Genomic DNA, 72089 nt, shown 5'->3' on the forward strand with positions numbered 1-72089 from the left:
ATCTCATTTACATTTTGCTTCTTGATTCTTCTAAAGGAACGCCTCCATAGCTCAGTAGTATGGAACAGCATCCCCTCTGCTAAGAATATTCCCTTAAAAGGGCTGCTGAATTTGTGTATATTATTCTGTTCCCATTCCTGGGGAATGATGAAGTTGGGGAAGGAGACTAATATTGTTAGAAAGAAACAAAGAAGCTGATGGTGAGGAGGACAACTGAATTTCACCAACTCCCTGCCTCTGCAAGCCCTCCAAAATTGCAATGGCTGACTATGCAGATGTGCTGTCCTGAGCATAAATTTTTATTCAGGGGGAAAAAAAGGGGTCTATGGAAGTGCCTTGGAATCTGATCCCTGGGGTATGATGAACAAAGGCTAGATTTGGTCTGGAGATGTGCCAGAGTCCATTAGACTTTAGGTCTGTCTTCCAGATCAGAACTTCCCCAACATTCAGAGGAGGTTTGTGTTTGTGATCCAGACTTTTGGTTTGACCTATTGTAGAGACAGGGGCCAACCACAGAGTTTGGGTCCAAACTTCCTCTGTATTTCAGTTGAATCTATCTCTAATTCTGAAAAAAAAAATGATTGTGCACTTCAGCATTTGTGGCTAACAAGGTTTTATCAAAACGTGCCAGCACATATCTGTTGCAGGGGTTCTCAAACTTCATTGCACTGTGACCCCCTTCTGGCAACAAAAATTACTATACGACTCCAGGAGGGGGGACCAAAGCCTAGGTACACCTCAGCCCTACTGCCCTGAGTGGCAGGGCCAAAGCTAAAGCTTGAACCCCACCATCCTGGGCAGGGGAACCAAAGACCAAGCGCTTCATCCCTGGGCAGGAGGCCTGAAGCCGAAGCCTGAGCCCCAGATGGTGGGGCTCAGGCTTCATCCCTGGGCAGTGGGTAGGGTGACCAGATCACCACCCTAAAATATTGGGACACATTGGGGTGCCATCAGCTCTGCCCAGAGTCCACCCCCGTTCCTCCCAGGCTCCGCTCTCAATTTTCCCCAGGTCCCACCCCTTCCCTTCCCGCTCGCCCCACCCGCCCTGCACCCTTCCTCATCCCCCAGCCTGCTGCTGGCTTGCTACATCCCTCCTCAGTTCCCCACCCACCGCTTGCCTCCCAACACACTTGCCCACCCACCACTCGCCTTTTCACTCCTCCACCTGCCACTCACGCCTATGGCACCAAATTCCCCTCTGCCAGGTGGGTGTTCACCCCCCTGCCTCTTCCTGTCCTTGCACTGCCCTCATTCCACCCCCTTCCCCCAAGTCCCCGCCCCTGCCCTGCCTCTTCTCTGCTTCCTCTCCTGAGCATGCCTCATTCCCTGCTCCTCCCTTCTCCCTTCTGGAAACTGCTAAGCACTGCCAAACAGCTGTTAGGCGGAGGGAAGTGCTGGAGTTGGGGAGGAGTGGGGATGTGGTGCGCTTGGTGGAGAGGGGGAGAAGGAGATGAGGAGGTGGGAGCTTGGCTGCAATTTTTCCCCATGGGTGCTTCAGCCCCGAAGCACCCACGGGGTCAGCGCCTCCCTCCCACTTACCTTCTTACCTGATATCAGGACAAACGGTGTCCCGATCGTACATTGATCGGGACACAGACAAAAGGTGAAATATTGGGACAATCTGGTCACTCTAGCAGTGAGGCTTGGGCTTCAGCCCCAGCCCTAGGTCCCAGCCAGTCTAACACCAGCCCTAGCAACCCCATGAAAATGGGGTTGTGACACACTTTATGGTCCTGACCCACAGTTTGAGAACCGCTGTGTTAGAGCACATATCTGTTTGGTAGGATATTGTATTAGGTCACTGTAAAATTTCTCTGTATTAGTCTAGCATTCAGGCATCTCCCACAAAAATCACAAGCACAAGGTAGTCTGTCTTCCGTTAAGCCCACATTGTGAACTATATGCATTAACCTTGTTTGTAAAAATAGCTTCTTCATGGTGGTTCGTTGCTGCAGCTAAACTTCTCCGAAGTGTAAATGTATATGGAGCAACAGTGAATGTGCATTTTGCCCCATATTCTAGAGACGATACATGGCACTCAAATGATTGAATTGTTTTTTGAGGGTTCCTTTAGATGTTCCCAATATCCAGGTGAATAGTCTCATGTCATAATTAGTAGCAGGGCCGGCTCCAGGGGTTTTGCCGCCCCAAGCAGCCAAAAAAAAAAAAAAAAAGCTGCAATTGCGATCTGTGGCGATTCAGCAGGAGGTCCTTCGCTCCGAGCAGGAGTGAGGGACCCTCTGCCAAATTGCCCCCAAATACCTGAAAGTGCCGCCCCACTCTGGAGTTGCCACCCCAAGCACCTGCTTGATAAGCTGGTGCCTGGAGCCGGTCCTGATTAGTAGCAAGGCATTACAATAATCTGTTATTGCTCAATTCATTTGGAAGAGTAAATGGTTGTTAAGAAGCATCTCTGTTATCTGCTCAGAATGATAGAGCGCTTTCAAGTCCTACAAATTTCTTTTGTCTGATCGAAAACCAATCTCATTTAGAGCCTGATCCTTTGAAGTTAATGGTAGTCTTTCCATTGACTTCAATGAGATTTACATCAGGACCTTATGTAGAGTTAAAAAAAAAAAAGAAAAGGTCAAGAAGGGTCAGAAAGGAAACTTGCAGTTGCCTAACAAGCAACATAATTGCTAGGGTATTGAAAGGATTAAGATTATAACTATGCTAGCGAGGTACTTTGACCCAGGCAATGAGATGTTTTTGCACGGAATTTCTTGTAACTAATTGTAAAAGGGGTTGAACTGCCGGATGCCAACCTGCCAGAACTCATCATGGTTCCAACACTTACGCTGGGCCTAATCTGTGGTGAGGTCTGGTTGGTGATGGTGAGCTGGAAGCTTTTATTGCTCTGCACCTGTGTTCTAGTATCAATGCAGAACCACTACAAATATTTAAAAAAGACTAATGTGCTTAAGTATGCATATTGTGACTTGGTGTAAGCACAGAGCGGGGTCTGTTTTCTTTAGCAGAAGAATGCAGTAGTTTATTCCCCTTCAGTGAATACAGCTGTAGTTTGACACCCAGAGATGCCAAGGTAGCCCAAGAATTCATTACTTTTCATCAGAAATAATCATTTGAAATGTTTTTATTCTATTGTGATGTTTTGCTTCAACAATGCTGTTGTAAAACACCCCCTGAAATGCAGTAACCAAGCTGCACTAACAAATGTCTTGTCTTCAAATTCTCTACATTAACCTCATTATACTGTGCAGGACTCTTCAGTGTACAAAGTATTCACTGATAAATCAATGGGACATCTTAAAAATACATAGTTATAACATTTGCTATTTGTTAGAATTATGAAATGACTTATTGTGAATGCTGGGCTCAGTTAGAGATTGGCTATCCTTGATGTCACAGCCATGCCAATAATGTCCAGTAAATCCATGGGGCTCACTGTTTCCATATTATGTATAAATTCCATTTCATGACAGCAATAATACATTCCAGGCAGTGTATTTCAGGGTGATAATTATACTTCTTGGGTGGTTAAAGTTACTCCACCTTAGCTGTGTGAAAAAATTTGCACCGCTGGCAAAAATGGTAAAATTTCCTGGTTTCCATGTGTTAAAAAAAGGGGGAGGGGAAAGGAATCTTTGCCATATTTCAGTTGGAGTCTGGCTGAATAAGGGAGGACTAAAAAATGAATATAGTCTTCAGGATATGGCCCATGCTGAAATGTCTCGGGGAGATTCAAGTAGCACATCAGTTAACTTTTATCTAGTAGGAATTATTACATGACTGTGCCTGATCTGTGAGAGAATGTTAATTATGAGAAAGCAATCTGGATCAAGAAGCTGGGGTACAAGCTGAAAAAGGATTCTGTCTGTTGCTGATTTTGGAGAGGAATAGTCTAATAATATGTCCTCTCTACAATTTTCTCGTGACAAAGAACTCCTGAATAAAGGTGGTATGGCTGTCTGTCATAGCCAATAATGACACCATGGCAACTCATGTGTTCTCTTGTGGTTGTATAGTTTGATCCACAAGGGACAAGGTCATGAAAAGATGTCACATAGGAATGTGTAGGCTCCCACTGAAGACTTGGCTTGACAATTGGTCCTTTTTTAAACCATTTTTGACATCCGTCTTTCTCAAAGCGTTTATTAACCTGTATTGATAGTTGCTCTCCATTCACGTGTGTCCTTGTCTGTATCTTTGAAGTTGTCAATATTTTTGTTGCATGAGTTGAGATTCTGCTTAAAGGTGTCTTTGAAGCATTTATGTTGACTGTCCTTTCTGCACTTTGAGTTTTAGCTCATCATAAAGGACTTTTTTTGGGGAGCCTATCATCACCTATTTTGATAACATGATCTGTCCATCTAATGAGCTTTGATAATCATTGCCTCAATGCTGGTTGTTTTTGCTTTTTCAAGGATGTTAATGTTTGATGTATTGTCTTGCTAGAGGACCTTCAGAAAAGTGAAGACAGCGCATAAGAAATTTTTCAAGTTGCTTGTAGTATCTGCAGGAAACTGTCTATATTTCACACCCGCATAAAAAGGACCTAATTACTGCTGCATTATATATCACCAGTATTGTTGACAGTTTGATCGTATGCTGGATGAGTATCCTAGGGTGAAGTCGTCTGAAAGTATGGGTTACCCTTCATGTTCTGTTTGATATTTCTTGATCCACAGAACTGTCACTTGAGATGCTACACTATGTAAGAAGTGATGGACATTCTTTAGTTTTGTATCATCGGAGGTGATGTTTGGCTCAGTTGTAGTAGTTGATAGGGCTGGTTGGAAGAGGACTTCATTTTTTTCCAGGCTCATGGTGAGTCCAAGCTGTTTAGTTGCCTCTGTGAACTTGCCAAAGTTAAGCTGTAGTCACTTTCTCTATGACTAAGTAGAGCACAGTTATCTCCAAAAAAGGGCTTGACATAGGAGTTTCTCAAGGATTTTTGTCTTGGCTGTAAGTCCTTAGAGACTGAAGAATTTTCCATCAGTTCTATACCTTATACATGTCCCGCATAACTGGAAAAAGGCTAATGTAGTGACCATCTTTAAAAGAGGGAAGAAGGAGGATCTGGAGAATTACAGGCCAGTCAGTCTCACCTTAATCCCTGGAAAAATCATGGAGTGGGTCCTCAAGGAATCAATTCTGAAACACCTATAGGAGAGGAAAGTGATCAGGAACAATCAGCATAAATTCACCAAGGGTAAGTCATGCCTGACCAACCTAATTGCTTTCTATGACGAGATAACTGGCTCTGTAAATGAGGGGAAAGCAGTGGACGTGTTATTCCTTGACTTTAGCAAAGCTTTTGATATGATCTCCCACAGTATTCTTGCAGCAAGTTAAAGAAGTATGGGCTGGATGAATGGACTACAAGCTGGATAGAAAGCTGGCTAGATTGTTGAGCTCAGTGGGTAGTGATCAATGGCTCCATGTCTAGCTGGCAGCTGGTATCAAGCGGAGTGCCCCAAGGGTTGGTCCGGGGGCTGGTTTTGTTCGATATCTTCATTAATGATCTGGAGGATGGCCTGGATTGCACCCTCAGCAAGCTTGCAGATGACACTAAACTGAGAGGAGTGGTAGATAGGTCGGAGGGTAGGGATAGGATATAGAGGGACATACACAAAATAGAGGATTGGGCCAAATAAATCTGATGAGGTTCAACAAGGACAAGTGCAGAGTCCTACACTTAGGATGGAAGAATCCTATGCACTGCTACAGACTAGGGACTGAATGGCTAGGCAGCAGTTCTGCAGAAAAAGACCTAGGGGTTACAGTGGATGAGAAGATGGATATGAGTCAACAGTGTGCTCTTGTTGCCAAGAAGGCTAACAGCATTTTGGGTTGTGTAAGTAGGAGCATTGCCAGCAGATTGAGGGACATGATCATTCCCCTCTATTCGGCATTGGTGAGGTCTCATCTGGAATACTGTGTCCAGTTCCCCCCCCCCCACTACAAGATGGATGTGGAAAAATTGGAAAGAGTCCAGCGGAGGTCAACAAAAATGATTAGGGGGCTGGAGAACATGCTTTATGAGGAGAGGCTGAGGGAACTGGGATTATTTAGTCTGCAGAAGAGAAGAATGAGGGGGGATTTGATAGCTGCTTTCAACTACCTGAAAGGAGGTTCCAGAGAGAATGGATCTAGACTGTTCTCAGTGGTTCCAGATGACAGAACAAGGAGTAGTGGTCTCAAATTGCAGTGTGGGAGGTTTAGGTTGGATATTAGGAAAAACTTTTTCACAAGGAGGGTGGTGAAACACTGGAATGGGTTACTTAGGGAGGTGGTGAAATCTCCATCCTTAGAGGTTTTTAAGGTCTGGCTTGACAAAGCCCTGGCTGGGATGATTTAGTTGGGGATTGGCCCGTCTTTGAGCAGGGGGTTGGACTAGATGACCTCCTGAGGTCCTTTCCATCCCTGATATTCTATGATTCTTATGCTGTGCCCTTTTGAAGGTTGTGAGTTTCATAATTCAGAACAGCTGAGAAGAAGAAAACAAAGAGGACTGGTGTCAGAACAAAGCCTTGTTTCATCCAATTAGATATGGGGAATGGTTCAGAGAGGCCACTGTTTGAGAGTATTTGACCAGTCATTTCTTCATATAATTGATGTGTGATGTTAACTAACTTGATAGAGCAGCCAAAATTGTCTTGAATTTTCAAGATACTATTTCTAGTCAGTGTCAAATGCTTTTATTAGATCAATGAAGACAGCATACATTTCCATATTTTGTTCAATGCATTTTTCCTGAATCTGTCCTTCAATGAAAATCATGTGGTTGTTATAAAATTAGATGGGTGGAGTTCTGTGGCCTGCCTTGTGCAGGAGGTCAGACTAGATGATCAGATTGGTCCCTTCTGACCTATGAGTCTATGAGTCTATGAGTCTATGTCTGTGGTGCTCTGACCTAATTTAAATCCACAAAGATGGTAGGGAGGAAGAGCAGCAGCAGGGTGTTGGAGCTTCATGGGAAGGGGCAAAAGGAGAAACAACAGACAGCCCATTAGTGCTATGATGGATGTATGTGATGGGGTATTCAACCCATACCAGCCTTGAAAGGGTTAATGAGCCTGAGAAGGGGGTCAATTAGCTTGGTAGGTGTCAAGGTATTATTCCCACTTTGAACTTTAGCGTCCAGAAAGTGGGGACCTGCATGTACCCTTCTAAGCTTAATTCCTAGCTTAGATCTGATAACGCTGCCACCAACCAAAAATAGTGTTTTGGTACACTTTCTGTCCCCCAAAAACCTTCCCTGGGGAACCCAAGACTCAAATCCCTTGTGTCTTAAAACAGAGAGAAATAAACCATTCCCCCTCCTTTCCCCCTCCCAGACTTTCCCTGAGAGATACACTGATCCAAACTCCTTGGATCCTAAAACAGAGAGGAATTAACCTTTCCCCCTCGTTCTCTCTTTCCCGCCCCCCCACTCCCTGGTGAGTTCAGACCCAATCCCCTTGAGTTTTACACAAGGAAAAAATCAATCAGGTTCTTAAAAAGAAAGCTTTTAATTAAAGGAAGAAAAAGTAAAAAACTATCTCTGTAAAACCAAGATGGAAAATGTTTACAGGGTCTTCAGCTTATATAGACTAGAGGGAATCCCTCACCCCTAGCCTAAGATATAAGTACAGCAAACAGAGGAAAAAAATCCTTCCAGCAAAATACACATTTGCTAATAAATACACATTTGCTAATAAAGAAAACCAACATAAAGACTAATCCGCCTTCTATCTAGTACTTACTATTTGGAACATGATAGACTGTTTCAGAAAGATTGGAGAAACCTGGTTGCATGTCTGGTTCCTCTTAACTCCAAGAACAACCCAAAAAGCACAAACAAAGACTTCCCTCCACCAAGATTTGAAAGTATCTTGTCCCCCAATTGGTCCTTTGGTCAGGTGTCAACCAGGTTCACTGAGCTTGTTAACCCTTTACAGGTAAAAGAGACATTAACCCTTAACTATCTGTTTATGACAGTAGACCACAACTGAGAGGAATTAGACTGGACAAGCAACCCTTGATTGGAACAAGGGCCCAGTTGAGAAGGAACAGATGGGGCTATGATAAAGCCAAAGAGTTGGCAGCAGATGAGGGTTGCAGTGTAGAGGCCTACAGCCACATACCAGTTGTAGAGAGGGAAAGGAGGAAACCAGTGGGAGAATAGAAGCCCTGGCCCTGATAGAAGGCTATGCCCAGAGCCTGATAGAGGTAAAGTAGGAGCGACCCAGGAAAACAATAGTGAAGTTTGGGACTGTGCAGACCTTGGCTGCTGGTTGTAGGTCCCTGGGCTGGAACCTGGAATAGTGCATGGGCCCAAGTTCCCATAGCAGCCACTGGGGAAGTGGCAGAGTCAGGGCAGGGGAACTGAAGACTACTTGGAACAATTCATCCTGTGAGACTTTAGCACCTTAGGAAGGGGAGGACTATGATAACCTGGCTGGAGAACCAAATCACAAAGAGAGCACCCAGAGTTGCACCTTGTCACCACTCACTCTCTCTGCATGAATGAGCAGCAGAAGGGGTTGTTGGATGTGAGAAGAGCTAATCCCCAGAGTAGCCAGGAGGAGGTGACCCTAGTGTAGCCAGGTAATGACTTGCTGGCGTGGCACCTCCTGCTGGTCATCTTGGGAATTAGCTCAACTCCAGAGCACCTCCTTCAGGCTAGTTTCTGACCTGCCTTAGGCCCTGTGTCCCTCCCGGGCCCCAGTGCCCCTTCCCTCAGGGTTGTGCCCCAGCAGTACCCCCTTAATCTGGGCCCACCCTCCCAGGGGAACACCCAGCCCTCTAAACCCACCTTGCCCCAGTGGCTACTGCCAGTCATCATCTAGCCCCCATTCCCTGGGGTACACTGCAGTCTATAATGGCCACTCATCACTGGCAAGGAGGTAGGACCTGCTGCCTTTGCCTGTTCCCAGGCTACACCCCTGCAGACCCAGTACCTGTTTAGACCTTGACCAAGGCCTCAGCTTGGGGATTTGCCAGGCTGGAGCTTCCCAGCTCCTCTTGTCCTTTTCCCCAGCACTGCTCTGTCCAGTACCCAGCCCCTAGGCAGCTGGGCCCTTCTCTCTCCAGAGAGTCTGTTTGCATTCTGGCCTGGCAGCTCTTTTATTGGGCCCAGCTTGGCCCTGATTGCCTGCCTCCCAGCCTCTCCTTATTGGCTCTCAGCCCCAGCCCTCTCCAAGGGCCGGAGCAGGAAGACCACCCAGCTACACCTAGTGATTAGTGTACCCCATGACAATATGGAAGAGAAATCTTTGTGGTTTATTTCAACATCACATATACAGTATCACAGATTTACACAGTGCTTTACAAATATATAGTAACATTTTCTTTTTACGGAAGGGCTTGCAGGCAGGTAAGCAAGATACAGGATGAGAAACTCTGGATGCACAAGAAAAGGTACAAATCAGATAAGGAAGGGTATAGAAGTTACTGATCAAGAGCACAAGGTATGAAGGATTCCTGGAGGAGGTGGGTATTAAGGTAGGATTTGAGAAGGGAAATAGAAGGTGGTTGGAGAAAAGGAATCAAGAAACTATTCCAAATGCAGAGGCCAGCATAAGTGAAAACTTGTAAGCATTGATATCCTGTTGTGTCACAAATGCCATAGTCATGCTATACGGGCAGCATTGGGAATGAAAGGCGAGAAGATACAGGAAGGGTTAAGGAGGGTGGCTGGTGTATTCTCTCTGGTTTTCCCAATGCAATAGGCAGGTATCATCAGTGTCCTATGCTGTGATTGAAGGAAAATGTGACTGACTATCCCCAGTATCAGCAACAGTGTAGACAGCACCAGCAGTTGATGGTCACAAAGGGCCATATCCTCCACTGGGGTAAATTGGCATAGCTTCATTGCTGATTTACACCAGTAGAGGATCTGGCCCACAGAGTCATCATCATGGGGTGGGGAATTTGTTTAGATGTTGCTAATGATTTCAGAACTTCAATTAGTCCAAAATGATGCTCAAAATGATGGACAGGACCAGTTCTATATTACATCTCCATTGAGCAGTTTGCATAGCTCCTTTGGTCATTCATGTCTTGTCTACACTTGAAACGCGATAGCGGCACAGCCTCACTGCTGTAGTGCTTCAGTGTAGACACTACCTACACTGACAGAAGGGGTTCTCCTGTCAGCATAGGTATTCCACCTCCCCAAGAGGTAATGGTTAGGTTAACAGAAGAATTTTCCTATCAGCCTAGCTCTGTCTACGCGAGAGGTTAGGTTGGCTTAACTATGGTGTTCAGGGGTGTGGTTTTTCGCACCAATGAGCAACATAGCTATGCTGACATGAGATCCCAGTGTAGATCAGCCCTCAAATTTTCCCTCATAAAAGAACATTGAATGGGACAGACTGATTACATTATGGTTTTCAAGTTCTGTGAAAAGGGAAGTTTCAGAAGTTATAGTGTGCAGGTGGATCCTTCTTTTTATAACTTGATAATACGCGCAAGTTGGTGATTAACACTTTTGCTTCATGTTAGCCCTGAGCATGTGGACCTTTTTGCCTCATCAAACATACAACAGCACAGCAGGCTTTTATCAATGAAACAGCGCTGTTTGACAACCAGTAAAAAAAACAATTTTTGCTAGCAGAAATAATCAATTTTCCTTCCCTCCCCCCTGAAAAAAAACCTTGAAAAAAATCTATGGAGCTATCTCTATGATTCTAGTATCTCATATCTGTAAATCAGGGCCATTATGGTGTCATGACAGGGCACAAAATATATCGGTGTTCGGTGAGGACCATGACTGTTTCTCCAAGTGGATTTAAATCTGCTCTGTCTGTGAAGAAAGGATGACTATAGATTTGAGGCTTATTATAGGAGCTGTGTGTGCACTGACATGAAATTCCTTGAAAGAGTAATTAATTAGTTTCTCCTCCTTAAGACCCACTTCTTCTGTCAGGCCCAGAGAAACAATAAATGAAAACAAATCATAAAATATCATAATATAAAGTGACCTCATCCCCTGACCTTTCAATGCATCTTCCCTTTCTGTGTCTACCCTCTAGTCTGTAAGATCTCCTGAGCAGAGACTGTCTTGATGTGCATGCTTGACTGTTAATATTATCGTGAGTTAAAGCTGTGATGGAATGGAAGGGTCTGTGGACAGTAATATTAGGATGCAGCTGTAAGCGTTGTCATGCTGTTGTGGGGAGTTATTTCGTAAAACATGGTAGCTCTTTTACATGATCTCAATGCTGTCACATCTTTCCTTTTCATAAATTAATTCACACCCCAGCCTTAAGGACCTGCTTCAACTCTCACTGAAATCAATAAAAACAACAAGGAATCCAGTGGCACCTTAAAGACAAACTGATTTATTTGGGCATAAGCTTTTGTGGGTAAATATATATGTTTTTACCAATATATATATTTTGCCTGTATCTCTAAATTTCACTCCATGCATCTGAAGAAGTAGGCTTTTTACCCACCAAAACTTATGCCCAAATAAATCTGTTAGTTTTTAAGATGCCACCAGACTCCTTGTTGTTTTTCTGGATACAGACCAACATGGCTCCCCCTCTGATACTGAAATCAATGAAAGTATTTCCATGAGATTGGGCTCTTACTCTGGGATGAACAGGTGTATTCAAATTTCAGTAAACATATCTCAACTGTTCTGAACAGAGGGGGTTGTTTCAATCCTCCATCTCCTCCACATCTGTCCCCCCCCACTTTTTTTTCTTGTTTAGGCTTTTTAGTCAAACACTGAGTGTGACTAATGATGACAGCATAAAGATTATTAGGAGCATAAAGTTCAAGAGCTAGGCTATTTATTTGTTTAAGAAAGTTGTTTTCCGAGTGTCTCTCTCTCTCTATCCAGCCACATGCTTAAACAGAAATATTTCAGTGTAGCAGGCCATTGAATATTGTTTTGACAGCAAAGATGGCTTATAAACAGGAGGGAAAGGAAGGGGAAATGTTCATTGTTCTTAAAATTAATTCCATTTTCATGCAAGTTGTTCTCATAGCATTGGTGTGGGAGGAAATGCCTTATGTGCTGCTGAGAAGACTCTTTATGTAACTTGGAATACATATTATTGGGTGAACAATATCCTCCCCCAAATTAGAATTTTTGGAGTTGGGCTCTGACTACCAAATTTGGCAAGCTCTAAGCCAAACCCACACTTCCATCACTGAAGCAAGGATGGAGTCTAGAAAATAGGACTTTTCAGGGTCTGAGTCAGAAAATGTTGATGTTTGTGACAAGATATCACATGTGCGTGCTGTCACATTTCATTATCAAGACACCAGGTTGTGGAGTTACATCAGCTAAGAATCTGGTTCAATAAGTCTGCCAAGCCCACACTCTTCAAAGTTTGGGCTCAGTTCAGCAGGGCAAAAATCCTCCCCCAGATATACATATAGAATTCCCATTGAGTTAGCCAGTGGAATTATGTAGGCATATCTGAGGTCAGAATCTGGCCCACTGTCTTCAAATGGATTTAATGCTAGCCATGGGGAATGTTCACTGGTTTCTGCTTTAGGCTGTTTGTTTTCCAGCTAGCTTCTATAAATTGCTTCATTTGACTTAATATTTTAGACAGTCTTATGACTGAAGTGCATAATGGTCATTCGTCAAAACAAATGAACACCCCCAGATGTGGTAAACATACACCTCAGTGGAACAAAAATCAATCTTCCTTAGTAGCTTACATTCAGCTGAATCTGACTATCCTCTTTTAAACCACCTCTGCACTTGATTATTAAGTTGTAATGTTGCAGCAAAGTTTCTGGGAAAGGGGATAATGTTTGCCTCCATTATTTTTATAAAATAATATTCAGCATGATGAATGTATTAACTTTTTGGAGGGTAATTGTTTTGCCAAAATGATCTTCTGTTTTCTTTCTTTGAAAATTTATTGTAATTTAAAAAAAAATCCTCCCTTCCCCCCCCAGAGAATAACATTGTTTTTCTTGATTATTTTCTAGTTCAGACCATTTAAATCATGTTCCTCCCTCACTTCCCTACAGCATTAAGTACAGTCAGGGGTTAGTTAAGGAAAGTTTGTTTGTCCAATTTCTGATTAAAAAAAAAAGCTGGAATTCTTGTTCTTAATGGATTGATTGCCAGATTATTTCTTTAATATTTTAGCACTTGCTTCCTGTTTTCAAAATCAGCCACTCAAACATAGACCTAGAAACCAGAGGGCCTAAATTAGTCTGCATAGTTAGAGCAATAACAGCTCTATCAGACTGCAGGTGTCACAATGTGCACAGACAGAAAACAGGAGACCGTCTTAGCGAACCCAAAGAAATCTTTTTTAGCAGAGTTCATATTTCTGAGCTCATGAGGTCAGACCATCAGACTATAGAAAAGCAGCTGACACTATGATATTGAAGGCTCCAGTGGTTTTCCTGCAGGAATAGATGGATGACCTGGTTGTTTTATACTGCTGACTTTGTCAATTAAAACAGCAAAGTAAAAATTGGTTTTCCTCATGTGGGTTTCTTTTTAATGTGATTTTCCTTGTCATCAAACCTATTTGTAGGCATTTTTTCCCCCTGAGCCTTCTATTTGCTTAAAAGTTTTTGAATTTCTGACTTTCCCCATTGCAGTTGTCAGAGTACAGTGTGTCCATAGCTAGTATGGCCTGACAGAATGTATGTCATCAGTCATTTTTGAAAGAATAGCAGAATTAATCTGAGATGAGTCCAAGCTGCACCATTCAGATCCCGCTCCGGGATACTAATTCAGGCCTCCAGAGTTTAAAGGGAGTCAGGACTCTGGTTTGGCTCATTAGAGAGAGAAGTTCTAATCACGAAATTCAGACCTGTGGTTGATGGCAGATTTCAGAATCACTGCCCAAAAATGTGGGAGTGTTTTGTATCAAGACTCCAAACACTGGAATTTAATGTATTGTGAAATATTTTGAAGGCTTTAGATTGGATATGGAGGCGGAATGGCCCAAGGGCAGTGCTTGAATTGGGAAGGGATATGTTGGGGTCCATGTAGTTACACCACATGCCCCCCAAAAGCTGGACATATCAATGGAACCCCTTTCATATAAGCACTGCTCGGGAGATTGATCATAGGCAATGAGGTTGCATGTAATTATTAAGAATGCGAACTGCCACCACTGATCCCCAAGAATACTTTTTCTATATGGTACACAAATCTGAAAGAAGACATTAAATTCTTTATTAAATACAAGAAGATGCCAATACAAAACTAAGGTTGAATGAAACTCAGGGTTAATGTGCAGTTCTACTTTGCAAAAGGACTTTATAGAATTCCTTGTCTGATGTGTCTCAAGGATTTTCAGAGCAAATTCACTCAGTTTACAATAACTGCCATCTCAGCAAACTTTCTCTGGACTCTTAAGAGTCAGCTTGGATTCTTTTCTTCTCACATACCACCACCAGTAGTAAAGACTCTACAGGCCAAACTCACCCCTCCTTTTCACCTATTGAATCCTGTCATCTTCAAATGATGTCTCTAGTTAGGCCTTCTCCTTAGTACTTATCAATTCTGTTGATGGTGAACAAGGAAGAATAGAGTCCAGCTTCCTTCCTGAAGACTCTGTTGGTTCAGCAGTATTGAAAGGGCTAAAAATCATTGAAAAAAATCCTTGTTTTTATTACTAAAGTCAGGAGATGCAACTCAATAGACACCAGCAGCAGCTCTGGTGAGAAGGAAGGTGTCATTTTTACACAGGGTCAAATTTTCAAAAGCATCTAAATAACTTAGAAATCTAAGTCCCAGTTTCAATAGTGATTTAGACTGTTAAGAGATGAAGTTTCATGGAAAATCAATAGAATTTAGACTCCTAAGACACTAAAAAAATTGTGCTGCCGACTCTGAGTCCAAGTAGGCTGATTTGGGCTTGAAGGGCTTGGGATGCATGGGTATAAAACTGCAGTGTAGATGTTCGAGCTCATGCTGGGGCCCAGGTTCTGAGACGCTTTGCACTCATGGGGTCTCAGAACCCAGACTCCAGCCCAAGTCTGAAAGTCTACATTGCAATTATGTAGCCTCCCAGCCTGAGCCCTGCGAGCCTGAGTCAGCTGACCTATGCTATGGCCATGCCATGGGGCTTTTATTGCAGTGCAGATGTACTCTTAGGTGCTTTTTAAAAATGTTACCTATAGTCACCTTTTAGAGTAGAACCACACCTTAAGGTTTCCAGAGCAATCTCAATTCTGTTTTCTTGCATATATGTGTTATGATAGGGCTTTTGTAATTTTATGGAAGGTAACTCAACAGTGGCTTACATGTTGCACAGGTAATATGTTATCACTGTCCCCAGAATTATAATTATAAGGAACATACTTTCATCTAGCACTCCATCATTCTACATTATAATCATATAGCTCTTACAAACAACTCGTCGTACAATTTTGAAATGGCCTAATCTTGGTAGCCCCGATCTGTCTATGGCAATAAAATGTGTTACATCTTCTGGAAAGAAATCTCACTTCATTGATCAAAAATTGGAGTCCCTTATTAGAAAGTTTTAAAAGCATGGCAAAGATAAGAAAGTGCAGAAAGCACCCTGTATCCCTTTGTTCTGTAATAAGCAGCATCTTTGAAAAGGCCGTTTTTCCTGTGGTATGACCTGCTGTTGATTCCATGCTAGCTCTTGATGGAAAAGTGCTGATCAGCAGAATTCTGATCTGACTCCTCAAATGAGAAGCCAAATCAACATCGGACAGACCAGAGAGGTTGTTTTCCACAAAGTGCTTTACATGAGCCAAGTGACAGAATGCATAGTGCTCTAGCAATCACTTTGTTACTTCAAAGCCATTTTCCTCACTAGGGCTACATACATGTATTGGTTCCAAACAATTTTATTTCTGAGCTATCCAAGCACATAAAAAAGCAGATGAAATATTTCTTAACCCACGAAAACAAACCAAAATCAAACCTTTAACCTGAACCTCTTTGAATTTTGACAGGTTTCAGATTCTAATCCATACATATTTGGTTTCAAAGTTGAAAGGAGTATATTTTTAAAAGCTGATTGGTATGTGACTAAAATCTCATCAGAAAAGTTGGATCTCAGATGATCGCATTACATTTGGCTCCATATCTCCTCATATTGTTCCTCAGTATGGGCTTGGACCTAAACCCAAACCCTAGCCAAAACCTAATCTCAACACCAATTTCTCAGCCCATCTATATGGTACTTTCAACATAATAGCAATATCATTTGCAGATTATCTGGGGAAATGTATGAGTTTGAATCCACCAAAAATCTGGCACAGAAGAGTGGGTTTGTTTTTTGTTTTGTTTGCTTACTTTCAAGCACTTTCTCACCAGACCACATCTGTCTAATTGATCAACAGCTTTGGATGAATTTGTGCGAAGAATCAAATTGCTTTGAGTCTTGCACTGAAGAACTAGGAAATCCCTGTCAGTTCCCATCACTATTAAGCAATCACTTTCCTTGGGAACCTGCTTTTGCTGGACTGGACAAACTGTCAGTGCTGCAAGTATCTTTTTGTTTATGTATCCATTTTTTTCTCTTGTTTACTTAGGGAGGACCAAATTGTCAGATCTTGTAAAGATGGGCTGCACAGGTTGTCTCTAAGTCAGTGGCCCATCCACCTTAGATGTACATTTTCTAAAACAAGAATCTTAAAAATACTAGCAAGATGGACAGATTTACTAATGTAGAGAAGAGCAAAGTGGAAAAGGAAGTTTATGCATTGTAAAGAGTTGCTGCTGCGTAAAATGCAGGGAAGGAATCTTCTTTTGGCTATTTGGACAGACTTTTGCATAGCAGATAGAGACATAGAGCAATTAGCATTTCTGAGTATAAGTAAGCTAATCTGTTTTGTTTATACAGAAAGGTCCCCTAGAAGAGAGGCAGAAGCGGAGACATAAGTAATAAGCACATATGTTTGGAAAGAGTATAATGTACTTATAAATATTATAGTGGCGTCGCTACAGTTAAGGGTCTGGCAACATTTCCATTGTAAACCCTTATTGTCAGGAGTTCAGAATTCAGCTGTAAAAATTCCAAGGCTGCAACTTGGCACATGCGGGCTTACTTCAGGAAAAGAGGTTTCCCTCAATCCACCCCCCCACCAAAAAAAAATTGGCACTAACCTATTTGTCCATTTGGAAGTGATATGAGCAGCCCCCTAACAGTCCTCTCCAAAAAACAGATGGTTTGTATTCCTGTCTCACCAGAAAAGCTTAGACACTGTGGGTCTTTAGTTTGTGGAGCAAACGCAGCATCTTCAGGTACAGTAAACAGACAATACAACACATGAGAAAAGATTGCATTATTTCATTTTAAAATCCAGTTTATTATATACCAGCACTCAAATTCAGAATGAAAATATCACACCTCTTTTTAGGAAGTTGCCTTCATGAGCATATACCATGCGGGGACTGAAAGTGATACTAACAATCTAATCAATTAGTGATCTTACAACTGAACGTTTCTCTAGAATGATTTCCTTTGGGTCTGCTAATGGTTTACTGGCTTCAGCTTGTTAGTTACTGACCTATTAGAACTTAATCTCAAAAGGAAGCATCACAATCTGTTCTTGATCCACAAACTATAAGTCTGCAATGCTGTAATGTATTAACTGGTATAGCTGGCAAGGATAACAAAGAGAAACATAACTAGAAATAACTGGAGTTCATCTGCAAGAAATTTAAGGCTATCATAATAACTAATGATAAGATTCATATTTTAAACCGAGACAGTGTCAGTACAATATATAGTAGAACATTAAATTGGAAAAAGCACAGTCCATTATCTTACAACCAGCATTGTAAAGACAACCTTAAATAATGAGTGCTGGAAATCTCTTTTTACCATACACCAGCTTCAAGTCCACATGCTGAGGATCAGGCTGAACACTTTTAACTGTTACATAAGAGATGGTGGATACATTACGCACTAAGTAGCATATTGACAGCTATAATTACACAGGGATTTAGAGACCTAGTTTTGGGGCTAAGATTTCATGTGAATGTCACCTGATCCAGGCTTCAGGCTTATGTATGCCCTATCAACCATTAAATTATCATTGCTATTTTGTGGAGGGAGCAAAAAAAACCCATCCAAAAAACAAAAAAATCCCTAACCCCCTCCCCAAACAAAACAAACAAACAAAAAAACAACCAACCCCCCAAAAAACTCTACAAAATGCCTTTTAGGTACCAGACTGACAAGAGCTATGTCACCAGAGACATCTTGAACTGCTAAGGCAAAAGAAAAGATCACCAAGACAATAAATCAACAAGCTAAGTAAAATCTATCAGCTATGCCAAGAAAGTCTGTAGATTGTAGAACATATGTTTTTACCATGATGGGTGCAAAGAGATTTTAAAGAATGGACAACTGAAAAATAGAATACTTTTTCAGCCATTAATTTGCCATAAATGGTTAGTCAGCTAAAAATCTAATTTGTTAAAGGCTGTCCCTTCTGCTTCCTCTGCCACTCTCTCTTTGTATAACTTCTGTGCCTGAGGGCCAACCACAGTCCTGACTTACATCCTGTACAATCCCATTAAAAATAATGGAGTTAAACAGGATGTAAGTCAGCAGCAGCACTGAATTTGGCCCCTAGGATTTTATTTGACCTTAAGAAAATGTCACTGTGAGAAACTACGGTATCCGCTGAAGTAAGAATAAGCACTGAACAGTATCTTTCTTTCGCAGGTAGACTGTAAAAAAGAAGTCAAAAGCAATTGCTATTGACTCCATATTAGGGTGCAAAACCATTGCATAAATGGGATTTTTAGGGACTCATTTAAAACTCACAAAAGCAAAGAAATGTGGAGTTCAATCTACATTGAAACTATTGTGCGAAGTGGGGAGAGGGAGGGGGAAAGGAACAGTGTGGTGTGGTACAAGATACTGCTCCTGTTCATCTGAATTTTTAGCCTCGAATTTCTGATTTTAAAACAGTCCCTTAGAGATCAAGTGGCCTGCTCCTATATAGACACACAACTTCAACTAATATTAATGGGAGGTAGGCAGTCACACTTAGAGGGGAGTCTGATCTCACTTACTTCATTGTAATTGCACTGTGTTCAAAGGAAGGAGTTACTACTGATTACACCAGTGTAACTGAGAGGAGAACTAGACACTAGATCTTCGAGGCCAAGAAAATAGATACAATTTGTTGGCAATCGGTCTTGGTGAGGAGAAGATTTGAGACAGTAGAGGCTTCTTAGTTTAGCAGATAAAGGCATAGAAAGACTCAATGGCTGGAAGGTGAAGCTAGATAAATTCAGACAGGAAATAAGACACACATTTTTAACAGGTAAGGTGACCTAACCATTGGAACAATTTACAATGGAGCGTAGTGGATTCTGTATCACTTGAAATCTTTAAATCAAGATTGCATGTCTTTTTAAAATTATGCTCTAGTCCAAGCAGAAGTTATGGATTTGAAGTAATAATTACTGGGTGAAATTCGATGGCCAGTGTCAGACAGGAGGTCAGACTAGATCAGTGGTGGCCAACCTGCGGCTTCCGTGCCACACGTGGCCCGTCAGGGTAATCCGCTGACGAGTCACCAGACAGTTTGTTTACATTTGCACTGCTGCCCGCAGCTCTCAGTGGCCACGGTTCGCCATTCCCAGCCAATGGAAGCTGCGGGCGGCAGTGCATATGTAAACAAACTGTCTGGCAGTCCGCCAGCGGATTACCTTGGCGGGCCGTAGGTTGCCCACCACTGGACTGTATGATCTAGTGGTCCCTTCTGGCCTTAAAAATCTATTTCTCTACAGTGACTAAAGATTCAGGCTTTATTTCAATAGTCAAAGAAAATTTTCAGAATATGTTTGACTTTTCTTATGACTGCCTTTTGGTAGTCCAGTAAATGACATTGTCATTCACATAACTGGAAAAAACATCCATGGTCCTTGGCCTATATTTTCCATGAGATAACAAAGGAAATAAATATACTGACTGATTTTTATCAAAGAATCTCCTTTGAGCAGTATGATGAGGCTCCTTTGTGTTAGTGACAATTAGAATTGCAAGGGTAACAGTTCATTCCTTTTACCTAGTTTGCTTTGGAGGGGATATTGAACATTTGTAATATTTAAGAGGCAGATAGTTATAAATTGCATAAATAAAACAAATTACACTTGCAAATACATATAGAAAGGCATGGAAATCCCAGTTTTGCCTTTTATAACCGAACTTCAGCCAGCACATATCTGACTTGATCTACCTGGATATATAGGAGCCATGAAGTGTGTGTGTGTAATATATAATCTCAATAAAATATATATAGAGAGAAACCATGGAAAATCAGATCCAGTTCTTCTGAATTCCACGTAGTCTGTTCAGCAATCTCTTCTCATTTCACATCCACAGGACAGTTCAATGTGCCCGGAGGCTTCAGACGAATTTTTTGCATAGGCCTCCAATGCATTCAGAATGAGATTTCTGTTTTGTGAGCATAGTCTGAAAGTGATTGTTTTGGTAGCAACAGGGCATGCCTGAGGCTGGACTGATTATGTGTATCACTAATCAACCAAGGAAGGGAGGCAAGGAGAATGTATTTTGCACTAGAACATTGAAAACTCCTCTTTGAAGTAGTGCGCGACTGTAACACTTTAATAACCAGACAAGCTCTTTGGGACAGGGACTATGTTTTAGATATCTGCAGAGGCCCTGCACATTTCTGACATTGTGAGTACAATACTGATTCCTGTAGTATCTTACTGATAAGCAGACCGGTGTCATGAGAAATAATTTATTATGAACAGGGATTACGTATAGAAATGAAGAAACACAACTTTGTACTGCGCTGTGTATCTGCTGCAGCCTGTGACTTCTGTGTCCTGGGCTTCCTTATGTGTCCCAGAAAACCAAAGACTGCATCTAGAGTATACAGAAAGTGAGGCATCTTTTCACTTTCTGGAGGAATTGCTCTATAGCACAACTATTGTAGTCAATAGAGTTTTGCCACTGACTTCAATGGGCCAGGATTTCACTCTGTATCAATAATTACTACTGATAATTAGCACATGCACATCAGAACAGTGCTAAGAAGCAGAGAAGGAAATGCAGGTTGAATTTCAAAGAGCACATTTGCCTTTCTACTAAAACTAGAGTGAAGAGGATAGATGGAAGCAATGACATGCACAAATTTCATAACTGTAGTCCCTGGAATATTAATTGTAATTATTTTATTTGCCCATTACCATGGCAGCTGAGTGCTTCACTGATCTCCCCACACTCCTGCCACAAAAAAAAAAGTAAATGCACATCATAGCTACATTTGGTGAGCTCTCAAATGTTCCTTTTTGGTGTGTAATTGCTTCTTCTTCATTTGACTAGCAATTAAGCTGCAGTATGTCTAGGCTTGCAATTCTAGCAAACTTGGAAAATTCCTTTAATTTTTAAAGTGAGTTTGCTTGCCAGGTGGTTTTTCTCCCCAAGCTTGCCAAACTCTGATAATTACAACTTATGTCAAACTGAAAACATAGTGTCCTGGAACACCGAGGGATTACCATACCACATTAGTGGTTGATAATGCCTGCCACCCTCATTCAGCACATTAGGGCCCCAAGTCAGCAAAATACTGAAATGGGGCCTAAACATCTACCAGAAAGTGAGCATGCATCACATGGTCAACATTTTTTGATGAAAAGGTGTTTAATTGAAAAACCCTGTTTTTGGTAAATACATTGTTTATAATATTGTCAATAAAAATTAATTAAACATAATTTTAAAATTAACTGGTCCATTTGAATCCTGCAAAATAGAAGTAAATTCAAACATTTGAGACTTTTTGTGTTTTTTCCCCATTTCCCAACCACTTCTGCTACCTTGAAAATTTATGCTCTTCATAGCACATGTTGCTGAACAAGCTATGGCACTACTAATGCTCCATGTTGTGGTATGCCACACTAGCATGAATGATTACACAACAGAGAAATAATGTTGTACAGCAGACAACATAATGTAACACATCTATATTACATAAAACTGTATTTTAGACCAGGTACTGTACTCCAACAAATTTCTTCATTTCCAAGGTTACTCCACGTGTGCTGCATGTTCATAATTACTAAAGAGTGAATATCCATGACCATTACCAGGTCAAATCTGAACCCAACTGTTTCCACAGGCACCATGGCTTCCATCAATATCTTTGAAGCACTAGCCATTTGCTTCAGTTTGTGTTGCTATGTGAAATATTTAAGTAAGTGGAAGGAATCTGCCATCAACCAGTACATGCCTATAGATATCTATTATGGGGTGTATAGATATCTATGGGGGTGCTCCAAATGAATATTCTAATGAAAACTGGTCATGTATGAATAGTTGAGATCACTTGCTTCCTGAAGCCCTTCTTTGGTTATAATTTTGTCCATTGAGTTTCTAATCTCCTCAGTGTTGGTCTGTGTGTTCGTGCCATGCTGTTGCCTTCTAATTATAGCTGGTCAAATAAAGAAAAAGCAGATTAATAAGCCTAATTGCAAATATAAATTACTCAAATTCCATTCATTGCTATTAGTGGGTCATCCTGTTATTTATTTGTGGATGTTTACATGGGCCTTGCTGTGCATGAAAGTAATTGCAAATCATGAGTTTCATACATTTATACTGAACTCATTCTCAGTTTAGTTACTGCGTTAAAAATGGCAGTCATCTGATCAGGGAGCAAGACAGTTCTCATTTGATCAGTCACACACCATGAATCGCGAATGGTTGAAGTGAACAGTTTGCAGATAACCCATAGTCTGAAAATATTTATCTGAAGCATTTGGTGAATACTTCTCAATATATTCTCAGAAATCAGGAACAGCTTGTGCATGATTTGAGAAATAAGACATACATTCATGTAACTGTCTGGTGTTGGGTCTCGGCCTTCTCAGGCGCAGCTGGGAGCCAGGGCGCCTCACTATAGGCAGCAAAGAGTTCCAGGTTCCCGGCCCTTCAGTAGGGGTTAAACAAACAAATAGTCGATAAGCCCAGGCCCTGGGACAGGGCGGGGCAATAAGCAGTTCAAAGCTCAGGCCCTTCAGCAGGGGCTGGGCAAACAAATAGCCTCTAAGCCTCCTCAGGCCAGCAAGAGGGGGAGTCTGCCACCCTTGGAAGGGTGGTAGGGGGAACGCAGGCCCTCCCACTCCACTGTGTTCCGGCCCGGGGCCCTAGCAGCGGCCAAGAGTCGCTGCTGTCAGTGGGGATCCTGGCCACAACACACTGACATTGGTTCAGGCTCTTTGGGAGTCAAACCAGGGTTGTCTACCCCCAGGCCACTTCCGACCTCCCCCTCTCTGGGTAACCTGTGTCTCGCCGGTATCTTCCGGTGGGTCCCAGACCATGGGTTCCTCAGAATACCGGGCATGGGGCAGGCTTGGCCAATCCTCCTCAGGATACTGGGCACGGGGCAGGCTTGGCCAATCCTCCTCAGGATACCGGGCACGGGGAAGCTCAGGCAGCTCCTCAGGATACCGGACACGGGGCAGGCTCGGCCAATCCTCCTCAGGATAGTGGGCACGGGGAAGCTCAGGCCGGGCGGGGGCTCAGCCACCCGCATCTGGTCTCTTCGTCGGCAGGCCTCCAAGTGAGCACCGGGGCTATGCTTTTATACTTCCTGTCCTGCCGCTTGACTTCCGGGGAGAGGGAACAGGTGGCAGTGGCTCTGCCCACGTTGGAGGATGCAGGGGCTTGGCCCTCTCAGGTGCAGCTGGGAGCCAGGGTGCCTCACTACAATTCATCATAGTTTTTGGTTTGATGAATGCTTTTTGTCCAGCTGTAGTTGTGGTGATTTTGTCTATGGTCTGATGTTTCACGGCTCTCCAAAATTTCTTTAGTGGGAGAAAGGAAGGGCTTATGGTTAAGTAATGGGACTCAGAAGCTATGGGTTGAATTTCCAGTTCAGACAATTTCCTTGGATAATGCAATTAAACTCTCTGAGCCTCAGCTCCCCATCAGTAAAATGGGAATAGTAGAACTTCTTTCCAGTCCTTTAATATGAGTATGTATAATGCTTAGCACAATAGGGCCCTGTTATTGATTAGAGACTCTAGATGCTACTCTGAGACAAATCATAATTATTGTAATAGTTTAGATATTTCAGAGGTCACCTGTGGATCCCAATTCCCCTTGCTGGTAATAATTTGCAATAATTTTTCATTTTGTTACTGACAATAAAATAAGGAAATCTAAGATTATAGGAAAAATTCCTAAAATAAAAAAAAAGTTTCCTCTCTAATTTAAGCACTTCTGTTATGAAGATGCTTGGTTACTCAGAACTGAAATTAGGCTTTCTTTCAGGGCCTATTTTATAAGCATCAGCTATCGTCCTAGCATTGATAAGAGTATCCAGGCAGTTGTGAGAGCCATTCTGTACTTTGCGCATGCCTGGCTGGTTGCATGTGGTAATAAACCCAAGAGGGGTGATGGTAGATCAGTTGATGGCTTAAGAACAGAGAGATGCACATATTGAAAATTAGCTTTTTCTGAGCCCCCAGCATGTACCACTTGGCATCCATTGTTTTCGGTAATAGTTGGTTGATGTTTACTGATGAACAAGGAAAATGAACCTGAACTAAATGTCCTAAATACTCATATGCTTCAAATCGATTGTAGCTCTATTTACACAACAAAGATAAATAGGGTGGCTGTAGAGGGAGGTGTCATAGAGGTTAAGGCCAGAAAATACCACTAGATAATCAAATCTGACCTCTTGTATATCAGAGGCCACTAACACCACCCAGCACCCACATGCTAAACCTAGCAACCAGAGTTAGACCAAAATATAAGAGCCTTTAGAAGGCTAAACTCTTATATGCCATAGGTGAGAATGGAAGGGACGAGGTACACCAATACCCGAGGCCCTGCAGTGGCAGTGAATTCATAGTGAGGTATATCCAGTTGATTCCTGTGTAGCGTGCAGTATGGGTCACTTACTGGGAAGTGAAAAACCCATAAGGTTACTGGCAATCTGACCTGGGAGAAACTTCCTTCCCTACCTCACATATGGCAATCAGTTAGACCCTGAACATGTAAGAAAGAACCAGCCAGCGAAGCACCTGGGAGAGAATTCTCATTTACCATTGAAAGTTGAAGCATATGAGTATTTAGGACATTTAGTTCAGGTAAATGAGCATCAACTCACCCTTTCCAGTGTCCTGTTTCTGGCTGTGGCGATCGCTAATGTTTCAGAGAAAAGACACACAGACAGACAGACAGACACATATACCCCACCCCAAAACAATCCCAATAACTAAACAAAACCCAAAGCTCCTAGGGGCTGGGAAGCTGTAGACAATTGGGAGACTAAGGAAATTAGCGGAGGAAGGCAGAGAGATATATTTCCCCCTCATCTCTTAACTTGCAGGTACTCTACAAGGAAGAACCTGAAATGGGAAGAAAATGGCACATTGTCATGACCACTGTTAGCTCTTTCTCTCACTTTGTCCAGGCATCCTAACCCTGGAGACTCCTACCCAGGGTCTAGTCTTGACTTTCTAGGAATGTGTGCTGCATACTCCTGCTGAAGAAAGCCAGGCACTATTAGCATAAAGCGATATAGCTTCTTCGGTAAGGACGCACAGAGGAAAATGGAGACGGTGTTGCATTTTACATAAAAAATATATCTTGTTCTGAGGTTCAGAAGGAGGTGAGAGGCAGATCAGTTGAAAGTCTTTGTGTGAAGATAAAAGGGGAAAAAAACAGAGGTGATATCACAAAAGGGATCTACTATAGACCACCAAATCAGGCTAAGGAGTTGGATGAGGCATTTCTTGAACAAATAACAGAAATATCCACAAAACACAATAACACAAAAGCGGGTAGTAATTGGGGACTTTAGCTAATAGTAAGAAGCTGTGTTGGGAGACTGTCTTCTTAGACTATGTCCCCTAATGTGAGACCACTGGTTAGCCATACCCCACCTAATGCTTCAATTATGGGGATGGTGACAGGGGAACCTGGGCCCTGCTACTCCTCCTGGTTACAGCCCAGAGTTCTGGGGGAAGGCAGTTCAAGTGTGCAACCTGGGCCAGGGTATCACCCTATCTACTTCCCTATCTGGGTTACTTCCTTCGGTGTCCCTGCCTTTCCAGAGGCACAGTGAAGGCTTGGCTAAAGTGAAGGCCTAGTGTCCTTGCCTCCCCCAGAAGAGAGTCAGAAGCAGATGCTCCACTGTCTCTTCTGTGGCAGCATGCGGCTGAGTTGAGGTTCACTTCAGGGCAGTGTGGAGCTCCTACTTGATTCCTTTAGAAGCTACCAGTGCAGGTCTTCTACCTTTTAGTGACAGCCCTGACTGACTTGTGCTGCACCCTTTTAAGCTCCGTCTCCACTGAGATCATGCACAGCAAGCCCAGCTGGGTGGAGGGTCCTGTGACCAGAACTGCACTTTTACCCTCCAGTGTGGGGTTGTACATCCCATCACAGAGGCCAATGTGGCTCCATCAGGAGCTCTTTAATAACCTGGAAATCATAAAGGAATCATACAACTAGTGGAAACATGGACAGGTTGCTAAGGATGAGTACAAAAGACTAGCATGAGCATGGAGGGACAAAATCAGAAAAGCTAAGGCACAAATTGAGTTAATCTAGCAAGTAACATAAAAGCCAATAAGAAGAGGTTTTATAAATGCACTAGGAGCAAGAGAGAGATGAAGGAAAGTGTGAGACTTTTACTTAGTGAGAAGGGAGAGCTAATAACGGATAACATCAAAAATGCTGCAGGGTTTAATGCCTGTTGTACTTCAGTCTTCACTAAAAAGGTAAATAGTGACCAGATCTTTAACACAATTAATATTAACAACAAAGAGGAAGAAACACAAGCCAGAACAGGGAAAGAAAAGGTTAAAGAATATTTAGATAAGTCAGATATATTCAAGTCAACAGGCTCTGATGAAATGCACCCTTCGGTACTTAAGAAACTTATCTGAAGCAATCTTGGGACCATTAGCAATTATCTTTGAGAATTCATGGAGGATGATTGAGATCCCAAGGGAATGGAAAAGGGCAAATATAGTACCTATTTTTAAAAAGAGGACCAAAGAGGTCTAAGGGAATTATAGACTAGTCAGCCTGACTTCAATGCCTGGAAAGATATTAGAGCAAATTATTAAACAATCAATTTGTAAGTGCCTAGAAGTTAATAGAGTTATAAGGAATAGCCAACACAGATTTGTCAAGAACAAATCATGCCAAACTAATCTAATTTCCTTCTCTGAAAGGGTTACTAGTTTAGTGGATGGGATGAAGCTGTAAATGTGATATATCTTGATTTTAGTAAGTCTTTTGACACAGTCCTACATGACATTCTCATAAGCAAATTTGGGAAATGTGGTCTAGTTGAAATTACTATAAGATGGATGAACAACTGTTTGAAAAACTTTACTCAAAGAGTACTTCTCAATGGTTCACTGTCAAACTTGGGATTGTATCTAGTGGGGTCCTGCAGGAATCTGGCTTGGTCTGGATTATGTAAGATTTTCATTAGTGACCTGGATAATGCAGTGGAGAGTATGGTTATAAAATTTGTGGATGACACCAAACTGTGAGGCTAGGATTAGAATTCAAAATGACCTTGACAAATTGGAGAATTAGTCTGAAAACAATAAGAAGAAATTCAGTAAAGACAAGTGCAAAGTACTACATATTGGAAGACAAAATCAAATGCATCATGACAAAATGGGGAATAACTGGCTATGCAGCAGTACTGCTGAAAAGAATCTGGGGAGTATAGTGGATCACAAATTGAATGTAAGAGAACAATGTGATGCAGTTGCAAAAAAAGAAAAGGCTAGTATAATGTTTTAGCAGGAATGTCTTATGTATGACACAGGAGGTAATTGTCCCGCTGTGCTTGGCACTGGTGAGACCTCAGCTATAGTACCATGTCCAATTGAGGGTGCCACATTTTAGGAAAGATGTGGACAAACTAAGTGAGTCCAGAGGAGAGCAACAAAAATGACAAAAGTGTTGGAAACAGGACCTATTAGGAAAAGTTTAAAAACTGGGCATATTTAGTCATGAGAAAAGAAGTCTGAGAATGCACCTGATCACAATGTTAGCGGCTGTTCTAAAGAAGACAGTGATCAATTATTCTCCATGTCCACTGAAGATAGGACCTGTAGTAGTAATGGGTTTAATCTGCAACAAGGGAGATCTAGGTTGGATATTAGGAAAAACTTTCCAACCAGAAGGATAGTTAAGCTCTGGAATAGGCTTTGAAGACAGGTTGTGGAATCCCTGTAATTGGAGGTTTTTAAGAATAGGTTAGACAAATGCCTGTCAGGCATGGTCCAGGTTTACTGGACCATGTGCCTCAGTGCAGGGGGCTGGATTGGATGGCTTCATGAGATCCTTCCTAGCCTTACATTTGAAGGATTCTATGATTCTATGAATATATGGGGGAGAAAGTGCTCTTCTTGACAGCTACAGATGACTGGCTCAAGTAGTGGAGGATGAAATATTAGGAACACAAGACATGGACTGGAAGGGACCATTAGGGCTGCCGAGTTCCACCTTCCCGCCCAAGAACGCCATCTTAAAACGAAATAATTTTTTTTTTACTCCATAGTTCCTATTGAAAGGATGTTCCAGAACCTTGTTCCTGACAGAAACCTTCTAATTTCCAGCCTGAATTGTTCATGGCTAGTTTACACCCATTTATTCTTGTGCCAACATTGTCCTTTAGCTTGTGTACTCCCCTGAGGTATTTATAGACAGCAACATATCCTCCGTCAGCCTTCATTTTTTGAGGTTCAATAAGCCACACTCTTTTACTCTTTTCTCATAAAATAAGCTTGTCATTCCCCGAGCATCCTAATTACTCTTCTCTGCACCTGTTCTCCTTTAAATTAATCTTTCTTGGACACGGGTGACCAGAACTGTACATGAAACTCCACATGAGAACTTATCAATGCCTTGTGCAATGGTATTAACAGGTGATGGGGAAGCTGCTGAAATTTGTCTCTGCGATGACCTAACTTACTTTAGGCCTATAATTGCTATTTGTTGACTCACCTGTACTTTACGTTTTAACCTAAGGAAACAGGGTAGCCAGCAGAACCAGACTGCATAGGAAGCCTGCTGGTCAGTCCACCAGGCAGGTAGTTGTCAAGCCAGGTAGCTAACCAACCTGCCTTGTTTCCATCAAAAGGTGTGAGAGAATTGACACATGCCTGCCGCATATTTTGATTCCATCCATTTCAGTTAAAAACTGTTCTGTCAGAAAATTTCCTACCAGCTGTATTCTGGGCACTGGGTGGCAAGCTAGTAAAAAAAGCCACGAGTAAATACAGATTCATTTCCCTGTGATATCAGCCTGTTGTATCATGGTGTGTCGTATCATGCTCACTCCATGTCTCTGTGTGCTAGGTCATATTTGAGTAATATACACAAACTCTTACCCTTGATCATATAGCCCTCTGCACTTCAGAGTGATGAGGCAGGACATTGTTGCCTGAAAGAGCATTGTATATATCATGTCCCATTTTTCTATGCTGAATAATTAGTGTTTTTCATGTTTTTCACCAATCTGTTCTAGGCATTGTGACATATTTGCAATACAATGGCTGTGGACTCATAAGGGTTTTAGTGTGAAAGTGAATTTATTTCTTGGTCTGGATATTGAACATAATATTTGGTTTTCCAAACAGCTGATATTATAGGAAGAATAACAGTGCAACTCCGCAGCATTGTACCACAGTAATTATTGATTATTTATATGATCTTCAAAGTATGCCACTGAATATAATATAGAGGAGTTGACCCCATAGTCCTGCCTAACATGTGCTGTTATCTCACAGTTGTATTTTATGTGGTGTGTCAGTCAGGTGTGCTGCTTGTCCTTTGAACTGGCTGCATTTTAGTGCTACAATATGTATAGTTTGTCAAATACTTTGAGATGAAAGACATTGTATAAGTATCCATTATTATTATTTGTTATATAGTGCAGTGCATGTGGAATATGAATACAGTCAGAATGAAGCCCTATTGTAGTTTCATTTTGACTGATTGAGAAGCAGTTACGAAATGACATCTAGCATGTATTTGCAGAAGATTTATAAAAACTCAGCAGCAGAAATAGCTATCTGATTTTTTTGTGTGGTTGATTAGCTGCAATGTATGTGACTTAAAGGTATCCAGTATCCAGTGTTTTCCAGAAAACATTCTGCATATAAAATAATTATCCCATGTTGCAGTGCTAGGCAAGTAGCTATAGCATCATCCATAAGAGCCCTAATCCTTTTAGTTAATGAAACAAGAGTCCTGAATCTCCATCCTCCTGAGTCCCCTCTCTTCAGTTTTGTGCACACTCTGCCTCAACACCCCCATAACACAGTATTTCCAGATCAACGTATAGTGTCCAAGTGTTTGCCTTTTGGTTAATAGCCCTGTAATGGCTAACAGGTTTTCTCATGGCCAACTTTCTTTAATTCCTTCCACCAGAAAGTCACTGCTTCATTGTTACTCAATGACAATATCATAACACTAGCCAGAACTAGTGTGTTAATCCAGGAAGGGACAAACCTGAGACCCTTGACTAGCAATTTTTAAACTCCAGATGGTCTCTCTCCAACTACCTGTTGTCTGGAATAGGAAACATGTCTCCTGACAGGCCTACTTCTTTCCATTTGCATTGTATTCTACAGAAATAGATTTTTATAACTCCCATAATAATGTTACTACACAGTGTGGCCTGCAAATGGTAACCTAAAACAGGACAAACATAACATAATGCCGGCTGACTTTTCACCTTACAATGGCCATTGGCCAATGGGCTGTAGTTGGTTATTGACAATAAGATAGGAAGCAAACCTAGACTAAATACTGGTCAGAAGTAACATGTTATGAAAATGTTGAGCCAGAACCTCAGCTGGTGTAAAATGTTTAGAGAAATTAACTAAATAAATTGTTCATAATTGTTCTATCATTCATTAGTCCCTTTTATATGGTTCTTCTTTCTGACATATCATACCTATTTACTAAGCATTAGTGTATCACAACTGGGGAATGGTGAAGTCATACTTAATTTTGTTTCATTTCTTTTGGTTGATTGTGCTATTGCATTGATGACTCTGCATGATGCAGCACTTATAAGAACATAAGAATAGCCGTACAGAGTCAGACCAAAGGTCCATCTAGCCCAGTATCCTGTCTACCAACAGTGGCCAATGCCAGGTGCGCCAGAGGGAGTGAACCTAACAGGTAATCATCAAGTGATCTCTCTCCTGCCATCCATCTCCATCCTCTGACAAACAGAGGCTAGGGACACCATTCCTTACCCATCCTGGCTAATAGCCATTAATGAATTTAACCTGCATGAATTTATCTAGTTCTCTTTTAAACGCTGTTATACTCCTAGCCTTCACAACCTTCTCAGGCAAGGAGTTCCACAAGTTGACTATGTGCTCCGTGAAGAAGAACTTCCTTTTATTTGTTTTAAAACTGCTGCCCATTAATTTCATTTGGTGGCCCCTGCTTCTTGTATTTATGAGAACAAGTAAATAACTTTTCCTTATCTACTTTCACCACATCACTCATGATTTTATATACCTCTATCATATCCCCCTTAGTCTCCTCTTTTCCAAGCTGAAAAGTCTTAGCCTCTTTAATCTATCCTCATATGGGACCCGTTCCAAACCCCTAATCATTTTTGTTGCCCTTCTCTGAACCTTTTCTAATGCTAGTATATCTTTTTTGAGATGAGGAGACCACATTTGTGCACAGTATTCAAGATATGGGTGTACCATGGATTTATATAAGGGCAATAATATATTCTCCTTCTTATTCTCTATCCCCTTTTTAATGATTCCTAACATCCTGTTTGCTTTTTTGACTGCCTCTGCACACTGTGTGGACGTCTTCAGAGAACTATCCATGACGACTCCAAGATCTTTTTCTTGATTCATTGTAGTGAAATTAGCCCCCATCATTTGTATGTGTAGTTGGGGTTATTTTTTCCAATGTGCATTACTTTACATTTATGCACATTAAATTTCATTTGCCATTTTGTTCCCCAATCACTTAGTTTTGTGAGATCTTATTATTATTTATTATTATTATTTAAAGTGTAAATTGAGTGATGCAGAGGTATAAGGAATGCACGATGGTGAAGGGGCAAAATCTAACCCCTATGTTCTCTCTGGGTCTGGTTGCACTTCGGTTGCTCAGAGCAGAAATTCTCCAGTATTCCTCAAGATTTGTATACATGTGATTGTGTTACTGCTGTGCTGATTGCCAAACAAAGGGTTTTTCCTGTCACCTAGGTATACACTTTTGACAGAGACCAATTACGTATACGCACCTGAGATCTGAAACATAGACTCTAGAGCTATCTATTCTAGTCTATTCTGGTTCTTATACTGTGTTTTTTAGTGTAATCTCTGCTCAGGGCAAAAGGGGATGTTTTAAATGACAATAGTATGAAATACCTCTATATATGCACCTCTAGATATTCTATTTTGGATATAGCATGGAAGACTTTTTTCAGCAGATATTTCAGAAAAACAAAATTATATCTGATTTGACTTTGAAGCTGTTTTCCCACTGCCTCCATTTTCAAGCCTTCAGCCAATGATCTAACTCAGTGGTTTTCAAACTTTTTTTCTGGGGACCCAGTTGAAGAAAATTGTTGATGCCCATAATCCAGTGGTGCTGGGAATGAGGGGTTTGGGTGTGGGAGGGGCTCAGGGCTGGGGCAGAGGGTTGGGGAGTAGGGGGTCAGGGCTCTGGCCTGGGGATGAGGGCTTTGGGGTGCAGGTGGGGCTCTGGGTTTGGGGGGGCGCAGGGGTGGGGCAGGGGATTGGGGCACGGACTTACCTCTGGCAGCGGCTCAGCTGGGGTGCACCGTGGACCATGCTGTGCCCCAGAAGCATCCAGCAGCAGGTCTGACCCCTAGGCAGAGGCGCGTGACTCTCACCCATAGGCACCGCCCCCCAGATTGCGCAGCTGATGCTCAGGGAGGGGGCAGTGTGTGGAGCCCCGTGACCCTTCTGCCTAGAAGCCGGAAAAGTGTTGGAAAAGGTAGGCAGTAGCCTGAGTTAGCTGTGCAGCACTGCCGACAGGAGTGGGTTGCGACCCACGATTTGAAAAACACTGATCTAATTGTATGTATTTGATGGATTTGACCATAACATTTAAACAGATACTCTTAAAACAACTGTTTTTTGCAAAGAGATTCACCAAAACTGTTAAAAATAACAGAGATACTGAATTTGTTTTATTGTCATGTCTTCTACATTTGCTGAAAGGTTTCCAAAGTTCCCAGTTCCCCATATCAAAGGGCAAGTTCCCCATAGATTCTAAGGCCAGAAGGTACCTTTGTGCAGATCTTTTAGAAAGACATTCAATCTTGATTTTAAAATTGTCACTGTTGGAGCTTCCACTCCAATGCTTGGAAAATTGTTGCAATGGTTAATTACTGTAACCATCAAAAAATTTCACTTAATTTCCAGTCTGAAATGACCCAATCAGATTTAGTAGCAGAATGTGATAGGAACTGGTGCTTCACATTTACAGTAGCTCTTTTGTGAGATGATTTCTCTTCTTTCCCACAGTTTGCTGTATTTCTGGCTGGGATGTGTTCCACATGTTGTCATTTCTTCACATTGTAGATGTGGTTTTTAGTTTGTCCTATATATAGCAAGTAAATAGTCCAGATATGTTTGGATTTGTTTTGAAAACTTCAGTCTGGCCAAAACAATGGATCTGACATTTAAAAGTGAATTTATGAAACTAACGGCGGCAGCAAGGAGCAGCTGGGATGAGATTCAGTGGTGGAAGTATTATCCGTTACCAGCCTCTACTACTATGGAATGCTGATTGCTTCAGAAGGAACCCACCCCAGGGCTGACCCACAACATTTTGGCACCTGAGGTGGGGAGCTCAAATGATGCCCCTGTTCCCCCTCTCTTGGGCCAAAAATTTGAAAAGTCTCAATTCTGCCTTCTTCCTGTTCTATTCCTCTCATGGTACTGCTCTGCTACCTACCCCAATAAAGGAGAACTAACAACTTAAAATGCCTTGTTCAAAAATGTTAAGCAACACTTATCTTTCAAATGCCTGAACAGCAAATGTAACTTTTCTTGTCTACATAGTAAACACTAGCATTTTTATCTGTTTGAATAATCAAAGTAGTGCTTTCCGTGCCTTCTTGGTTGCAAAGATTTGGACTGCTTCCTGAAGGTCCACAGTCTGGGCTAGCTCATGCTCTGTTGAGATGGTTGCAAAGCTGACCAGCCTCTTTTGTGTCATTGTGGAGCACAGATGTATTTTTATTAACTTCAGCATAGCTGAAGTTGCATATCTTACCTCCCCTCCTCCAGTATAGACCTAGCCTGTGGTGGCCTTTAACCTTAGTCTCATCTTAAACTCTTTCCACCTATGGAATGCTCTCTGGTGATTTGCTGCCTTCTCATGGCATGCCAGATTTCTAGTCAGACTTTCCCAGTCCTTTGTTCCTGTAGAACCCAATGTGGCTGGAACTTTAGACTGGAAGAGTTTGCAACAAAAACAATATGCAGCATTCTGGGTTTTTGAGTACATAAGCCATGACCTCTCCACTTTGTCACCATTGGGGATTTCATGCCAGTAATGTGTTGGCTGGAAAAGTCTATTTCCATTGTCTTTGGGGAACATGAAGTTTTTCACTTGCTGTGGCTCATACAATACAAGGAAGTCCCTCAGACTACTGCTCAAGTGGGTCTACAGTCCTGGATCATCTAGACTTAAGGAACTAAACTCAGCAGCAGCTGTTTCTTGCGCCTCCACCACACTCTTCTTTGATCTACACTTTTCTTCAGGAATGTGCATGGTTACATCCATTTGTGATGGAGATATCGATGCTGCAGCAGCTGCCAGGTCACCTGCACTCTGACTAACTGGAAGATCAGGCATCTCCTCACCACTCACATCCAGGGCCAGCTCCAGGCACAAGCCCAGCAAGCAGCTGCTTGGGGCTGCCAACGGTGAGGGGCAGCACATCTGGGTCTTTGGCGGCAATTCGGCAGCGGGTCCCTCACTCCCTCTCGGAGTGAAGGACCAGCTGCCGAATTGCCGCCGAAGACTGAAGCAGCGGCGGTAGAGCTGCAGATTGCCTTCTCGGCTTTTTGTTTTTCTTTTTGTTGCTTGGGGGCAGCAAAAACTCTGGAGCTGGTCCTGATCACATCCTCACTAGGGCCAGAAGGCTCACTGTGAACATGTGTGTCTATGTATCTCAGGAGAGCTCCTTCCTGCTTAGATAAAAAATCTTCCTTTGCTTGCTTTCTTCTTCTGAATGCTGCCCCAGAGGGGCTTTTTCTTCTTTCACTCAGGACTGCTGTTCTGTGCCAGCTATAGTGGCTCTCAACATTCAATTGAAGGGGACAAATAAGCAGGCTGGTTGCAGGGCCTGAGTGAGGGAAGATATCAGCGTCTTAAGGGCCTAACTGGCTCGTCCTACTTCAACTGACTGCCTGTTCTCCTCAGGTGGGTTCAGGGAAGCAGCAGGAAACAGGAAGTTTCCTGAGAAACTGGTGTTAATCAGTCCAGGCTCCTGGGGTGCTAGAGAGGTACATAAGAGGCCCCTCCTCTCTCTCCCTGCAGTTCCTGCTGCTTTCTATTATTCCCTCTCACCTTTTTTCCTGCCTGCCTGTTATGTCTCTTGTGCCCTTCCTCCAGCACAGCACTCGATCTCTGTGCATCTAGAGCAGAGAGAATACATATTCACCAGCAGCAGACACAATTTTCTACACTCCGGGTCCTAGCGTCCCCATCCCCAGTCTGGCACCTGAGGTGGCTGCCTCAGTTTGCTTCATGGTAAGGCTAGCACTAACCCACCCCAAACATTACTTGAGCTTGGAACAATGAATTAGATCAGAGGTTCCCAAACTTGGATTGCAGCTTGTTCAGGGTAATTCCCTGGTGAGCTGCAAGATGCCTTGTTTACCTTCTTACCACTCGCAGCTCCCATTCGCCGGGAATGGCGGACCGCGGCCACTGGGAGTTGCGAGCAGCCATACCTGCGGATGCTCAGGTAAACGAAGTGTCTCACAGCATGCCAGGGACTTACCCTGAACATGCTGCGAACCAAGTTTGGGAACCCCTGAATTAGAGGGATGGGAGTAGGCAGAGATGGTTCAAGTCTTCATTGCAGAGTAACTCAGTTGGGATCCTTTCCTATGTAATATTTTATTTCTCCACCAGCACCACCAGCACACAGACATCTCAAAAAAATTATTTCATACTTATAATTAATATTGTCTATTGTAGACACTGTGACACTGGCAGACCAGGTGCCAGCTCATGCCAAGGCCCCTAGGCCTAATTGAACACTGACAAATGCATAGCTGGAAACCAGTCTGGCTCACTTGTGTGTTAGCATTGTTAAAATAGATCTTAATTTTGTAAAATAGATGTTAATTTTCATTCTTATAAAATTAAGATCTATTTTAAACTTTATGGAATGTTTATAGGATGTTGCCTGTATTACTCTTACTTATAACATCTGTACCCCATATTATCAAGTTATATTAAATGTTTGCATTGTAATTGTCTTAATTGTGTAAGTCATCAAACGGGAAAGGAGCATTAATTAGTGTAGAAATACTGGCTTTCAACAGAAAGTGTTAGGTCCTGCCCATCAAGAAGGTCCATTGAAACCAAACAATCTAAGCATAAGCAAGGTGCCAACTTGTGCCATGGCCATTGGGTCTCACTAAACACTGACAAATGCTGGAAACCAGTCTGGCTCGCCTGTGTGTTAGTACTAGTAATATAGATATGAGAGTTTTAGGACTGTGTTTAGTGTTTAGCCTTTATGGAATGCTTGCAGGATGCTACATGTATTAATCCTACTTATAATATCTGTATTACATGTTATAAGATAATGTTTACATGTTTACTCTGTAACTATAAAAATGTTTGCTAAGACTGTAAACCCACACAGTCAGGAGAGAAACACTACCAACTATTAAATTCTATTTTACCACAATAGGTGTTATCTCCTTCTCAACAAAGGAAGGCCCATAAATACCAAACATCTGCAGCTGTTTGGCCTGGGTTAGCCCTAGAGGACTTATAGAGCTTGCCTATTACAGCAGCTTCTATTACTTTTTGGAACTTAAGATTGTAACTCATTTCTGTGTGTATGTTTACCTGATTTAACCTTAAAAATAACTCTTATTTCTCTTTCTGAGTTGATAAATCTTTTGTGAATTTATTATAGGATTGGCTACAAGTCTTTTTTGATGAAGAATCTAAGGTACTGTTGCTCTGGGGTAAATGGCTGATCCTTTGGGACTGGGAGTAACCTGAATATTGTTGTGATTTTTGATGTAAGGGATCATCTATCGCAAAGACAAGCTTGCCTAAGCAGCAAGATAGACTCAAGTACCCAAGGGGACTGGCTGTGACTTCATGCTAAGGTTGTTATAGTGCTTGAGGAGTTCACACTTGATACTTGGTTGATGAAATCTAAGTATAGAACACACAAGCAGTTTGAGATTTGTGCCTTAGTTTGTTACAGTCTGCCTCGAGGTTGGTCCTCATGCTTCTGTGCCATTCCAGATAGCTTGATGGACATCTTTATACAACTGCAGGTGTAGGGCCAAGTAGGTGAGGCGGCTGTGAGAAGGATGGAGGGAATGGACTGTGGAGAGGGGCAAAGGGAGGATAGATAATAGGGGAATACTAGAGGAGAAAGAGTGAGGGAAAAGAAGCATTAAGTAGCAGGGCAGTGGGTGAAGGAAGGAGGTTTCTCTGTGGGACTAACCTGTGCCACAAGAAGAGTGTGGGTGTCAGGATGGATAAGTGAAGAGGGAGCTCTCTTATCCAGGTAGCAGAAGGTGCCAGCACAAGGGATGCAGAAGAGGTTTCCAAAGGCAGCAGGTGTGATGGAGGGGACCAGAGAAAGCCCCACTCATGGGCAGTGGAGCAACTCAGTAGAAGGTAGGAGTCCAGTGAAAGGATTCAGGTGCACCCACAGTAATAGCATCAAATAAGAAAACTGTGAGGCAGGAGGTAAGGATATCCCATCCCCCACAGTTCCTCTTAAATATTATCTTCTTATTCTTCACTAGGTCTTATGTTTATATTGTGAAGAATTGCCTCGTAGTCATGAGGAGCTTAAACTCAGCCTTGGGAGCATGGGTCAGTGAGTCAGGGAGAGTGGCCCAGCTTCATTCCTCTATATGAAAGCTGCCGGAGTGGTGAGAGGTGTGCACAGAACCACTCTACCCTTGCCTGCCGAGGTCCCAGTGGATCAGAACTGACTTTGAAAGAATAAAAGCTTAGAATTTAATTTAAATCTATGTAATCCAAACAAAAGGTCCTGATGCTAAGTATTTTATCAGCAGAACTTCAGCTGATATTACCCTAGTGTTACAAATTGCTTTGAAGTGTGTACTGTCACTAAGTTCAGTTCTGTCCTCCCATATACACCCTTTACACAGCCTACTTGGAATCTCTCTTATGTTGGTTTGACGTTGGTGGAAGTCTGTTGACTTCAGCTAAATTAATCCTGATTTAAGTGAGAAACAAACCAGACCCAAATTATCCAAGACGGGAATAGCACTCAAAATGCATTATTACCAAATTCTCCCCAGAGAGACTCAAAAAGGGCTAAAACTTACCATCAAAGGTTGCAGGGTCAGGTGTAGAATTTTTAATTATTTTCAAATGGTAATTTTGTAATTATACAAATGTATAAAGATATGAAGATTTCTGTTTTTTGTACTTTTTTGAATGGCAGTGGTTTGCTAGAGTAGTAGTGTTAGAAATAGAATTTTCATGTTGTCGGATGCAGTGTAAACAATGTAATTTAACATAATAGTAATTCATGGGGATGCGTGTGCCAAAAAATTAATTTTGGTTTAAATATTAACCTTCCTCTTTCGACTGGTATCAAAACACCTATGTCCTCTGGCCCCGATCCTGCTTTTGGAGTAGCAGTTTATTTCAGTGAGATAGTTGGATTTTCTAATAATTCGTAATTGGTTGTTGTGAGCCCAGGACCTGATCACATCCAAATTTTAGGTATGTATAAAAAACTGAAAATGCAATTATTATACATACCGATAGAGTGAAATAATTCACATTTAGTGGTACTTTCAATGAACTTCAGCCTGGATCAGCCATCAAGTAATTATTATTTTACTGTAGCAACTACAAGAAAAAATAGGTTAAAGCAAATTTACTATATAACACTCAAAACATGATATATGATAAAGAAATATAAGCAGACCACCAAAGATCTCAACTGAAAAGAAATTAATGTGACCCTCCCACTGAGAACCAATGATTGAGACTATATGCTCCTTGGGGAGGGGACTGTGTCTTCCTGTATATACTGATAATACCGACAATTCTCAATAAACAGAAAAAATAATAAGTAAGACAAATAGGATTATGGGGAGAGATATTTTTGTACAGTGGACAGGGCATGTACAGATGATAATCCTTGATTAATACATTTTAAATTCATAAAAACATATGAGCCTCTCTGATCATACAGTCTGACCTCCTTCATAACACAAGTCATTTAATTTCACACAGTCATTCCTACACTGAGTCCATATTAAAATTCTGTACAATTTCACTCTGTGTGTATTTTTTGCGGGGTAAGCGGGATAACCTTACTTTGAGATTATTACTTTTTGGGGATGTTGTCTTTGATTTCTGCTATAATGTTTCGATATCCTTTCATTTTAATTAAGTTTACTATTTCCTAACAAAATAAAAAGCAGGGAATTACTAAACCAACATTAGTACAAACAAATACAGAAATACAGAGTAATGAGGAATTAATTAATTAATTATAATTAATTTGCAATGAAAGGCAATCTTTCATCAGCATTGAACAATTCTGCCTTGCAATGATGTGCTCCTTTTGAAGTCAGTGGTAGTTGTATCTGGCTCTAAATTAATGTTATTACAGCAAGGATTATTGCAGCTTGTTAAATTATTGAGCAAATCAGAATCAAAACTATAATAGATATGTTATAAAAATAGAAAAACATACACAATAATAACCAAAAGGAACTTATAACTCAACCAAATTCTCCTGCACTATGAATGGCTAGAGAGCCTGTGGTGGGGAGCAGACTTCTATAAGCAAATTATTCAAATAGACCCTCCAACATTAATATGATAATGTGCAGATGAACATTGGATAGTACAGCTGCAGCTTCACCACTTGTGAGTAAGCAGAAGAGTTGGGGAGTGAGCAGGTGAAAGGAGTATCTGTTGTCAGCAATGTCTTGTGCCTGAGAACCAGACAAATGATCACAAGGCACATTTGAATTTAATGTTCAGGGAACTTAACTCTCCTTCCCCAACAAATGAAATCAGCAACTCGAAAAAATGGGGAACAGTTGGTCACCTTAGGAATGGTTGTATTCCGCTTCCTACACATTTGTGTGCATCTTGGGGAATGTGCCAAGTACTCAGGAAGTGCGGGAGGGGTACTCATGACCAAAATACAGTGAGCAAAGCAGAAAAAAAAAGAGATAAGCTGGCCCAAGCCAACACACAAAACCACAATTTTGTGGCAGGTTGCTCTAGGTCTCACTGACCTTGGCAGTAATGCAAGGGTCATATTTTATATGCATGAACTGTCCTTGAACAATTTCTCCTATGTCTTAGGCATAAACAAGTTTTTCTTCCACATAAAGCATATTTACTGTCATTTTCTCTCTTTTCTTTTTGCAAAAGGATGTTTTTTTTGTGGCCAGCACAAAATCCTGGCCTTTGTCCATGTTTCATCTGCTTAATCTTCATCATAAAGAATCTAAGGACACTAATGTAGTAAAGAATTTCATTCCCTCTTCTTTGTTGGAAAATCCAGACACATTCCCAAGGCAATTGATTGAATTTGAAGTGTTTTTGTTTTCTCACTGAGTAGGGAATATGACCAGCAGAGAGACTTGTTTTGACATGGGAGGATCTGGATTTAGGGAGGATTCCTCATCACCAACACAAAGCCAATGGGGATGGAGATTTCAAAGATGCAAAGATGCCCAAATTATGATTGACTTTGAATGGAAGTTGGGTGCCTAACTCTTCTTTGTGCCTTTGGAAACCTCCTTTTGAGTAAACAGGCATCGCTTGGGTGAGCTATTTTAGCATGAGAATTTTGAATCCCCCAATACATGAAGCATCGCTGCAGCCACTACATTGGCAACTGGAATGTAAAACTGGCTACAGAGTGCTACACTCTGAGCAGGGTTTGGCTAATGGAGTCCACTTCAGGTTAGCCACCCTGACAATGACCTCCTCCAAACTTGCATGGACAGAACTGCCACATAGCACTGTGGAGGAGGGGGGGATAGCTCAGTGGGTTGAGCATTGTGAGTTCAATCCTTGAGGTAGGCCATCTGGGGCCAAATCAGTACTTGGTCCTGCTAGTGAAGGTAGGGGGCTGGTCTTGATGACCTTCCAGTTCTATGAGATAGGTATATCTCCTTATATTTATTTATTTTATATTTCTGGGATGGACAGGGCATGTGGAGTACCTCTGAGCAGCATTCCATGATTTCCTCCTGCCATGCAGAAGAATCAGTTATTCAACAGCATCCCATTGAGGGTAGAGCAAGATTTCTCACTCATTGAAAATCAGGAGTGTGCAGACACAATAGCAGTAGTGGGTCTGATGGCATCACTAAAATAAAAAATGGAAGAAAGGGTTTGCAGGTATCAGTATGAACAATTTAACTACACATTTCTCATGAATCCAAGCAATTATTTTGCTTTCTCATATGTTTGAAGGTGCCTTTTGGTGACAAAGTAGTGAGCAAAGCATACATGTTGCAGGAGCGGTGATGGATGGGCAACAGCTTTTGGAATATGTGTAGGAATGTCCAACCTATACCACATGGTGTTATATACAAATTACAGCATTGTTTGCATTTTCATCTGTGCCTCAGATTGCACCAAAAATCCTTTGTATCTGGTTGTGCAGTTAACTGCTCCTCTCTTTTGGCCTGACAACCGATCATGCTAGATCTCTTTTGAGGGTAATTTTTTTCCTACTTTGCACATTTCATTAAATGGTTCAGCATCTGAACTTGTCCTTCTGCTTACATGGGTGTCTCAACCCATCTTCTACGTCAGTTATGCACCTGCTTATTTTCACTATCTGAGGAATGAAAGATGATCCAGCAGTGAGCTAGCATGGTACTTGGGACATCTGGGTTCAAGTCCCTTCTTTGCGATAGACTTGACATTGTGCTAGTCACTTAGTCTCTCTGTGCCTCAGTTTGCCATCTGTGAAATGGTGATAATAGTACTTCCTAACCAAATGGAGGTGATGGAAGGATAAATACTTTAAAAATTCTGAAATATTACACTGCTCCAATAAGGTGAGGTACATAAATACCGAAGTAGGAAGGTAGAAGACACCTGCCCTATGGAAGGTCTGAGTATAAAGAAATACATGAGTGAGGAAGTCATATTGGAGCTCTTGATCAGTGTGCTAAAATTTTTTCTGAAATCTGTAGCTGGAGGATACAACTAAGCTCAGTAGCAAATTTTAACTCCTCAATATTTGGCAGCTTTGATTTTTTTTCTCTAAAATACCAAAAGGGATTAAAGTATAAATGGGATTAAACACTTGTCAAATGTAATTTTGTTAAATGAAACTGTATTTCTGAGGACTGGATCACTCAGTGGATAGGTGATGGGATACCTTTCTCGGTCAATTGTTCAAATCCATCCCAATTTGGTAATGACTGAAATTCATCATTATCCCGTGAAAGCTTTTCAGTGGCATAAGTGAAATGAGTGAGTAGTTTGAGTCCAGTTCCTAGTGGAATGTCCATATCACAACAAATCTACCAAAATTGGCAATAATTGACTACTCTTTCTTTGGCAGATCCAATGGCGAGACTACAGGTGGAATAGGCATAGAGATGGAACCATTGTCTCACCCCTAAAATAGACCCGCATGGTTATGATTGAGCTACACTGGCAGAGCAGTGGGACGATACTTGCATAGTTCCTGCCCAGGTTATAACTATTTTGTGGATACACATAGGAGTTTATTATCCAAAGTTATTGATACGGCACTTCAGCTGAACACTGATCCCCCCCAAAACAATAGAAGAAAGAAGGCAAATATATTTTGAATTGAAAAGCAGAGAACGCTTTTGAGACCATCAGATTGTCAGGAAAAATGTCCCTGCAGTGAGCTCTCATAGATTGTGGAATAATACCCAAAGAGCAGTTGTGGCCATTACTTGAGTCGTGTAAAGCAAAGACTGATTCCTCCCTTCTATGTACCTAATCGGAAGGATGAGTAAATATGTGAGGGTGATATTTTCAGACTTGGGTGCCTAAAGTTAGGCACCTAAATCCAAAATGAGGCATCAAATAATCGTGTGCTTTTGAAAGGTGCACTCACTGGGAGTAGTTGGTGCTCAAGATCTCCGAAAATCAGACCCCTTAGTTAGGTGTATTTAGTTGGCAAACTTCAGGCACAGTGTAAAAATATTACTTGCCTTCAATATAATAAAAACAAAAAATTAGCAAAAAAAATAGGAAAGTGCTGCCTTGCCAATTAGCTGACATAGAGGGTCCAAAATTGTATTTAAGTGGTTTTTTTGTCTCAGAAAGGAATGTAGGACAAGACCTGTGGTTGGTGACCTAGAAAGTGCTGCTTGATAGATGAATGCTGAAAAACCAATTGGAAAGCAGGGGAACAGAGGCTGTCCATTTACTTTTTTCCTAATCTTGGAGTTCAGCCTCTGTGTTGAAATTATAAAGATCATTTACCCTCTATCTCTGTTCAAAATTTCTGGTGAGTAACAGAGTTGACCAGAAAACACCTTTCCAAATCTCCAGTATTTGTCATGCCTTCATCTGCTGCGCTGTACATTGTTTTCCATATTTATTGACAGACAAGGAATAATCAATGGGGTTAAAATATGATTGCTGAAAAATTTTGACATCTGCCAAGGGAAGTATCTGCAACTGTGCTGGGGACAATAGAAACAGTGTAACTGATTGGTCTCAAGGGGAAAAGGCAACTTGCAAGGCTTGGTTCAGCACTGGAGTATCACAATTTCCCCCAGCATAAGAGAGGATATAACCTCTGGTGGTGGAGAGTTTTCCTGAAGAAGGGGAATGACAGAGGCACTAGGGACCCAAAAGTCTACTCTGCCAGGGGACTTGGAACTGGACAGGAAAGTGGGTGGGGCAGAGTCAGGGAGGGGCCATGGCTAAGACATGCAGGAATGTAGTGATTCAGCTCCATCCCCTCCACCTCCAGCTAACACTGAATGAGAGATTCTTGTGGACTCCTGCCTTCAGTTGGGAAATTGAGTACATAGGGCCCGATTCACCTCTCTATTACACCAGCTTGACTCTTGTGCAATGCCACTCAGTTAGAAAACCCTGTATAATTTTGTCACTTGTACATTAAATGCAACCCAGCACCTTTTGGGAGATAAATTGTTCCTAGGCTGAGTAATTGTTTGCCAGGTTCTAGGCCAGAGTGAATTTTTGTGGCTGAATAATATATTCCTGACAAATGGGGTTTACAGTGCAAAGCTGAGGATGCAACTTTAGCTGAAACTGAATTGAATAGGAGCAGCCACTCTAATTCAGATGCTGTCATACAGCTCAAAGGCATGGCTAGGCAATGCTGACAATAAACATAACAATGAATTCACTGCTGCGGCTGAACCCAGCCCTTAGTGGCATTGTTAAAATCTCCAGCTTCAGTCACCATGAAGAGCTTCATTACTTGGTTCCCAGACTACTGATAGGATTTCCAGATTTCCTTTACCAAGGGTAAGTCCAACAGTTTATTTTAATTGCTTTGCTTGCATAGTACAGTAAGGCTAACTTGACATGAAATCTGATGCCTTGTGCAGGAACAGGTTATTGCACTGTAACAAGTGGCTTTTTTTCCTCAACCTATAATGACAGCACAGTACCACTGGGGGGCACTCATATTAACATATACCTGGAGAGCTGCAGAACACCTTTCAGGTGTGTTCATTTATTCAACAGCACTTACATTGCAATTGAATGTATACTGTAAGAGGGAAAAGAGAATTTGTGGATGGCCAGGCAATCTGTAAACAGGCTAAACTCCTGGCTGAAGCCTCCCCTTATAATATGCTCATAGGTTTGGCAAACTAAACATATATATTGCAAAAGTCAAGTGAAAAGAGCTAAATCTTCTTACAGAAATCTGTGTATCTTAGTATCAGGCATTGTGGTGTCAGAGAAATCTGAACAAGAGAAGGGAATTTTTTTAAAGGTCCAAGTACAATATGACGAAGACGACCTTTCGCACATCTCTCTTTCCTAATATTCATCAATAAGAACAACATTTGTGTGGCCACCTCTCTGAGCACAAGGCTGCCAAAGAAAGCATACTACAGCCAGATGCTAGTTACCAAGGTTGAATGATTAATGTTTTGTAAGAGCTTATCTGCCATATAGTTCCCAAGAGGGCTCAGATTGCCGGAGATAATTTGAGGAACTGGCAAATCCTTGAACATTTGAGACCAAAATCCAAACCTTAGATAAAGTCTCCACTTGCACTTGTTTCAGATGGGATGGTTAAATGAAGTTGGTGTTGAAGTGGTTGAATAAGTACTCGAGGGGTCAAGGCTTTCTCATTTATGCATATATATATATTGCTATATTTAAGGGTGACTTGGGATTATCAATTTTTGCAGTTATCATGAATGTAAAACACAGAATGTGTCTCAACGCTTGACTCTTCTCAGCAGCCCGGTACTGATGTCTCAACTGGCTAACTGAACAGCTTAGAGAGAGGTTACCAGCTCTTCTGATCTGCAAATTAGAGCAGGAGGGGAGTCTGAAAATCAGGCTGAGCACCTGTCAGAGCATTAGGCAAAATGGCTTGTTTTGCTTTGAGTTATGCCTTTATAAAATCATCATCAGGATTATTCTCCTCCCCAAAATGCCACCCTCCCCAAATATTATTGCCTATTGTTTGAAATAGAGTCCAGTGGATAGCGTTTATCACTCCCTAAATAGGATGCTGGGCATGAATGGACATCGAGGGTAGGATTTTCAGAAGCACCGAACTTTCATCTAACCCTGCTCCCATTGTAGGCCATTACATAGCAGTTTTGAAAATCCCACCCTGAAGTCCAATAACAGCACATGGTTCTATGGTTGGGGAAATTGGATGACAATCAAAATGTGGCAAAAACTGAATTGGCCTGTCATTTTTGATGCGGTCTTCCTGATCAGATGAAATGTCAGAATGGTTTGGAGATGGTCACCTTGTTGCTGCCCATGCACTGTATTTTCTGTAGGTAGCGAGCTCTGGGCCAGATCCGCAGCTGGTGTACGTTGGCATAGCTCCATTCACTTCAATAGACTTATGCCATCTTGCACCAACTAAGAATCTGGTTTCTAATACTGTGAGCTGGGCACCTATCACCAGTACTACTTACACCTGGGCTTAACTGAAGCTCAGAAGCCTTTGTGGGCAATAGCACCTTTTTAATGGGTCATGATAAAATATTGCAACCCAATTTTTCAAACCAAGATGCTAAAATGTAGGCACGTAAATAAATGGCTTTATTTTCAGAGGTGCTGAGCACCTACAGTTTCCAGTTACTTTAGGTGGCATGACAAGTGCTCAGCTACTTTGAAAATCAGGTCACTTAAATCTGGATTTAGATGTCTAAATGTGTATGCACCTATGGTTGAAGTGGTTGGCCTTTGCCTCTAGCAGAATTCTTCCCAAAATCTTCCTGCTTGCTTAAGTTTTCCACTTTTTTAAAAATTAATTAATTATTTAATTAATTTTATATACTTGACTCCTTAAGAGATCACTTTGTCTGTCTCTGTGATTACTGGAGTCAGCCAGCAACACGATAGGACTTGCTTGTTTGCATAGCTCTGAGGGCTATGACAACACATCAGAATGTACAGGTGCCATGTAGGGATGCAGCTTGCAATTCAGATTAGTTGACTCGACTCTTTAATAAAGAATTCCTTTAAACAACCTGATCTTGTTATTCTCAACAAAATGATCTGCTTCATGTAACTTTTTTGTCTCCTTTGCTTTAAATATTTTAACTAAAATTGAGAAGTAACAATTGCGCTCACTGAAAAGAAAATTAAAACCCATAAAATGTGTGGTTAATTGCAATTTCCTCGTAATTGCTGCTAATGTGCTGCCAAGATAATTACAAAACAACTTTTAATATGCTTTTTGCTCCATTTGGTCTCATTTCAGCCCTGCAGTATAAAATTCATAGATGAATGAATCAGGAAGTCATGCTTCAGATTGAGATTAGACTTAGGCCTGTACTTCAGGTTGGGATTTAAAGCCACACTAGAGCTAAGCAATGGTGCTGAAATCTTACAAACTATTCTCATAAACCTTAGGCACCAAGTGGTAGAAATATCATGAGATGAACTAATCTTGCAATTTTCATTTGTGGAAATCTGGTCAGATCCGCTGTTCTTGCAAGAAGGCTGCCGTTCTAGGCTGCATGTGAACCATAACTTGAAAATAGGCTGGTTTTAGACTCACCCCAGAACCAATTCCATTTTACACCAACCTGGGACTTGGCCTAACATTTACATGGCTCTAACTTGAAAAAGATTATTGTAATTTTTTCTAGTGTTGCTGACATCTCCTTACCACGTGGTGAGGATTAGCCAGTCATCTTTTTTGTACAAAAACCAGTAGTTGTCTGTAACCCTTTCATTTGTTGAAAATTGCTACCATGCATTACTTCCCTACATAGAGCTGGAAGGAATATCCAATCTCTGCACATGCCAGTTCATTGTCAGGGTGCAATAGAGTACTGAAGTGTGGTGCAACTTTTCTCCCAGAGAAAGGAGACAAGTGTATTATTTCAGATTATGTCACATTTACATGTCTCTGTCTCTTGCAACTATGAAGTGCACCACACCTACATCCACACCCAGCGTTCCTTTTGGTGACATCTTCTGGGATCACCTACATCTCTTCCTTTGACCCCTTCATCGTCAAATGTCCTTTGTTGCATTTCCTCTTTCTGGCTGAGGACAGTTGCAGATGACTCCCTTTAGAGCAGTGTTTCTGAGACTGGGGCTGCCGCTTGTGTAGGGAAAGCCCTTGGTTGGCAGGACCGGTTTGTTTACCTGTTCTGTCTGCAGGTCCGGCTGATTGTGGCTCCCACTGGCTGCAGTTCGCTGTTCCAGGCCAATGGGGGCTGCTGGAAGCGGCACGGGCCAAGGGACATACTAGCCGCTGCTTCCAGCAGCTCCCTTTGGCCTGGAGCAGCGAACCGCAGCCAGTAGGAGCCGCGATTGGCTGGACCTGCAGACAGGGCAGGTAAACAAACCGACCGGTCCACCAGGGGCTTTCCCTACACAAGCGGCAGCCACAGTTTGAGAAACACTGCTTTAAAGCCTGTCACTCTATGTGCCAGTCAAAGAAGGTTGCTTAAGAAGATGTTCTCTTTCCCTTGAAAGCGGAACTTGCTGCCACTTGTTGCCACTGAGCATTCCATGTTGCTACCAGCAGGTGAGTGAGGAACCAAGTATAGGACCTGGACTCAGACCCGGCCCCCCCCATACAGTAGCAGAATATGTTGTCGTTAGGATCTTGTTCCAAAGCTCCTTAAAATTAAGGGTTCTATTGACTTAAAGGACTTTGGTTCAGGCAGTGGATCATAGAATCATAGAACTGGAAGGGACCTCAAGAGGTTATCTAGTCCAGTCCCCTGCACTCATGGCAGGACTATGTATTATCTAGACCATTCCTAACAGGTGTTTGCCTAATCTGCTCTTAAAAATCTCCAATGATGGAGATTCCACAATCTCCCTAGGCAATTTATTCCAGTGATAACCACCCTGACAGTTAGGAACTTTTTCCTAATGTCCAATCCAAACATTCCTTGCTGCAGTTTAAGTCTGTTGCCTCTTGTCCTATCCTCAGAGGTTAAGAAGAGCAATTTTTCTCCCTCCTCCTTGTGAACAACCTTTTATATATTTGAAAACTGTTATCATGTCCCCTCTCAATCTTCTCTTTTCCTGACTAAACAAACCCAATTTTTAAATCTTCCCTCATAGGTCATATTTTCTAGATCTTTAATCATTTTTGTTGCTCTTCTCTGAACTTTCTCCAATTTGTCCACATCTTTCCTGAAATGTGGTGCCCAGAACTGGACACAATACTCCAGCTGAGGCCTAGTCAGCACAAAGTAGAGTGGAAGAATTAATTCTTGTGTCTTGCTTAAAACACTACTAATAATACATCCCAAAATGATGGTCGCTTTTCTTGCAACAATGTTACACTTTTGACTTATATTTAGCTTGTGGTCCATTATAACCCCCAGATCCCTTTTCTCAGTACTCCTCCCTAGGCAGTCATTTCCCATTTTGTATGCGTCATGAAGGCCTCTCATCCAAAACACTGGGGAAATATTTTCTCTTGTCCTTGTAGAAATGCCTAGACAAACCTGAGGGGACAGGCTGTGTCATCTTAAAAGATTCTGTAGCACAAGTGTCCTTTTTTGTGCTCTGTGGAACTCCCCCTGAAGCAATGAGACTCCACCAGCCACCTGATTGAAGTTGGGCCTCACTGACTCAATTCATATAATCAATTTATGGATTGTGAGTGTTTGGAAAGATGTTCATTGACATGCTGAGATGGTCTAAACCATTTGGGATTAGGGGCACATGTCTTCTAGGCTGCAAATGAGGCATTCATTGATTGCCTATTTTTAACCACATAATTTTTATGGATGTTCAGTGTTTGTTAGTCCACTCCCCAATGCTACTGGTTTTTGTTTTTTTTTACATCCAGATTTAGGATAGATCAAATTGTTTTGCTGATGTATCTGTAACACCGACAGACCCTGGTCATAGACGTGCCGGATTGAACCTCAGGAGCTAAATGCATGGGCCTTTACTGCATGAGCTAAAAGCCACATGGCTCTTAGCTAAGGCTTTAGCAGAATCATTCATCTCTAAGTGGACTCGGTGCCACTAGATGGGATAGACACCCAGAAGGTGTGTGGGTTACATATCATAGACAGTTCTTTCTATTGACCAGTTGCTTTTAGGATAGTCATGCACCACTGTTGGCCAGGAATCTCCTTGTTTTAAGGGCTAATCCTAATGAGGTTGCCAAAAAGTAATGTTTTTTCCTATGTTTTGTGACTTGAATTTACTCTACCTTGCAAAGCCACTGGCCAGCTGAGGATAAAGACCTGTCTCTGGTACATTTCAGCTAGTCAACTCACGTGGAACTCTGGTATTCTTCCATAATGCATATGAGCGCTTCATGGAAGATCTCCTAACAAAAAGGACCCTCAATGCCATCGGTGCCCAAACCCCCGTAAACAAGAAGTTGATACCCACAGGTGACAACGTTGGTTATCATGTAGAGGAGTGTGCAGTGATGTAATCACTGACACACTCAACCACCATCACCAGCACATACATCCAACAGCTGCAGGACACAGCCATAAACTCCCCCTTAATGGCCTGAACACTTCACACCCACTGCCTGGCTCTCTGTGCAGCACTGGGATTGCTGTATCCTTGCACTCCCCCATTTTCACCCATAGCTCTCACCTTATGACAGGAGAGCCAGATGCTGCCTCCAGGCAGGGGAGTGGACTAGATAATCTCTTGAGTCTCTTTAGCCCTACAGTTCTGTGATTCTGTGCCTAGAATCCATAGGGGCAACCAAACTTGCATTCAACCTGGGCTAGCTGCTACAAGTCTGGATACTGAAGACCTTTCCCAGAGGATTGATATTGGTCACCAGTTCTCCTTGTGATACAGCCTGCCAGACCCGTGAATGATACTCAAGACTCTGATTTCAGACAGACAAGTTACTTCAGGCACACACTCCAGGAGCTGAGAGGAGCTCAGGCTGGGAGAAAGGATGGCAGAAATAGGTTGGTTGAGGAAAGTTCTTGTCTGGTGAGGAAAGATCAAGTGTGCCAAGGCATAAATAGCTAGTAAGAGAGTGTGGCTGGAAGGGTGAGGGTTAGAAGGTTAAAGAGAGACAGGAATCCTCAGCAATAACCATTTCTCTCCCCTCTGTCCCCATGGTGCCAAAACTCTTCAGCCCCATCATGCTAGGACAGGCATCAGGATTTTCAGTTTGAAATAGCTAGTCATTAGCTTAGTTGTTATGACCCTTTCCAATCGGTATCTGACAATGAAAGTGAGAGCCAGCTCCAGACAACTGTGACAGAAGCAGCTATTTTACCAAACAAATCTCTCTTCAAGCAAGTTCTGCAATCACCATTTGTTGATGTGCGTGTGTGATAGAAAGACAGGTGTGTATGTGTAGGTAGGAAACAAAAAATCAAGGCCCTAAGGGACTTTTGTTCCACGTAAGAATACTGATAAGAAGCCCTGGCTGTATAACCTCTCTCTCCCCTTTTTGAAAGATGTTTTTCTGGTTATAGAATTCTAAATATTCAGTAACTCTCTGATAATAGTAATGATTCAGGTAATTTTTGTGTCATTTGAATGGTTTTTTTTAAGCTCGCTCTGTTTTCCTGGCTGTTACTCATATCAGCCAGGGCTGGGACTGGAAAAATGCATGCAGGTCAGTGCCTGCTTTTGACTCTTCAAGGTACTGCTGAGCTTCAGCAGTAATGCACAATACAAATGTGGCTACTTCCATGTTTTCTAGCGGTGGTGAGAAGCTGGACTTGTTTCTGGGTCCATCCAGTTTCCAAGCAAATGAATGATTTCCTTTCAAACTGGATACCTGATGCACGCCATTGCCTCTCACTTGCAGTGGGAGTTCTTTACCCATTTCAACAATGGGCAGCTAGCAGGACAGAGAACATCCCATTGTGGCATACTGGTAGGTTCAGTTAAATAAATTAGCATCTGTCAATTAGTCTAATGCTGAAATAGTTACTTAGGGTGTTCATTGGCTGTTTATTTCTGTGTCTGGCTGCTGCATAAGGTTTGTTACCTGCTGTTACGGCACAGCTGGCAGAATTGTTCCCTGCACAAGCTTCCACTACTTTCAGAGAATCCTTGTGGCCTTGCCTTCTTTGCAGCTGCCTCAACGATGATATATTTACAATATCTCTATTAAGCGTGTGTGAGCAATGGCTGCATTTGAATGATACCAGACTAAAGTTCCACATACTGAAGGCCCCTACATTTCTACTCACACTGTGTGTGTGTATTTGTGTGTGTGTGTGTGTGTGTATGCACTAGAATCCCTTAACTGAGAACTGAAATTCAGCCACTTTTAGGGAGGAATGTCGCAGCTATTAAAGTACATGGTAAGAGTAGAAAACAGTTTATGACAAGAATACTTCCAATAATTTGGCTGACTGGTATTAAACCTTGTTGGCTGGTCTTTTATCAGAGGATGGGACCTACTGAACATTTTAATCCCCAACAGGAGTTGAGGAGATGAGATCTGCGTGCAGTGGGTTTGCAGAGAGGAGGGGGGGAGGAAATGAAGGTGATTTGGGACAGCGTTTAAAAAACAACAAAAGGCTTGGGTGAATCCTGTTGTAAACCTATTCAAGTCAGTGGAGGTCTTTCAGTCAATAGAACTACTTTTTGAGTAAGGGACTCCTCACTGGGAGGAAGGAATTTGGCCTATGTGGTTAATTCGAGTCTCCGTCCACTGCAGATTAAAAAAAAGAAATTCTGTGGATTTTGGCAAGATGTCCAACAGACTTCTCATGGCCCTATTCACCATGAATGGCAAAATCTGCTCCACCTGTCTTGTCTTCTGTAAGAAGGGTTGGGGAGAAAGGAGTTCCCTTCCCGATATGGCTCATGTAAGGACTGTCCTGAATTGCAGCCCCTGTGCTGAGTGAGTGCAGATGACTGCTAACAATTTGCTTTTCCCTGAGACAAAGTGTCTGATAAGGGGGAGGGAGGGATGAGGATTAGTTGAAGCCAGGGCTCCAGTGCATTGTAAACAGTGAAGCTGGCCAGCCACAGAGGGGCTGTGTGCTGTACTCCATAATTGCTCTTCCCCCTCTTTCCTTGTGCAACTGGGGTGGGGGGGCCCTTGAGGCCAGGATTTGCAAGAATAGAAGCTCAGCACTTTTGAGTCAGGGGAGGGATAGCTCAGTGGTCCGAGCATTGGCCTGCTATGCCCAGGGTTGTGAGTTCAATCTTTGAGGGGCCCATTTAGGGAACTGGGGCAAAAATCTGTCTGGGGATTGGTCCTGCTTTGAGCAGGGGGTTGGACTAGATGACTTCCTGAAGTCCCTTCAATCCTGATATTCTATGAAAGTCAGGCCAGTCATTAATGAGCCCAAATATGGATTTAAGACCACTTTAGGCACCCATTGAAAGTCTTGGTGGGTAGCTGTCTGAAGTAGAATTCTCCCTTCTCTCCCTGCAGTGATATGACTCTGCACCATGCAATGCTGTGACTACATGCCACAATCTAGCCCTAAGGTACAGTGGAAAAGCTTAGAGTACTAGTGACAGACATGGGCAATACCAGGACTAGAACACATATCAGGGCTTGGAAACCAGGAAAATGAGCACTGTAAGCAGGGCCAAGGAGTGGGGGGCAAACCGGTACAAATTACCAGGGCCTGGCAGTCCAGAAGGGGGCCTGGCTTCCTCAGCATTGTTTAGCATTTTTTCACTGGGGCCCGAACCCAGTCTCAGCAGCCCTGACTGTAAGGGCTTTTCAGCAGGAACCAAAATGCTGGTGGGAGGTTGACGTGTTTTGTTCAATCAATCCACAGAGTCAGACAGTCGTGTGACTCACTCCAAATATTGTCCTTTTTTTGGTTTACACCAGAGCCTCTTGCAGACACATTTTTTTAAATTCTACCCTAGCATCCTTGTTCTCAAAAATCTACTGATTCAGACACTCCAAGAAACCACTCTTCTTCTTCTTTTTTTTGCCCCCCACTCTGAGCCTTGCAAACCACAATCTTTGCTGGCAGACAATGAAGACAGAACTTAAAGTATTCAAAAAAAAAAAAAAAAAAAAGAAAGAAAGAAAGAATGGCTGTTGAGGAGGCTTAGAACATGTTTCAACATTTTCTGCAGGTTTTGTCCTTTTCTTGAGGCAATCAGAGCGCTGCCTGAGTTTTGCACCTGCCATGGGCAAGTGTCTCTGTCTTTTAGTGAAATAACTTTATGCATTTTTAGTGCAAGCCCCAGCCTGCTTCATATCCTGCTTTACCCGAATGATTATATCTTCTTTACTTTGTTAACTTTTCAATAGACTATGAAAACAAAAGCTGTCACTCTAATATCTGCCATTTGATATTCTATAATGCTTTTAGTACAAAAAGAAAGAAAAGCCCCCCTGCCCCCGAATGCCACTTGGCAGGATCCTTCTTGTTTTTGTTCATAACACTGATGTGTAAAAACCTTTCCTTATTATGACTATTCAAGCAGCAACCTGGTCCTATGTATGCAAGTGAAAACCTTGCATAGCTGATAGGGGAGATCTTGCTACAGAAATTAAAATCCACTATTCAGAGGGGTATTGATTTATTCTAATTGATAGGGCACCGCAGAGAGGTGGTCAGCTTGACAAATGCAACCAGGAGATCCGAGATACCTTTCCCCAAGTGCATGCACACGCAGGGATCGTCATGTCATAATTAGTGATGGGTGAATGTTGTAGAGTTTGAAGGGCAACCAAGGTATGTTTTGGATTTACAGGGATCCTAAAAAATATTTCTGTAGCTAAATAGAAGCTCATGGTGGATAGAGCAGAGTTCTCAAAAAAACAAAACAAAAAAAACAACCCACAGTGTTTTCCAATCAGCTATTTGTGCTTTCTTTACTTTTCTTTCCAAGTTTTCATTTTGAAAAGCTCTAGAACAGTGGCTCTCAACATTTCCAGACAACTGTACCTCTTTCAGGAGTCTGATTTGTCTTGCATACCCCCAAGTTACACCTCACTTAAAAACTACTTGCTTGCAAAGTCAGACATAAGAATACGAAAGTGGTCACAGCACACTACTACTGAAAAATGGCTTACTTGCTCATTTTTACCATATAATTATAAAATAAATCAATTTCAATATAATTATTGTACTTACATTTCAGTGTATAGTATATAGAGCAGCATAAACACATCATTATCTGTGTGAATTTTTAGTTTGTACTGACTTTGCTAGTGGCTTTTTCTGTAGCCTGTTGTAAAACTAGGCAAATATCTATACTGAGTTGATGTACCTCATGGAAGACCTCTGTGTACCCCCAGGGGTACATGTACCCCTGACTGAGAACCACTGCTCTACCATATGGCTTGGGAAATGTATCCCTTAAAACCTTTAACAGTTAAAAAACATGCTGTTATGTTATGGTGAAGTGCAGCTCCGAAAGTGCAGGAAAGGTGTCTTGAGTGTGTGGGCTACCTTCTTCCCATTTATTAAAATATCCTTCTTTTTGACAAGCCCCTTAGATGAGGAAAAACTGCCTGAGCCACACTGAGACCGTATAATAGAGGCAGTGTAGAGCTAAACAGGCCTGAGGTAGGTAAAAATAAACAAAAGTATATGTGTTTTGGGGGAGGAATTTTTTTTTGATGGATACAAGTAGGAGGTGCAAGGGTACATAGAAAGCTGCAAATTACTGAGACAGAGTTGTTCAGAGATCAGACGAAGCTAACATTGCTCTAGGATGTAATGAAGAGATTTCTAACACCTTCTCCTAAGCAGACATTGCAGAATGATTCTGACTGTGTTTCTGATTGCTCCTGTCCCAGAACTCACGCAACATCTTATACAATGTTTATTTTCTTTTCTGCTTTAATTATTCCCCAGGCCAAAATGTTCAAATTGGGTGTCAAAAGTCAAAAGCTAAGATTTTCAAATATGACTAGTTATTTTGGGTGCCCAATTTTTGTGAGTCCAGCTCTAGATACTTTAATGGACCTGATTTTCAGAGTGCCGAGTGCCTACCCTTTGAATATTAGGTCTTTTTAAGGTCTCCAAAGTGGAGCTTCTAAAAACTGAGGGAGACAAGATTACTAGCTTCGCTTGAAAATTTGTGTTCTGATACTTATCTAAAAGTGGGCTGATTTGCCAATGTGCTGAACACATATAATTCCCACTGAACTGAATGGGAAATGCACATTCCCAGCATCTCTGAAAATCAGTCCACTTTTTAGATAGGTACCACAGCACAAATTTTTAAAAGAAGCTAGTTTTCCTCAATTTTTAGATGCAACACTTGAGAGACCTTAAAAGGACTTAATATTCAAAGGGTAGCACTTGGCACTCTGAAAATCAGGTCCCATTAAAGTGATGAATTTAAGCATGGATTTAACTAATTTTAGGCACTAGTGAAAATAAAATTGGCCTAATTGTTTACATTTCCTGATTGTATTCTCCCCCTTCCAGTCTAGTTTTTTTGCATCAGAAAAAGGAATCTTATGCACATCAGTAATCTTTGTCTGCAGACATGGGACACAAATTATACTTTAGCATAGAGTCTGGTCCCTTGAAATACTGACCATCTCATGTGAGGTCTTGAGTACCCTCAACCCCCACTGGGTCTCCCAATGTGAGCTCAAAGTATCCTGCAGGAGGCACCCAGCATCTCGAGGAATTAGGCCCTCTCATGAGATGGGAACTACGATTCTATAGATCACTGTGGAGTTGCATTTACAGGTGTTAACTTGCTAGTTCTGCATGCTTGCTGAAGATTAAACAGCTTTGAAACTGAACTTTAATAAACTGATATGTGGTACTTGCAGAACTAACTGAGAAAATATTTAAAAATTTCTAGTTTCAGCTAAGCTGGCATAGGGTCTGCTCTTGTGGAGTGCCAGTGCCCTCAACTATCATTGGCTTAGCCTCCACTCAGTAAGGTACTTAAGCATGTGCTTAACGTTAAGCATGAATAGTCCTGTTGACATCAGTGGCATGTGAGTACTACTAATGAGGTCAAGGAGACTACGCACATGCTTAAATTCCCTGCTGAATTGTGACCTTTAAGACAGGGGAGAGTGCTCAGCAACTCCCAGGATCAAGCCCATAGAAAGGAAGCCAAAGCTATACATACATAATTGGTAGAAGCAGATGTAATACAGTATTGGGTAATATTTCACTTAGACTTTAAGAAGTAAATGAATTTCCCAGTAGTTCCATTTAAACATCTTTCCATATGCAGTAGAGACAGTGATAATATCTGTAATCAATGGATAGAATATGTATAAATCAATGCTTAGTTTCCAAATCATCTTCAACATATATGCTGGTTATACACAGAAAGCTTTAAAAAAAGATGATTTTTTAAATGATCTAAATAGAGCAATTATATACTTAGGGAAATCCTAGCAAAACACAGTGGGCCAAAAATCAAATGTAGGATAAGTGGGCACAACATCACTGAAGTCAGGCAGGGCTGAATTTGGCTCTAGGAATTCATAAAGAGGGACACAGACATGCTGGCCTACAGTCTATCTTATTTAAGACAGTATAGAGAACAATATTATATTTAGGTAATATTTTTTTCAAAGGCAGAAATGGGACCTGGGCACTTACGTGGCCTTTGTGCATTTGAAAATCCACCCCTTAAATTGGGTTAATGAAATTGGAGCCATCTATTCCCAGCATCGCTTGGAGTTACTTGTTGTCAATTTTGGGTAATGAGGCCTGATAGTCTGAAATTAAGTAATAATTCTCATCCTAGAAAAGGTGGGATCTTTGTTTAGTTTTTGAGAATCAATGTTTTTGGGAAGGGCTTTGAGAGGAGATTGGCGCTAAGAAACGACATTTTTTTTGTTTAGAAAAACCGAAATGAGTTAATGTTAATGCTCAGTAAAGTTGCTGGGTTGAAAGTCCTGGAATATGTAACCCTTTGTTCATCCATGGAACAAGTAGAACACAGGCAGTAACAGAGCAGGCTTCCTTGCACTGCTTATACAATTAAGCATCTATATCCTGATAGAGGCCCCTAAATTAGTGACCTGTTTTTCAAAAGTGCTGAGCACTGGGCAACTTTAGTGCGAGCTGCTGGGTGCTCAGTACTTTAGAAACTTTTAGAAGCCATTTATTCAGGACCCTAAATATGGATTTTAAGCATCTGTTTCTGAAAGTCTTGGCCTAGAAGTTGTAAAAATATAATTGTTCTCAATAAATATTTTATTTCTACCATATTTCTGCCAAAAGTGGCTGGTGTGAATTATGCCTCAAAAAATGAGCTCTGTTCCTCTTTGGACAAATCTAGATGAAACTTATTTAGCTCCCCAAATGGTGTGATTTTCAGAAGTATTTTCAACACCCAACAGCTTCTACTGAAGCGGTTAAAGTGCTCAGCACTTTTGAAAATCAGGCCATATATGCACCTGAGTTTAGATGCCTAGCTTTTGGCATTCATTTAAAAAAAAGCTTGACTCCAGTATTTCAGGGAAGTAGGAATTTATTTTTCAAGCTCTACTGTTAGGATGTGTTGTGAGCTGGTGGTAAAACTTCTCTTTTGGCCTCCCAAACAGTGGCCCTACCTACAGTACAAAACACTCCTAGTTCTATCATCTTGGCATTAATTATCCTAATCTCTTTTCTAATGTTCAAGCTGTTAATTTAACCATGTTGTCTAAACTTGCATTGGAAGTGGGGTTGGATTTGTTTCCTTGCATGTGCAGACAGAAAAGCTGAAGGTAACTTATCAGAATGAGTGTAAGATAACAGCACTATGGATCGGCAAAAATAAAAAAAAATTAAGCAGATGTTTCTAAGCTACTTTCTCAAATTATAGAAGTCTGTTTTTATTTAAAATTGGCTTTAAATAGGTGCAGTTTCAGGAAAGCTGTCCTCCTATGAATACTTTCTGAAATAAATCTGGGGGTAAATTTTCAGCTCAGCATGACAGGTACGTGAGTTTCACTTGTTTTTAACTGGAATCGTGAACTTACGTTTTTGAAATTACACTTCACAATTCAAATACCCTTTATTGACTAAGAAAATTTGTTTAAATGAATTATCAGTGTATAATTCAGTTTGTTTTTGTAGGCATCAAATAGTACATTTAATATTCTGACTGGATGGATCATTTCTCAAATACAATTCCAACAGTGCAGGCTGTTGTATAAGAAATGGGTTGGCAACCTACATCCAGTTCCTAGTAGACATATCACAAAATCTTGTTGGCTGTCTCAGCAGAGAGACCAAGGACTGAATGCGCAGGTAGAAAGACCGCCACCCTCACCTGCAAAAGGTGGTTCCTCCATCTCAATACTGAGGCCCATTGCCAATGGTATAGCAGTTCTGTAATTCAACAAATGGCATTAGTTTCCAATTCTGCATTCCAACACCTTATAAAAGCACTGTTAAAAGACTGTAGGCTTCTTAGAACTGGAACTTTGGAATCACACTAGATACTGAGTGAAATTCTTTGCCCTATGTATACAGGAGTCCAGACTACATGATCAGAGAGGTCCCTTCTGGCCTTAAAATCTATGAACTAGGAGAAGAATATGGTTCCTTCTCTACTTACCTGACTGCAAAAGCACCATGCACATCTATGCTACCATATAAATAATAAGAAGTCTGGATTATACATAAAATATGTAGTCCAATGGAACTGAACTCAGAATACATACCACATAGACAATATTTTCTGTAATCACTGTTGGACCTAACAGAAGACTATCAGGTTGGGAATGATAAATAATTATTTTTCCTCTCTCACTCTCCCCTTTGAAATCAAGTGGACTGGGTTTGCTGTTATGGTGTGAGCTCCCCGGTATTTTTTTCAAACACAAGGTATTGTGGGCTCTTGTGCTGGCTGCTGTACCGTCTGTCTCAAAAAGAAGTGAGTACAAATTAAAGAAAGAATGCAGCTCTAACGCCTACACCCAAAACACTTTCAAAACAGCAGGCTGCTACACCTGTGGGGATAGAACAAGTGTATCAGTGTCCCCAGCTCTGCCTCGGCTTGCCTGCCTTTGTTAGCTGGAATGTGCCGATGAGACAATCAGGTGCAGTAGGCGCGTGGCAGCCTGCTTAAAGAGTGATTCTTTGTAGACAGGGAGGTGGTTGTGAGTCATGCATCCACATAATCTGATGATAACAATTTTAAATGTTGTGATTTACGTATAATGGAAAGTATTGTGCTATTTGGTGTGATTTGTCTGCCACCAGACTACTCACTTGTTAAAAGGTCTTGTCTTCTATACAAATCATGAATCGTTCCTGCACCAGATATATAAAGTATGTTTTGGAGCACTTGTGTGTGTGAGGAAGAGATTATTATTTATTATTATTTAATATTTGTACTGTGGTTATGGATCACGGCCCCATTGTCTTAGGCACTGTACAAACATGAAACAAAGACAGTCCCTGCCTCAGAGAGCTTACACTCCAAATGAGGACATTATCCACGAACACTAAGCCTGGGCAAAGTTGACTGCTCCCTTGTATTACCAGGAACATCAAGCAGAATTTACCTCTACCTGCTGTCTGGCATATCAGGAAGAGAAATCAGAACACACATCCAGGTGCTGTTCACCGTAATGAATACATCCACCAGGTCACAACTTCAAGGGCTGCTCATTGCTCCAGATGTCTCCAGCAGAACATACCTCCAAGTGTACAAGGTACATCTTGACATTCCGTCAGTTTCAAAGGAATGTCAATGGAACAGGAGAGAACATGGGTGTGAAGTAAAGGGTCAGCAGTAAAAGCATTAAAATAAGGGTGTGTCTAATTGGCTTAGCTGGGAGCAAACAAGAAGAAAGAAACTGAGTTTTATAATTGCCACAAGTTGTGCTCATTATAAAAAGTAGTACGTTTTCTTGGAAATACAGATGCACTCTGTTACTTGTGGGGAGATTCACGTTGGGAGTGTCTTGTAGCTTCAACTTTTCACTTCAGGACTCACCTTAGTGGGCATTCATAATATGAGTGGGCTCACAGCAAAGAGCTGTAGATGGCAACAGAAAACAAAAGAAACAAACATGACAATAAAGACAAGCTGCAGCAGAGGAGTAGCTCACTGAAAGGATTAATCAAGATATAGGTGAGTAAATAATTGTAGGCATTGTTGGGTTTGTGAGGTTTTTCTTAATCACTGAACCGCCATGTATCTTTGCTTTGAATACATGACAAATAGGATCAGAAAATGGATTAACAGGTCTCTCACTTTGTTATATTTTCTTACACAGAATGTCCCCAAAAGAATAGTTATTTGACACATTAATTTGGTTCCAGAATTAGCTCTTGCTTTGGCCAAGTTATCCATTATGTATGACAGTCATAGAAGACGTGAAAGTAAAATTGTTTTTGCTATAATGAAAAAATAAATGAAACATCAGTCCAATTCATGTTCAGCTGCACTTTTCTACTGTCTGAAGCCATCTCAGATGGAAGAGCCCTATCAGCATCCTACTACAGTTTAAACATCTTGGTTAAAGAGATGCCTCCATAATGAGGCATTAGAGCAGGGGTGGGCAAACTATGGCCCAGGAGTCACATCCAGCACTTCAGGTGTTTTAATCTGGCCCTCGAGCTTCCCCTGGGGAGCAGGGTCCAGGGCTTGCCCCGCTCCATATGTGCCATGACTCTGCATGGCTCCTGGAAGCAGAGGCATATCTCAGCTCTGTCTCCTACATGTAAAGGCAGCCAGGGGGCTCCACACATTGTCCCCACCCCAAGTGCCATCTCCGCAGCTCCCATTGGCTGGGAACTGCGGCCAATGGGAGCTGCAGGGGCAGCGCCTGTGGATGGGGCAGTATGCACAGCTGCCTGGTCGCACCTCTGGATAGGAGCCAGAGGGGGTATATGCCGTTGCTTCCAGGAGCTGCTTGAGGTAAGCACTGCCCAGAGCCAGCACCCCTGACCACCTCCCATGCCCCAACCCCCAGCCCTGATCTCTCTCCCATCCTCTGAACCCCTCAGTCCCAGCCTGGAGCACCCTCCTGCATCTCAGCCCCAGCCCACACCAGAGCCCACATCCCCAGCTGGAGCCCTCACCCCCTCCTGCACCCTATCCACAATTTTGTGAGCATTCATGACCGTACAATTTCCATACCCAGATGTGGCCCTCGGGCCAAAAAGTTTGCCGATGCCTGCATTAGAGAGTCTACTGAATTGGCTGGATACATGTTTACATGAAACATAAGTATCTTGGTTAGAATTGCAATCTGATTTGAAATGCCAATGGCCACTTCCTATAAATGTTAAATGGACTGCTGACGGAAGTGTTACATTCCTGGAAATCTTCATGATAAAGTAAATCTGCAATTTCCCATGCAGACTATATGTAAAAAGGGAAGCTATTGCTGCTGATAGAAAAGGCTTCCAGGCTCCACCTGCCTCGCTCGTGCCCGTATCTTTAAGTACCACCTTCCCTGACATGCTGAATAAACATTACTGTCAAGCCTCAATATTAGGTGGATAGGTATGCAAGCCCACACTAGCAGCTAGCACATTTATGGGAAGTGTCAACAATTCTCTGCAAACATTCTACGTGGGTATCTTGCTGGAAGTTTGCTTAGGAGCACACGTACTGTGTGATATAATGTGTTCTTATTTTACAAGCTGCAAGTGGAGGACCAATCAACTGTGCGGCAGTGTAATGGAAAAAATTATATGGATGGGAGATCTCCGACAGCAGAGGATAAGGCTGCTACGTTTGATGCCAAACAATAATAAATTTACTCGTTGGGAAATCTCCCTGGATAATAGAGATTTAACTCTGACCTAAATGATACCATATTAGAAAGCTAACAGAAAATCACCATGTACATTAATCTCCAAATCTTCAGACCTTAATACAACATAGCGAGTTTTGACATTGACAATGTCGTATTGCTGTACATCATTTTTCCTATTGTATGTGAGCTAGACAGAGGTTCTCAACCAGGAGTAACTGTACCCCTGGGGTATGCAGAGGTCTTGCAGGGGGTACATCAGCTGATCTAGTTATTTGTCTAGTTTTACAACAGGCTACAGAAAAAAGCACTAGCAGTACTACAGTTCATGCAGATAATGACTTTTTTATACTACTGTATATACTATACAGTGAAATGCGCAAGTCCAATATTTATATTCCAATTGATTTATTTTATAATTATATGGTAAAATGAGAAAGTAAGTAATTTTGCAGTAATAGTGTGCTGTGCCACTTGTATTTTTATGTCTGATTGTATAAGCATGTAGTTTTTTAAGTAGATGAAACTTGGGGTACGCAAGATAAATCAAACTCCTGAAAAGGGGACAGTAGTTTGGAAAGGCACAGAGCCACTGAGCTAGTGAACAGGGGCCCTGGACTCTTGTTTCTTATTCCTTGAATATCTTGATATTTTATTACTTCTTATTATTTAACATTTCTATTGTGCTTATGTCTAAAGGCCCCATTGTGCAAGGTGCTATGCAATCATATATAAAATCTCAGTCCTTGCCCCAAAAGCTTATAATTTGAAAGAAAAGATGTAACAGGTGAATGGGTTGGCTGAGGGCACAGGAGAGACAGGGTAACAATAATGATAGGATGTGCGCAATTCTTAGGAGCAGTTAATACAACTCACCCACACCTAGCCTTCGTCAGGTTGTAGTTTACAGTATACTTTAGAGATGAAGTGGATTTTGGGATGGAATGTTATGGATGAGGCTTTATGGGTTTTGAATGGAAGCTTTTCCCACTCATAAGGGATGGTATGGCAGAAAGCTTAAAAATGCCTGTCAGAAAAGCGGAGAATAAGGTGATCAGGGCTGGCACCACTGGCAGAGTGAGGGGGGGGTTGCAGCGGGGTCCACCTTGCAATGAGTTATTGGATGGATCGATAGGGGTAGAGCTGGTCAACATTTTTTTTGACAGAGTTATTTTCTGTCCAAAAATGCCATTTTGTTGAAACCAAAACTTTTAATGAAAACATTCTGCTTTTGACAAAAAATTCTTTAGGGATGTTTCTCAGGTCTGGAGAAGAAGTATCCAGAATAGCCAATAGTCTAGTGGTTAGGACACCATAATGGGATGTGAGAGATCCGCATTCAAGTCTTGGCTCTGTTTGATTTGAAGCCAGGGACTTGCACCTCAGTCTCCCATAACCCAAGCCAGTGCCCTAACCCCTGTCTTTAGGGTGTGTTTCTGCCTGGCTAGCCCAATGAATATATAAAGATTTGTACAGTGTGGAACCAGCTCCAACAGGAGAGAGAAACTGACTCTATGGCTAGGCGGTTGTAGGCATTGAACTGGGCAGGAGGAGATTACAGTAGTCAAGGTACAAAATGATCAGGGATTGGACAAGAGTATTGGTATCGCTCTGAGGCCCCAGTGAAGATCCCAGTTGCGCTAAGCACTGTAGAAATACAGAGAGAGACATATTTCCTATCTTGAGGAGCTTTAAGGGCTACATAAATACCCTTGCTCTAATAGGTGTGCTAAAATAATCTCTGCATCCTCTCACTGTTTCACATATCTTGACACCAATAAAATGAGGGAACTAAATTGAAAACTAGCTCCAGTCTGTGCATACTGTCTCTCTTTGTCAACTACAAGGACAATGAGGCATTTTAAAAGCAATCACTATTTACATACAATACACGTTTTAATGAATGAACACAGAAAGTCAGGTGTAACATCTGTTAACTAACATGAGACTAAATGCAGTCTTGGCATTAGAAGGTGCAGCTTTCATTGAAGGCAGTAGGAGCTCCATCTGCTTACATCAGGGCTCAGTTAAGCCAACAATGTGGAAGTAAGTCCACATCTCCTGTTTCAAGCTGGGTTCTGCTCATTCCATTCCCTTGTTCTCCTCTGAGGCAGAAGTTTTCCCTTAGAATCAAAACAAGATTTTATTCAATTATAACAATACAGCGGCTTTATTATGTAAGATCACTAGCAAGAGTGAAATCAAGATAAAGCTATATTTCCGCTTGAAGATAATTGATCTAAATTAAATTAAAAAATTAAGAGAAACAGTCATCTTTTACATATGTTCCAGTGGAAATGAAATAGAATAAACTTTGCTGTAATCTTGATGGACTGTTTTGCATGAACGCGTAGAAAGGCCAGGTATGTACAAATGCTACAGACAACTTTCCCCCCCCCCCCGCACAACATTGCATCAGAGCGAGCAGATAGTTATTTAAAATTCTTAGCAGTACATGGAGAAAGTAACAAAGAAATAGAATCCCTGCACTGAAATAGTGGGGTTTTCTGGTAAGTCACCCAAGGTCTCTATGCTAAAAGCCTGCATTAAGAGTCATAGTAGCTACTCCTGAATCATGCTGGCAGGTGGGTCCAATTATGTCCAACCAGGATATAAGGGAAGGTGGGGTGACTGGGATTGCCTCTTTGTGCCAGAGGGAACTAGGCCTGGGGGGAGGTCTTAGAGAGAAATGCTATAATAAACAAGCTGCAGTAGAAACAGCTTATCTGAGGTTTATTGTGTTAGAATTGCCAGTAAAGCCTGACCTGATGAGGGAAGGAGGGAGTTTCAATACTAATTAGCTCTCTGAGGGAGGGGCCAAGGAGAGGGCTCTGCCTGTTCACAGAGAAACTTTGAGCCCAATGCTGAACTCCTATTCATAAGTGCTGGAACTGGGGGTGCTGCCACATTCTCTGGCTTGAAATAATAATAACAACCCAAATACATGGTTTCCACCTTCAGCATCCCCACTATAAAAATTATTCCAGCACCACTGCTCCTATGCATCTTTTATTCAGTCTTTAACACAGGTGAAACTCATTGATTTCACTGGCAGTATTGCCTAAGTAAGGACTTCAGGATTTGGCCCCAAAAGAAAATAAGAAATACATTTCTAAAGGAAAACAATAACTTGGTGGTTAGCTCAGCATTGCCAACCATAACAGAAATCTTGTTCAACAAAGGCTGAAAGACAACGCCTTGAATGAGCAGCTATTGACTGGATTCTCTGTTCTGCAAGATTATCTCTGTATAATAAACTAGCCCAAACCATAAATAAATAAATAAATCAAACAGCTTTGCTGACTTTTACATTTGAGACACATAATTTTGGATGATAACATGTAAGCAAAATACTAAGGTATTAGCTGACTGAGGCAAATATTTGTGGATAACTACAGAATCCAGAAGCCTGGATAGAAAGAAGATGGTTAGTTTACATGGGTCCTACACTTAGGAACCTCAGAGGGGCTTGCATGGGTATAACCGAAGACAGAACTGGCCTTTTGGCCTCAGTTCAGAAAAACACTTAACCCCCTACTTAAACTGGTTGAACAATGGGAGTATTCCCTTGCTGAAAGTTATGCACTTGGTTAAATAGCTTAATGAATGTCCTTCGTGATTTGCAGGAGATGCAACTCAACGCTTGCCACAGAAAAGAACTACTGGTTTTCTATATAATATATATTGCCGAGCCATTTATGTTCTGAGTCCTTCACAAAGGTGTTGTGAGCACACAAGCTGATAAGAAACGGTCCTCCCCATCATCCTGACCCATTTTAGGTCATTGTAATAGAAGTACAACACTGCCAACATGGGCACACATGAATCTGTTATGCCTCTTTGGCATGTGTCATCTTTTCCTCATTTCCCACAGCTTTTTCTTCTCTTTCCTTTTTGCTTTGGTTGTTTTTTTTTTCCCATACAACACAAAACAGTGAACCAATGTAAAGTTTTATTGTACAATCCAATGAACATGGCTTTATATTTACTTATTTTTGCATTTCCCCCGATTTCATTTTAATTATTCTAGCTGTTTTTGATTCCTTAATACAAAAAGATTTATTAAAAAAAACAAAACAACAACAACCCCCCCCCTAGGTATATTGTGTTACTAATGCAAGCAGTTTGATTCTGGGTTTGCCATTTTACTAATTTAGTGCCCTAAGGAATTATGAAACATATCCATTAACTCATCATCTATAAAAACTTCTGGATGTAGTCTAGTCTTTCATTAAAATTAATGGTGCCCAGCCCCTGAATGTACATGTGTCAGCACTGAAGAAGTTAACTAAGTTCATCCCATAAACAGTTGTTGCACTTCTGTAAGTGTTCAGCATGGCTAGCATTGAATGTTAGTAGAAATATAGCAGAACTTTGATCTTAGAGTGCACCTGACAAAAGTTTACTTCTAGCTACTGAACTGCATGCAGATAATTCAGGTGAACATTAGCCATTGCAGCTCTGTGAGCAAGAACACGTTATGTTTGTACCTTTTTGTATGCCATTTATGTTGTAATCTTATTACCTCAGCTGGTGGTAAGCAGATCAGGCGGATTCTTTTGTTTACATGTCTATCACATTAGGGTAAATGCTCAATGCTGAGTAGGGTATTAATTGTACTAAAGGGGATTATGTTCATACCTTAAATTATATATCCTATTACCGAATGACATGGCACTATCTTCTGTATTAAAGTAGTGTCACATAGAGTAATACAAATGAACTGACTCAGTAGAATTTTGAAAACCTTTGAGTTGCCTCTGCATTGTTTGACATGTTAGAGAGTTGTTTGAATTTGTGGATAATTTAATTTTTACATTTTTCTAGCTATGTATCATCATTCTTGTTAGATCTCTCTCCTATGATTAAACCAAAGAACAGCGATGACTGCTGTACTCTCCCTTATTACAGTGCACGAGGAATGAGACTCATACACGTCTGTGTCACTAACAGGTTTTTTGGCACAAAGATTAGTTGCACCTTCAACAAAAGCATACATTGCTTTAATAAAATATTGATTCTACAGGGTCCACATAATTACCTCAGCTGGTTTAGTGTGGACTTACGAGAAATCAAAATGCATTTTTCTTAATCCTCCTTCATCCCTGCTGAAATCAGTCCTGACTGAGATCACATTTTTGCTTTGGCAAATCACAAAAGCACTCATTAGTATCTGATTGCACACATGAGATTGTTCAAGAGGTGCAATAAGCAAAGGGTTGTTGATATACATAGGCTAATATTGCTTTTTAAATCTTTCCCCCAATGCACACAGCATACGGGAACTATTTATCAACATCTTGTACGTGTCACTGAAACTTTATTTTGTAAGTATCTTTTCTGGTATTCCCAGAGGAGCTGAATCTATGCATCTAGGAAATAGAGTGTGACTAATATTGTTTTTAAAGGACACGGTACCCAAAATGACAGCTACCAATTATTTGGCTCACAGAAATTAAATAACTGAATACCATTGTACTGTAAAATGATCATTCTGTGGCTAGCCACCATACATCTGAATCTAAGAAATATGATTAGCTGCTGCAACTGATGAACTTTAGACATTAGCTTTTGGTATAGAGGAGTGAAGGTGTTGACAGATTTAGTGAGTATTTTGGGACTGAAGCCTCTATAGCTGAAGGAGAAGGGAAGAAAACAAGCCTCAGTGCTAGCATGTGGCTCTATGGGCACCTATCATGGTATACAAATATTGACAGTTGTAAGGTACCAGATGTGTAACGGAATCACTGAACAGACTGTCAATATTGAATCTGTGATCACTAAAGAACTTGTTAGTTGGTTCTTTACAGGGCCTGATATTGCAGCCCCTACTCATGTGAACAGTCTCATGTCAGACTAGTTGTGTGAGTAAGGACTAGTTGTCAGAGTAAGGGTATGTAATACTGAAGCAAAATTTGGAATTCTGTCTGTGAAGTTTACAATTCATAGGTTGCATATAACCTCAGTTAAAACAAAACAAAACAAAATATTTCCTTGCATTGGAGTGTCAATCATATAAAATAAAACAAAAATCAACTTCTTGTTCTGTCTGTGGAATTTCCAATTTTCAGAGCTGCATTGGTTTAAAAAATAATCCCCTGACCTTGTTCCAGTTATGGATGACCACGGAACTTATATGTTCACCTGCTCAATATATGTATAATTGTAACCAGATAAGATTTGTTTGCTTAAATAAAAACTATTCTCTTTTCAGATGGAAATAGTTCATCTCATATGTTTTCATTTTTTGAGGAGATGGAATAATATACTTCACAGCAGGGCTCTGGAGAACTGACAAACTCAACACTGAGAATAACTGAAATAAAAATAACCCTGGATGCCAGGAAAAAAAAAAAACCATTACAGCAACACCATTTCCTTCTTTTGGGGGGATATTTTAGTCATTGTAGCAATAAAGCATGCCAACTTTAGTAATTGTAAAGGTGAGTATTTCAGACTGAACAGAACTGCATTTCAAAGCACTTGTCTTTTGACTATGTTCTCTTAATAGTTCCTGAAAATTGTCATTTAATGAGAAGACTCCAAAGGGAAATCTAAACCACAACTTTTCCATAAAGGAAATATCAATTCCCCTTGACTTTTCTGTGACTAGTGCCTTTTTAAAGCAAAGGTAGTGGATTTTATTTGAACTTTTGAAGACAAACCACTGGCAGCACTACTCATTGTACCTTTCTCATATTCACAGGGAGCATCTTTTGGCTGGATTTGCCTGGATAAAGTTTCTGTCCCCTGTTTCTTTAGAGACTCAATACTTCTGAGTACAGTCAATCTGCTTAAACTTCAAAAGCAATACAGCATCTCTGGTCCTTCATTCAAACTGAGGAGTCCGGCAGCAAGGCACTAATAGAATAATCCAAGTCTTACTGTAATGTTAGCCAACATGGTCTATTATTTCAAGTGGAAACGCCGACTTTTAGATTCCCTTCACAGTTTTTTTCCACAAAATGATTTTGAAGCAAATTATAGTTATTAATTAATCAAAAGCTCTTGTCAGCAAATTGTACCTTACTTAACATATGAAGCAAGAGCTTCCATACCATTCACTGAGGGAAACATTGTTAAGTGCTAGGTGAATAGTGAGTTTAGCTTCTTAATTATAATTGCTTCTCTTAGGGTTGACCCACACACAGACTTGTATCAAAATAACTAAATCTGTTTTAGTTTCATAACTGACTTAAGCAAAATTCAAATAGGGCACTTTTATTGCAAAATAAGATTGCTCACACTTGCAAGAATAGAACAAAGGTGTGAATTAAAATGGATTTAGTTACTTCACTGAAAGTGTGTGTGTAGACCAGCCTTTAGATGAGGAACATTAGTACATGTTCCTGGGCAGTAAAGAGTGCTCTCAGCTTCCACTGATGTTAACAGGAGTTGAGGGCCCTCAGCACTTCGCAGGAATTCACTGTTAAAGATAAAAACAGTGTATCCTTAAAAACATCTAGATTTGATTTAAAAATAAAATGATCCCTTACTGAAATTCAGCTGCTTTGTTCTTCATGCCCCTGATTTAGCAAAGCATTTGCACAGATGCTTAATGTTAAGTTCCACTGACTCTTTGCTATAGAAGAAGGGGCTTCAGCATGTGCTTAAAGTATGAAATTTAAGTATTGTTTGAATCAGGACTCTTACCAGAGTGATACTGGAAGGATGAATTAGCTTAGAAGTCTTTGTCTGTCAGTCCTGATGTAACCTTATGCTTTTTTGCTATCTTTATTGAATTGTGACCATATTTTCAAAAGTGGAAGGAAATGAGTGTGCCAGCAAGAAGGCATGAGCACCTGATGCATGCATACAAACCACATTTGGATAACCACATACATGTTTACCACATCATAGTCTTTACCTTTACCATAAACTTGGGTCTGTAAAATTGGGCTGGAATTGCGTAGGGTGTTTTTGTTGTATTCCTAATTTTTATAATGGGAAATACTACAATTGCCGTAGTAAATTGAAGGACCAGAGGCAGTAAATGTCAATTTTTTCTATGTAAACAGTAAATACCTGTTTGTGTATTTAATTGCCCAATCTGCCTATGCAAATAGCAGATGTCATGCATGTCAGCTGCAGATTCATTTTTGCAGACATATCTTTTGTATCAAATTTGAACATTTTGTTCATTAAGTCATTTGCCCATATCCAGTGAAAGCAGGGTTATTCCCTATGGCATACACTCTCATTCAAATGACGTAAAAAAGGGTTTCTACAACTTCCATTGGGAGATTATTCCACTGTGTAACAGAAGTCGCTGCAAAGAAATCTTCTCTTAAACTCATCTGTGGGGGGATGCACTTGCTCTGCACTGATCCAGCAGGTGTTAACTCCATCTTTGGGCTGAGGAGGGCATGCCCCCTTGGCCCTGCTGGGGATGCTCTGGCTGGAGACCAGTATAAAAGGGAGAAGCTCAACTCAGTCAGAGCTGACTGCTGAAGAGGGAAGATGTATGTTGCAGGCTCCAGCCCAGGAGCTGCCAGAGCCCCTGACCGTGGAAGCCAGAGGCGCTGAGACCCAGGCGCCCAGGGACATCCAAGGAAGATTGAACCAGCCGGGAGAAACACAGACCAGGGAACCCAGAGTCACCTGGACCACTGCATCAGGGACAGGGTAGGAAGTAGCTCAGGGAGACTAGACATTGTGTCGGGTGATGTCAGCTTGCTTTGGTCAGATCCCTGCTGGGACCTGGTGGAGTAGGGAGGGGCTGGGTCTGTCTACTCTAGCCACCACCCATCCCTAGGAGGCAGCCCACTTCCCCAACTGGCCACTAGGCCACACAGCTCTGAGGGAAAGGGCAGCCATATTGACTCTGGCCATTAGGCCATTCTGCCCTGAGGGAAAGGGCAGCCATATTGACTCTGGCCATTCGGCAACATAGCCCTGGAAAAAAGAGCAGACCTTTGACTTTGGCCACAGGGCTGCACCACCCTTAGGCTAAGGGGTGGTTGTGTAGACATAGCTATGGGGCTTTAGTGACCTCTACCCTGCTTTAAGGGGACATCATCCTAAATTTTGCCCTGCAAAAATCATCCTAAATTTTCTTTCCTCAGTTTCATTCCATCACTTATAGTTTTTGTACTCTGGCTCACCAGACCTAATTCCTAGAATACAAGAAGCAAGTACTGAAGAATACATTGTTGTGGATGATTCTCCACTGACAGGAGGCATGGACTAGATGGATAACATCAATTCATGTTAATGTTGGAATGCTATTATTTTAGATAAAGAATTTCCTGCTGATCTGTACACTCATGCTAACTTCTCTCCCATCTTGGAATGATTTCCTAGGAATAGCATTGGATCTAGGTGGTTAAAGACTGGAATAAATTGCCTAGGGAGGTTGTGGAATCTCCATCTCTGGAGATATTTAAGAGTAGGTTAGATGTCTATCAGGGATGGTCTAGACAGTATTTGGTCCTGCCATGAGGGCAGGGGACTGGACTCGATGACCTCTCGAGGTCCCTTCCAGTCTTAGAATCTATGAATCTATGAATCTGCTGCTGTTTTGGGTGCATTAAGGCCTTTTCATTCTTCTGGTTCTATTCAGTCGTCTTCTGATATGAGCTGACTTTCATGAGATTAAGGTATAGACAGAGACATTCAGTTTTGAGTTTATTACTGTTGACCAGGAAGCTTGAAGAACT

The sequence above is a fragment of the Gopherus evgoodei genome, chromosome 2 (genome assembly GCF_007399415.2).
Source record: "Gopherus evgoodei ecotype Sinaloan lineage chromosome 2, rGopEvg1_v1.p, whole genome shotgun sequence".
Classification (NCBI taxonomy): domain Eukaryota; kingdom Metazoa; phylum Chordata; order Testudines; family Testudinidae; genus Gopherus; species Gopherus evgoodei.